The following is a 72,089-nucleotide window of genomic DNA, read 5'->3' as shown; positions in this document are numbered from 1 at the left end:
CGGACACAGAATAAAATAAACCCTTAGGTTTTTTTAGTAATCAATGGGAAATCTTTGAACTTATAATAGAATACCTCTTAAGATTTTTTGATGAATCCTCGAGCTATGCTTAAGTTGATTTGATGCAAGCTCGGGATGGTTGAACCCTTAGGTTCGAGTTGAGTGAGAACAAGGTCTCGAACTCTATGTATTTTGGCCCTTAGGTTCTTTTAGGTTGGGCCAATATGGCCTTTGAAAGATGGCTATTATTTTCCTTTTTCGGCTTAAAATACTTGGTAAAAATTTCTTTATGCCTTGACATGCATTTTTTATCCATTTGGTTTTTTGAGGGTTTAGTCTCGAACGGAACCTTTTTGTTTTTTGTGCCTTAGTACACGTTTGTATTTGAATAATTTGATACCTCTTAAGGTTTATCAAGGGCTGATTTTATCGAAGCCCTTTAATCAATTTGCCGAGGTTAGCCTTTATTAATCGGGTTTTTTAGAATTCGAAGGCTTGTTTTTATTGCGAAATTCGGACGTCACCGAGCCGCATTATTTTGGCCGTAGACTTTTATATGGTCGTAGCCTTAGGGTGTGTCTCTTGAACTTATTTCCTGATAACATTTTGAACTTGTCCCAAATGTTAGTCCCCGAGTATGAGGGCCTTGGCCTTTGCATCGAAGGTTGCCTCTTTGAGGTCTTATAAATTCGAGTTTAAACAACTTGAATGTGTTGACCGTCGATGACAGTCCCCGAGTATTTGAGGTGTATTTGCGTTTTGGCCCTTGATCCGTTTCTCGCAGAATCACAAGTATGAAGCTCATATAGTAGATTTTGTTTTGGGGAAACAAAGTGTCTAATATAGAAAGAATGCTTCTTTGAATAACTCATACATGCGTACGTGTTTTGCCATCGGGGCTCGACTATTCTATATGGACACGGTTCATCTGACCGTTTGGCCCATTACAAGGTTTTTCCTATCGAGGCTCTCTTTGGCGTGAAGTATTTTTTTCGAAAATATAACCTCCGAGGGTGATGCCTCCCAGTATATGAGGTTGATGGAAAAGAAGCCTTGGATACTATTGAATTCTCCTTAGGTAGCACATAGTTGTTGCCTTGTTAAAAACCTCATCGGAAAAACCCATTTGGGATAAAACCTGATCTAAGGGAAAAAGAGTGTAACGCGTGCTTTAAAAAAAACCTAAGGTCTTCGTGTAGAAGGGTGCTTTCATGTCTTCGATCGAACATCTTCAACGAGTTAGTCTTAAATACAAATGGAGAAAAGGAGAAGGTCATAGCTTTTAATACCGTTTGAGTAGTGATACATTCCAATTGTTTGGCAATTGTTCGCCTTCCATCGTGCCAAGTTTGTAAGATCCTTATCGATAACTCCTATGACTCGGTACGGTCCTTCCCAATTTGAGCCTAGTTTCCCTTCATTCGGGTCTCGAGTATAGAGGGTGACTTTCCGTAGAACTAAGTCCCCGATTCCGAAGTGTCGAAGGTTGGTCCTTCTATTATAATATCTCTCAATTATTTGCTTTTGCGCGGCCATCCAAACAAGTGCAGCTTCTCGTTTTCATCTAATATCTCGAGGCTAGTATTTATAGCCTCGTGATTTGATTCCTCCGATGCATGTCGAAATCTGGTGCTGGGTTCCCCGACCTTGAACAGAATCAAGGCCTCAGAGACATATACTAAGGAGAACGAGGTTGTTCCCGTGCTAGACTTCAATGTCGTTTGATATGCCCAAAGAACCTTGGGAAGAACTTCTCTCCATTTCCCTTTAGCGTCGTTCAACCTTTTCTTCAAGTTTTGAATGATAGTCTTGTTTGTCGATTCGGCCTACCTTTTTCCGCTCGGATGATATGGCGTTGATAAATCCTTTTTATTTTGTGTGCTTTGAGGAACTTCGTTACCTTGTTGCTAATGAATTGCTTGCCGTTGTCACATATGATTTCGGTAGGTATTCTGAATCGACACACGATATGGTCCTAGATGAAGTCAATAACTTCTTTTTCTCTGACCTTCTCAAAGGCCCATGCTTCCACCCATTTAGTAAAGTAGTCAGTCATAAACAAAATGAATTTAGCTTTACCTGGGGCCATTGGTAGAGGGACGACGATGTCCATTCCCTATTTCATGAAAGGCCACGAGGACAGGACTGAGTGAAGTTACTCACCAGACTGATGAATCATCGGTGCAAACCTTTGACATTTTATCACATTTTCTAACAAACTCCTTAGTGTCTTTTTTCATGCTATCCCAATAATACCCCGCTCTAATAGTTTTACGAATCAAAGACTCGGCGCCGGAGTGATTCCCACAAGTGCCTTCGTGGATTTCTCGTAGAACATAATCGGTGTCCTCCGGCCCTAAACATACCGCCAATGGTCCATCAAACGTCCTCATGTATAATGTTCCATCTTCATCCAATGTAAACCTGGCAGCCTTGGTTCGTAGAGCCCTCGACTCTTTATGATCCGATGTGATCTTTCCATTTTTCAAATATTCGATATATTTATTCTTTTAATCCCAAGTCAAACTTGAAGAATTTATCTTGGCATGACCCTCTTCGGCCATAGATCTCGATAATTGGGCAACAGTCCCCGGGATAATATCATCTTCTTTAACTGATGACCCCAAGTTTGCAAGTGCATCGACCTTACTATTTTGTTCTCGAGGAACATGATCTAGAGTCCACTCCTTGAAGCGGTGCAAGGTTACCTATAGCTTTTCCAAATATCTTTGCATCCTATCCTCTCGAACTTCGAAGCTTTTGTTTACTTGGTTCACCACCAACAGAGAATCACACTTGGCTTCAATGACTTTTTCCATCAAGCTTTTATCTAGTTCGAGACCTACAATCATGGCCTCATACTCGGCCTCATTATTAGTCAACCTGAAGTTTTAATGATTGTCTAATAGTGTTACCTGTAGTTTGGCTTCAAAATGATGCCAATCTCGAACCCTTTCACATTTGAGGCACCGTCCGTGAAGAGGATCCATATCCCTGATGATGTACCTAATTTTAGCAAAAGTTCTTTCTCCACTTCGAGTACGAGGGTTGGTGTAAAATCGGCCATGAAGTCAGATAAGATTTGAGACTTGATGGTCGTTCAGGATTGATATTCGATATCGTACCTGCCAAGTTCAACGGCCCATTTGGCCAATCGACCTGATAACTCGGGCTTATGAAAAACATTTCGGAGAGCATAAGCGGATAACACACATATTGGGTGACACTGGAAATATGGCTTTAGCTTTCTAGATGCGCTTACTATTGCAAGTGCTAATTTTTCTAAGTGTAGATATCTAGTTTCAACATCTCCTAAAGTCCGACTTACGTAATAGACAGGGAACTGCGTACCTTGCTCTTCTCAAACTAGTACACCACTTACCGCTATCTCGGATACTGCCAAATATTAGTAAAGCTTTTCATCTACCTTCAGAGTGTGAAAAAGAGGTGGGCTCGATAAGTATCGTTTCAATTCCTCCAATGCTTGCTGGCATTCTGGGGTCCATGCGAAATTATTTTTCTTTTTGAGTAAGGAAAAGAACCCGTGGCTTCGATCTGATGACCTCAAAATGAATCAGCCTAAGGTGTCTATCCATCCTGTTAGCCTTTGTACGACTTTCACACTATCCACAAAAGTGATATCCTCGATGGCCTTGATCTTGTCGGGGTTGATCTAGATTCCCCAATTTGATACCATGAAGCCGAGGAACTTGCCCGAACCGGCCCCAAAGGCACATTTTTTAGGGTTAAGCTTCATTTTGTACTTTCTCAAGATTTTGAATGTTTCCTACAAATGAGTTAAATGGTCCTCTGCGCGCAGGGACTTAACCAACATATCGTCAATGTAAACTTCCATTGATTTACCTATCTGTCCTCGAATATTTTGTTAACTAGGCGTTAGTATGCAACTCCAGCATTTTTTTAGCCTGAAGGGCATTACATTGTAGTAACAGTATGTTCCAAACTTAGTGATAAATGAGTTCTTCTCCTAGGCCTCCAGGTTCATCTGAATTTGACTGTACCCGGAGTAAGCATCGAGAAAGGTAAGGATCTCGTGGCAAGCCGTGGCATCGATCATGCGATCGATGTTAGGCAGTGGAAAGGAGTCTTTAGGGCATGCCTTTTTTAAATACTTATAATTTATGCACATTCTAAGTTTGTTCATTTTTTTAGGGACTATAACTACTTTGGCTAACCATTCGGGGTATTTTACCTCCCGAATGGACCCTATTTTAAGAAGTTTAGTTACCTCATCCTTTATGAATGCATGTTTCACCTCGGACTGAGGCCTTCTTTTTTGCTTTACTGGTTTGAACTTGGGATCGAGGCTTAGACGGTGTGTTGTTATTTCCGGTGGGATCCCTATCATGTCTAAATGGGACAAAGTACAACAATCTATGTTATCGATACGAAATTGAACGAGTTTTTTTCCTGAGTTCGGGGGTTAATCCCGTTCCCAGGTATACCTTTCTCTCGAATATATGCTCGATCAGTATGACCTGTTCCAGCTCCTCGACCGTTGACTTGGTTACATCTGACTCTTCAGTAACAACAAAAGTTCGAGGAGTAAGGAAATCCTCTTCTTCTTCTTTGATTACCTGTTTCTCCTATTCGGTCGAGGCTGTGGATGGTGGTTGCTATTTGGCCGTCTTCTTATCTTTGGTGATCAATTTTTTCGAGGTTGGAGGCACTGGTATCGTGTCACCTCATCAACATCAAACATTTACTTTGCACCATGTTGTTCCTCGTAAACTATTTTCACGCCATCCATTGTTGGGAATTTCATCATCTGATGAAGGGTCGATGGTATTGCCCTTATATTGTGGATCCATGGCCTCCTGAGTAATGCATTATATCTCATGTTGCCTTCAACGACATGGAATTTTGTATCTTGGATGGTCTCGACCACGTTCACTGGTAGGATTATCTCCCTATTCGTTGTTTCACTTGCCATGTTGAAGCTGTTTAGGACTCTAGATGCAGGTATAATTTGGTCATGTAGGCCGAGCTGCTCTACGACCATTGATCTGACTATATTTGCTGAGCTACCTGGATCCACTAGAACACGTTTAACTTGAATTTTATTTAACAAAATAGAAATTACCGGGGCGTCATTGTGTGGCTGAGAAATGCCTTCCGCTTCCTCGTCATTGAACGATAGGATGCCCCTCGGGCACATAACTCCGCATCCATTTTTCTCTGGTAATCGACACCTTGGTACGTTTGAATATAGGCCCTTGGGGAACATCGACCCCGCCAACGATCATATGAATTACATGTTGCGGCTCTTCTTGCTCATTCTTTCTGTTGGCGTCTCTTTCTCTGAAGTGATTCTTAGCTCGATCACTGAGAAACTCTTGAAGATGACTCTCGTTGAACACTCGAGCTACCTCCTCCCTCAGTTGTCTGCAGCCTTCAGTCCTATGGCCATGTGTGCCATGATATTTACACATCAAGTTTGGATTTCTTTGAGAAGGATTGGTTTGTATAGGTATAGGCCACCTTGTGTCTTTGATCCTTCCGATAGCTGATATGATCCCCGATGCATCGACACTAAAATTATATTCTGATAACTGAGGTGCTTCTGCGGGGTCAGTATGTTTATCAAAACCATTCTTACTCATAAGTCCCCGAGAATTTGCCCTCGATCATTTCTTTGGTCATTCCGAGGAGGATTGTGCCCCGAGCCATTGTTTCTTTGATCTGCGACATATGGCTGGTATCGTTCTCTGTTTGATCTTGGTTACTTGTCGGTATCCCTCGGGGCCTTAACTACCAATCTATTTGGATGAACTGAACCCTAGGGGGCTCCCAGCTGGTCGTCCTCGACCCTGATCTTCGATTGGTAACGATTATGTGCATCTGCCCAAGCACATCTAGATACTCGATCAGATTTTTCTTCAACTGTCGTGACGCGATCGAACTCCACTCGTTCAACCCCTGTGTAAAAGCTTGCACGACCCAATCGTCTGAGACCGGTGGTAATTCCATTCGCTCCATTTGAAATCGAGATATGAACACCCTTATCAATTCATCACCCCTCCGTCTTATCTTAAAAACGTTCGATTTCCTTGTCGCAACCTTTATGGCCCTGGCACATAGCAAACGAATCGATAGAATTCGGTGGTAAGTTGTGATACCAGATCATTGCTCCTTTTGACAAAGTTTCCCCAAACCTTTTCAACAAAGCCGACTCGATATCGTCATCATTTAAGTCGTTTCCTTTAATCCCGCATGTGCACGAGGTGATATGTTCATTAGGATCACTCGTCCCGTTGTACTCAGGTATATATGGCATACGTAACTTCTTGGGAATGGGCTTCCGATCCGCACTCGGAGGGAATGACTTTTGTACGAATTTTTTGGCATCCAAACCTTTTAAGATCTGGGGTGCCCCCGGTATTTGATCAACACGGGAGTTATACGTCTCCATTTTTTTGTCATTATCCTCAATCTTTTTCTCCCCTGACCCGATTCTTTTGTTGAGCTCCTCGAGCATCCTCATAATCGTCGGATCAGTCCCCCGAGCCATTACCGTTCGATCTTTCTGGCACCAGCTTAGTTCGGCGAGTAATTTCTGGTTCAACCACACTTGGAGTTTTGTGCTGACTTTGAAGTTGAGCGATAGCGACCTGTTGAGCTTGTAGCATCTCGAATATTACTTGGAGGCTAACTCTCCCATCTCGTATACCCTATGTTCCTTGGCCACCAGATCGGACTTCCTTGTGTACACTACCTCCAGGGTCTGTGCCTAAGTACATTAAAAGCAATGTGCCAACTAACGTTGACTGGTTCTACAATCGACACTCCCCCAGGATTAATTGGTGGCACACCGTCTCCCTGAGCAACTACATTATTTTTTTCCCCATGAAATCCAAGACCATCATCGCCATGTACATATGCATTTTGTGAGTTTGACATGTTTTAACCTGAGAACAAATATTCTTGACAAGAACAAGTGTGAAAATAACGTGTGTTATCAGAATCAGTACTGAAATAATCACTATTATCTTTGGCCCCACGGTGGGCGCCAAACTGTTTACCTCGAAATACAAGTAACAATTAAACTTGTTTTGTGGTCTTAAAGATACGTGATTTAATCCAATACTAACTAATAACCAAGAAATCAAACGTGTAAATTAAAGAAGCAGGTTGAATCAAACCAGTGCTCAAGCAAGTCTTGACCTAGAGCTATGATGGCCTCAAGGTTGGTCAATAAGAACAGTAAAATAAGGACAAGAAAGTTGAGAGACAATTCTAATAAGTAATGAACAAGAAAGTAAGAGTGTATATTCTTTCGCCAATGATTGATGATGGTTACAAATGATTGAGATCTCCTTTATATAGTAAGGGAACCCTAAATAAGTTACATTTCTATTCTTAGTAAGGAATCTTATTGGGGCAGCTGTCTAACCGCCTAGTACAAAATCCGTACAAATTCGTACAAATCTGTTTTAAGGATGTTGCGGGAATCTTGTTCTTTCTGTTACAAACCCATAACGGCACCATCTCGGGGTTGGTCATACTCGGCCTCGGTGATCATCGCGTACTTCGATCTTCGAGCCTTGTACTTCGTCGTCGGATTCGAGTGAACCGAGCTCGAAGCGACTCTTTGAGACCATAAAATCGGGCATACCTAATTTTGACCGTATACAATACTCCAAAATAGAAGTAATGTAATGGTGTGGGAACAATTCAGATAAGGGGAAGTAACAAAAGACGGAAGAAAATACTTATGCGCGGAATATAGGTACATAACAATACAGCAGCATCTAGCAACATAAAAATCATACTTTACGTTGCAAACATAGAGTAATAAGCTGGCTAATAATAAGTGCCAGAATATACTAGTAGTAAAAACTAAATACAGACAACAAAATAAAATTCACTGATAGTGAAAGCAGCTCGCTCAGCGCTTCCTATTTGCTGGCTCCTTATGGGCATTGAAATAAACAGTGGCAACAGGGACGCCGAGATCAAGCTGATGCGCAAACGCCCGAGTGCAGAAATGAGACCTAGCTAGTGGCGGCTGCAAAATTCCCGGCATTGGCGCCTTCTGTCGGAAAAGTACCAGTATGTACCTGTGAATCCCCACCGGCGGACGTGGCCCCACATACCCCAATACCTCCTTCCCTGCAATTTATACCCATTCAAAATTATTTGGAGTGTTAATTAATTACCTGCATTGAATTATACATGTCTCAATTTTAACTTTATTTTAGCACTCACAGTAAAAGGGGAAGTGAGAAATGGTGTTGACGCGTGTCAGAAAAAATGCTTACTAGGCCAACTCCGGCTTACATCTAGCTGTACTTCCTGAGCCAGCACTAATCAATGTGTGAATTGAGACAAAGGAAAAGAATTTGGACTTTAGAGGTTTATTCTTTTAATCTTTACGATAACTCTCTCTTCTTTTCGTCTTGTTCCTTTATGTGTAAAGGAAAAGAGTGTTATAATTCGGGCCTGACCAAAATTCAGAAAAAGATGCTCGATTTCTTCAATATGAAAGACTGCAGAATTGCGTGTGATAAAGAAATAGACTTTGACCGCATTCAACCTTAAAACCAGCTCACTAGCTAGTTAAGTATTATATTGCCCAAGACCATGTTAAGGAGATCAATTTATAATTTTCCCATCCAATGTGGGATTCAACCGTGCGTGAGATCGTGCTTAATTCGATTGATTTTTGTTTGCATGGAATTTAAACACTATAAACTTTAATTGGCTGCTTCATTTTTTGAGAGTAAGCCAAGTAACCGTGAATGTTTTCTGATTTTGGAAATGCTTGAAATTAAATGATTAATTTACCTCGAGCGACGTTACTGCACCCTGGTATGTCTGTCACGATCCTGAAGCAATCCGAAATTACGTGAGAGGTGGTAAACGTATAAAGAAAAATAGTCAACAAAAGGAGAAAGGAAAAAAAAATTTAGGTGAAATTGCTTGGAAAAAATACTGACCAATGCACCCACTCTCGCATATTTGGTTCACTCGGACTGGGAGCATCTGGATCCGTCATAACCTACACCATCAATCGCCATGCATGCGTTAACATATGTTTCCTCTGTTTGAAGTATTTTGATTGATCACGAAATTTAATAATAAATAAATATTTTTATGTATTTTTCAAAATTTTCTTAGAGTCTCTGATTTAAAAAAATATATACATGTGATTATATATAAGCACATGCTATTAAACATAAACAAAAAGTTCAAAGCTAAACATTCTTAAATATTAAAAATACCATTTTTTCCTATAGACGAATTAAAAATAAGTGTCACATAAAATAAAGCAGGCGACGACGAACCAGAGTGTAAAGGTCAGCAGCATGGCCACCCACGGTGATTTTTGGAGGATCAGCCGCAATAGAGGGTTTGATATCGCAACCATTTGTAACATGTTTGTTGCCAAAGTGCACAGACATAGTGACACTGGGCACGAACATGTCCACTACATCCCCAATTACTCTTCCAACCACCAACGGATCAACTTTTGCAGCCATTAAAATGGAAATATATGTTTGTTGGGAAGCAAAAATGGATATAACACTAATTTGAGGTACTGGGTTTAAATAGCAGCATGAAGGAAAAGACAGCCTTAAGGGATTTTGTGCAACCTACGTTGTGAACATGCATAGGGCAATAGAAAAAACAAGGCAACACGTGTCATGTGATTCCTCTGCTCTGAAACTAAAATCCATAAAAATTTCTTAATAAGGTCTTGACACGCGTTGTTACTACGAGGAAAATCTGCCATCGGTTACAGAAGAAAAAAGAGTACTATAATGGAAATGGATTCAACACTGTGCTTAAGATAAGGAGATGAAACAATTGAAAGGCGATATTTAATGGAGTTGTCCATGTTTTACATGCATGTATTTCAACTTTTCCTTTTGTTTTAATTTTCTTATCTTGTACTGCTTCTGTCTTGCTTTTAGTTTGTTGTTTCCCCAGAATTCCCATACCCCTACGAACACCCAAAGTTCGCAAGGATTCCCTCATTAAAGTGAACGTTAAGATCGTCAGTCATAACTTCTTTCACAAACGTAAAAAAGATACTACACTTGATTCTCTTTTTCTGAGCACTCAATTCGAGTTGAAGTACTCGTTTCTCATTCTTTAGCAACTATTCTAATAACGAACTACCTTAGCGTATTTATACAACAAGGACTTCATTTATATGCTAATTGCACTATATATCACGTTACTGAAAAGCAAATTACATGTAACATAATCAGTCAATTAAACATTGCAATAATATATTAGTTGTTTACCTATAAATCGGTACAGTTGAATTTATACGTGATTTCTAGACAAGTGAATTAATTTGATCCTGAAATAATAAAATAATCGAAGAATTATGCAATACTTAGCCTTAAGATGTAGACGAAACAACAGTTTCGGGAACAGGGTTTCCGGGCACAACAACAACGAAATCAAAAAGCAAGAAAATAAGACTATATTAAGCTTTGTATAGAATATACTGTAAGTTTGCTAGAAAATTCGTGTCCTTTACAATGATAACTGAGCTCACTATTTATAGCTATGTCTAGGGAAGGAGGTTCTAGGATCGTGCCCTTCTTTAATGTCTATTACGAGGGTCATTGATGAAGATGTAACGGTGAAAATAAATGTCAAATTCCCTGTAACGGGTAATCGCTCTTAATGCCACGAAATATTCTTTATTAAATGCTACAGGGCACAGAGCATTTATCACATATTTATGAGCGTTATTCTTTCCGGTGACAAGCAGAACAGTTGCCTTCGATCTTTGGCCATCCCCCCGTCTTGGGTTCCACATGTCCCTTTTTTGGACGACCACATGTCATAGCATATTTTACCCTATACAGATAGTCCCCCTTCTTTCCAGTGACATAACTTTGTGTTACCGGAAGTTGGTAGAAACACTCTTTTGGCGGGAATTACTATAATTCCCTCTGAAGGCTCCTGATGGTTGATTAGACGCACGTCTCTCCGCATTTAATGCCCCGAAAATGCGTTATCCCAAGATTCAACACATCTTTTGCCGATTATCGAGGTAATCATGGCCATGAATTTAGCCGCCAAAACGTTTACTTATACGCGTCATCCTTCTCCCTTGTACTTCATAATTTTCCAAGCTTCCCTTATCTGACTTGCATCTTTGTTCTCCATATTTTCTCTAACTCTCTTTAACAAAACCCTTCTCCTTCTTCCATATAATGGTTTCTTCCTCACAGCGCACCAGTTCTTCAAAGAACAAGAACAAGGCCGAGGACACTGCTCCTCCAATAGTGGGCTCCATCATCCCGAGAAGTCTTATTACCACAAAAGACTTCAAAGAGAAATTCCCTATTGCCAACTCTCGTACATAGGCCATCAGTAGGTACCCTTTTTCCATCCGTCCTTCTAGAATCCCTGTTGTGAAGAAGGACTGCCGCTGCCAATATTTGGATATTATTGCTCCCGATCTATCAGAGCGAGTGACCCTACCCAACGGGAGGATTTTACATGTTTTTACACGTATTCCTTTACTTAAGGTGTGTTCTCTTTCAGCGGAGAGCTTGACTCCGTGATTGCGGACTTTTGCCTCCGCTACCAAGTGTATTTGGCACAAGTAAGTCCTTCTGTGTGGAGAACGGCTGCTTGCCTTCAGCATTTGTGCCAGGAGACTGGCGAAGAGCTAATCTTAGCTCATATGATGAATCTCTATTCACCAAAGATCTTCCGCGGGGAAATGATAAACCTCTACAAGCGTGGCCAACATGCTCTTTTGTCTAGCATGGACGATGACAATGATCATGGGTGGATGGAACAGTTCGTTGCAGTTTTCACAAACTACATCATTCCGGCAACGACTTTATCTTTTTCGACCGCTTGGAACCGCACTCGTAAGCTCTTTGTTTAATATTTCCTTTTACTAAATATTCTTCTATATCCATATTGATCCTTCATCCTTCGCATGTTTCAGCAACTCGATGGATCCCACCGGTAGTTGAAGGTTTGGACCGGTGGGTTCAGAAGATCTTGGACGTTACTACGCCTGAAACTCATTTGTAGAATGAACTGGCCCCTAAATACGGGTGGAAGGCCAAAAGTCATGGTAATTCAAACTCACCTTGTTTCAATTTTTCATGTGAAGAACTTGATTTATCCCTTCTAACTTGTCTATGAAATTAGGTCTACCCGGGGGCTATGTTACTATCCCTGAGGAAGATGTCTTGGCTGAACCTGCTGATACAGCGAGGTTGCTTCAGGAGACGCTTACTCGAACAGGTGCCTCCAAGCCTGCTTCAGGCATAAATGTTTATTTACAGAATCCCCGGCCAGAGGACAAACAACCAAAGAGAAAATGCTTCTCTGTGGCCAGGGAAAAGAATAAGAGAGTAAAGACTGATGCCCCCGAGTCATCTTAGGTAGCGAAGGTGATTGGCCCTCCTTTCGGGCCGGTCATAATTATTGATGATGAAGAAACTAGTGGTGAGAGAGCTTCTCTACATAGAAGATGACGATCCTCATCATCTCAACAAGATGCTCAACCTGTTGAGATAGTTACACCAACCGAGGATGATGCCTCGGCGCTTTGGGGAAAGGTTGATTTGATATAAAATGCCAACTCCGGTTTTCGGGCCACAATTGTTGTGCCCGGTACTACGGGGTTGAGTACCAGGTCCCTGCCGTCTTTGGTTGGCGAGCATCCAACTACTAGCACTGCATTTGATGTAGCTACTTTTCACCCTTCAAATCCATCGGCTTCATCTCCATCTTCACCAACACCAGCAACTGCTACATCACTTCTATCTTCATCCACTCTTCTACTAGCAACTGCTACATCACCTACTCCTTTATCCACTCTTCTACCAGTAACGGCTACATCATCTCCATCGGCCTCACCTGACCACGAAGAAGGTGTTCCTCTTACCCAGTCCCCAGTTCATGGGAATTTGTGGCGAAATTCTACTGCCCCTTCTGAAAATCCACAAAGGAGAAGAAATGTTACTCTTTCGGTCTCTACTGGATGCAACTTGCTATCTCGGTCGGTGGAGCTTGCTAATTATTTGAAGCCTTTGGCTTCAGAAAAATATTGGGAAAAGTTTCAGGCACTCTCGAGAGTGTTTGTTGAATAACGCCATGCACAATGCCGAGCGGTACGTTCCTTTATTCCTTTGTTATTTCTTCTATTTTTCGTATGAACATATCCTGAATTTTACCCTTTTTGCTTTGTATGTCAACTTCCTTGCTTTCGAGGGAGGTTTACTTTTAAGAAAGAGGAACTTATCTCCAAGCGGGATCAACTTTTGGTTGAATGGGACCAAGCCGTTATTAGCCTTTCAGAGTTGGAAACTAAAGCTGCCAAGGCTATTGTGTTGGAAACTCGTTTGCAGTAAAGTGAGAAGGAAGTAGAGACCCTTAGCCAAGAGATCGCTCCGTTGAGGGCCCAATTTGAAGAGGCTAGGGTCAAATGTGCTGAAGTCCATAATGTCATTCTTACTGCACCCGATCATGAGGTTGCCTCTGCTGAAAGATTGAACAATTTAGAGGCAGCCTTGAATTCCAAGCCTGAATAGCTTGCTGTTGCGGGGGAAAAATATGCCCAGCTGGAGGAGAAGAACAATAGGACCATTGAGCATAGTAGAATTTTCAGCTCTACTGTCCATGAACTCGATGTTAGCCTCAAGTACGTTAGATACGCCCGGAAAAACCTTTCCACCGAGGTCACCCAAATCAAAGAATAACTCAAGCACTGAGCGGCTTCCCTCGTTGTTGAGAAAATTTACGCTATGTACAGCATGAGGAGAAAAACCTTGGAAGAGGCCAAAACTGGAATCATTGATTTTGATGCCGAAATTGCTAAGGCCCGTGAGCTTGAGTTAGCTGCAAAAAATGGACTCCCAGCGCTGTCTGATGCTCCTTGTCCTTCTGGTTCCGGTTTCGTGTTCTCTAGGACTGAAGAAGAATTGGAGGACGATGAAGCTGAAGGCCAAACTGGTGAAAATGTTGAGCATTCAGTGGATCCATCCACTTCTCCCGAGGGCGCAGACACTTCTCTTCCTCCTGGTTCTGGAGATACTGCAGTTTAGCTTTTCTTTTATTTTTTCAATTCTTGTATCTGTGCCGTTTTGGCATGTTTTTGTAAATAAAGACATCTTTTGCTCAAGTATTATTTGAGTCTTCTTTTCGTTTGAATATCTATGCAAGTCTTTAATCTTTGCATTTTCTTCCTTTTGCTTAAGAATTTTGCGCAAGTTTTTCTGTTTGCGTCTTATTATGTGAAGGCTTGGATGTATTCTCGCCGAAAGCATTTTGGTTCTGGGCATCAACCCTTTTACATGGGGGATTCTATAAGTATTTGCGCAAGTTTACTTTTTGCGTCCTTTCGTATACAACTTTGGGTGTATTTTTCCCCGAAGGCATTTTGATTCAGGGCATAAATTTTTCCGAAAGCAATCCTTTAATGTGAGGATTTTTATAAGATACGACCCTCTTATTTTTATGGTGCTCTTGAAGAGGACGTCTCCTGTTCATTACGGTACTAGCATTTGAAGTACTTGTTTAACTTTCAAATGACAAAGTTAATTCATCGTTCAGACAAGAAACAAGACCAAAATAAAAGGACTTTATTTCATTTTATTCCTTCTATTTTCAAAAGTACATAAGCATTTTCTATGCTGAAAAGAAATTGCCATTAATTGTGGCTAACTTGTACAACTTGTTTCTAGGGTGCTGGCCACGCAGTCCTCAGTCCCGATGATGCAATTATGTTTTTAGTTTTTTTTGTTTTTCGGTCGACGTGGCAGTCATTGTTATCGTATCCTCATATCATTCCCCCAATGTTCGAGTGCAAAGAGTGCGAATTAGAACACTAGAAGTCTTGTATCTTCGAAGATTCGACTAATGAATTGCTAGATAATCCTTAATTTGGTAACACAATTTACTTCCCTGGGAAATTTATGCTATCGAACGAAGGACTATCTAACAACCCTCTAGTGGTTTGTTCTCGTGAACAGTCGGATAACTTTGCTCAATAGCAAACTTAGCTTCCCAGTGGGAATTTGCTATAGAGCAAAAGATTATCTAACCGTCCCCGTGGATCTTTGCTTGTGTGCCTTGCTATTAAAGGTCTTATTGTTGTTGTCTTCGTAGTATGTTTTCCGTTGCTGCCTCTTTAAAAACCTTGCCAGAAAAACCCAATTGGGACAAAAACTTAACAAAGGAAAAAAGAGTGCAGCACACACTTTCTGATCGGATAATGTCCATCAACAATAGTATCTTTTGAGGTGTGCCATGTTCCAATTGCTGGGCAAATTTTCTCCATTTTGGTTCTCCAATTCGTATGAACCTTTCCCGATGATAGCTGAAACCCGGTAGGGGCCTTCCCATGTTGGACTTAGCTTCCTCGCATTAAGATCCCGGGTTTTTTGAGTTACTTTCCTTAGGACCAAGTCTCCTACTTTGAAATAACGGAGGTTGGCTCTTCGATTATAATACCGCTCCATTCTCTACTTTTGAGTTTCCATTCTTACATGCGCCAAGTCCCTGCATTCATCGAGCAGTGCCAAGTCCCTGCATTCATCGAGCAGCTCCAAGTTGACTAACATTGCTTTGTTGTTCGATTCTCTATCTGCCTGGAAATATTTCAAGGTGGGTTCACCTGCTTCCACCAGGATTAAAGCTTCTGCACCGTACACAAAGGAAAAGGGAATTTCCCATGTGCTCGACTTGGTCGTTGTTCGGTAGGCCCATAGAACTCCGGGTAATTCCTTGGGCCAATTACCTTTAGCCGCTTCCAACCTTTTCTTGAGGTTTTGAATAATTACTTTGTTCGTTGACTCCAATTGACCATTTGCGCTTGGATGATAGGATGAAGATGTGATCCTTTTTATTTTTAAATTTTCTAGGAACTTTGTATTTTTGCATTGATAAACTGTGGCCCATTGTCGCATGCTATCTCTTTTGATATTACAAACCTGCAAATTATATTTTCCCACAAGAAATTGACCATTTCGTGTTCTATGATCTTCTGATAAGGACCTGATTCCACCCTTTTAGAAAAATAGTCAGTCAAAATTAAAAGAAATCTTACCTTTCCGAGAGTCAGTAGCGGCGGTCCGACGATGTCCATCCCCTATTTCATGAATGGCCACGGGGACAGAACTGAATGTAAGGGCTCTGCCGGTTGGTGCACTAGTGGTGCTTAGTGTTGGCACTTATCACATTTTCGTACGAAGTCTTTGGCGTCTTGTTACATGTGGGGCCAGTAATATCCTGCCCATACCAACTTCAGCACTAAGGAATCTGCGCCCGAGTGGTTGCCGCATATCCTTTTGTGGATCTCTCTCATGACATAGTTAGCTTCGGATGCCCCTATGCATCGGGCCAGTGGGCCTTGGAAAGATTTTCTATACAATTGGCCTCTCTTGAAGCTATATCGCGCTGCTTTGGCATGCAGCGCCCGTGATGCTTTGGGGTCTTCGGGTAACTTTCCGTTGTTGATACTCAATTTTCCCCTCACATATTTCAAATATATATATATATATATATATATTCAAAATAGGGTATGAGCATCACCAAGTATTTTTTTCATAATTTTTAAAGGCTTCTAATCAATTTATTCCTACATATTTTATATAAATAATTATTAATTTCATCACAAATAATTTTTATAATAATTTATTATCTAAATTTTCATCATTTATAGCCATACTAAGCTTTAAATATTTTAATACACACACACACACACACACACACACACACATATATATATATATATATATATGCATCCTCAGGCTAAAATTGCATATTTTGCAATAATAGCTCATATATATGCATAATTATATTATTTAAATAAAATTAAATTTTTATATTTTTATAATATTTGGTAATTATTTTAAATTATTTTCATGCACAAATGATATTTTTTATTCATTTATTATTTTTTATAAATTATTTACTGATTTAATTGAATATTTAAAATCTAGCCCTTTTTCTTAATTAATTTCAGGCCTATACACTACCCATTACCCCAGACCAATACATCAGCCTAATAACCATTAACCCATACCCATACCCGTTTAAAAACCCGACCCATTTCCTCTTTAAAATCCCAACCGTTGATCTCAGAAGATCAACGGCTCCCGATACTCCAACCCCTTTTAATTATACCAACCCAGAAACCCTAACCCCATTTCCCTTTACTCGCCTCCCTTGAACTCTCTCAACCTCTCCTTTTCTCTGTGTCAAACCCTAGGCACCGTCACCCAAATCCCCTCCAAATCCCCTTTGATTCCAACCAGATATGGAATCCCTTGGTGATTTTCTTACCTTATCGGTCTCATCTCGCTACTGGCTATTCGATTATGGTATAATCTAATAGCTTGCCTAATATGGCAAGCCGATCTCCTTCACTTTGAACTGAATCTAGTTTGAACTTTCATTTTCTTTCCTTCTATGTTCATTCTTCGTCTCTTATGGTATGAATCTATGAGATTCTCCTGATTCTTCATTTTACCCTAAAGTTAGGGTTTCCATATCTTTGATTTGAACCAGATTTGATTCAACTTTAGTTTGTTTTAATGTTATATTTCGTTTATATTTACCTTGTTACTCATAAATCTCCCTTTTTATGTTAAATCTTTTACTTACCTAAACTAGAGTTTTAACCTTCTTTAATCGAACCAGATTTGGTTCAAATCTTATGTTTTTTTTAATAACTCTTTGTTTATGTTCTTTTATTAAAACAAATGATCCTTTGTCTTTATTGCTCCATCAATTCGTGTTACTTAATATTAGGGTTTTTAGATCTTAGTCGATTCTGTTATCTTTTAAACTCCTGTCTAGGTTCATTATGTGATATTGTGCTGATTTTATGGTTTGCCTTTTGAATATTCTCTTGTCTACCTTATTTCACTCCGTTGATTTTATGGTTCACCCAAAATTAGGGTTCTGAAATTTTTTACTGAGATTTTAATCTTTCCTTTCTTGTATGGTACTGATATTTCCTTATTTTGCTTGATTTACCTTGTTCTCATTGTTTTCTTACCTTAGTTGATCCCGCACTTGACTGTTGACTGATTCTAATAATATCTACCTTTGTCTAAGTAGTACTTGCCTGATTACACGTTGTTATGTCCTTCTAATTGATTGAACTCGACTTGAAATTGATTTTAGAATTATTTTCATTCCTTATTTGTGTATGTTTGATTTATTCCCTTATTGGTCTGCCTAATTGAACACTATTTAAACCTTTTCCCCTCTTCCCTTTAGGACAGACTCGAACTCTCATACTCTCACTAAACTTAAGCTCTCTCTTATTCTGATTCTGTGCTAATTGTCTCTGGTTTTGGCCGGCTGAAATCCAAGACCAAGTTATTCTTGAACTTAACTGTTGTGGCATATTTGCTTGCTTTCTTACTTAACTAGTATGCCCTAATCCTTTGTAATTTCATTCTCTATGCTTTGCTCGACTAGCATGTTTTAATTCCAAGTATGATTATGTCGCTTTTATGTGATTCTTGATCTCATCTAGCCATATGAGTAACATTTTTAACTTAGGATTAAGCTATTTTGAATAATATGAATCCTCTTATAAGTTAGCCTAATGTCTAAATTTGTTTCATGCACTATTTGTTAATCCTACACTTGTTCTGAACTTAGTATCCCTATAATACCTTTAGCATGAAATTGGTTCATTAATCCTAACTCCACAGATTTTCTTATGGTTACTTAGTTTATGTGTCTGGCCAACTCAACTAGTTTTGCCCATTTGCTTTTGTGATTAAATAATAGTTGGCTTAAATGTCAGCATGCTCCCTAGTGTTATTAAGTCTCTCTTCTGAATTAACCTGTTTAAAATTATGTACTTTGCAAACTTTGTTGTCTTCTTTCTGAATGCAATCTTGTGTTTTAAACCTGGTTTCTTTTGAATTCAAACTGTTTTACCTACCCCTACCCCTTTTATGTATTGATTTTAAAAAGCTCACTTTTAGTCCCTTAGGTTCTCAACCACTCCATTGTGAGCACTGCTCAGGGTCCACATAAGACTCCTGTGAACTCTAACACATTGGAGACTGGTTTTCCAATATCTTATGAGCTATGTTCTGAATGTATGGTTTTGGTGTGAGCATTGCCATGGGTCCTTGAGGCTCTTGAGAACTTTGACACACTAGAAACCTAGTTCTAATATGCTATGGATGAATCACTATGCTGTGCCTCAAAATTGTTATGGTTGGAAGGCCTGGTTCCCAAGTTTATTTGGGCCTAATGAAGGCTCCCTATAGTGTCTCATTACTATTGTGTAATTCATTTGCTATTCTGGTCTGTAATAACTTTGTAATAACAGATTCTGGGGATATTTAGTAAAGCTGGGGGGTTTCTTATTTCCTTTTGTTAAAACTGGGTAGAAATTCAGCCTATAGGATTTTCATTGATGGTGTTAATTCTATGTTTGCAAATTAGAAGTCGTGCCTATAGGTTTGACATTAAAATGGATATTAGAAATCCTGATCATATGATCTATTAATCCACCAAATGTGCATTAGCAATCATGGTTATAAGACTTCGATGTTTGATTTGATCAATTTTCTAGCAATCTGCATAATTTCTGCCCATACACAACTCGTAGAAATCATACTTGTGGGATAAAAAATAAGTTAGAAATCATGTCTATAGGGTTTCAATCAATTCAGCAGTAGATACCATGCCTATAGGACTAAAACCAGTTTTAACCCAGAAATCATGCCTATAGGACTTAAGTAAGTACAACAGTTAGAGATCATGCCTATAGGATTAAAAGGGAATATAAAAAATCTCTGTAAGTTAAAGTCACTACAACACCTAGAAATCATATCTATAAGTTTGTAATCATCAAACTCGTAGAAATCATGCCTATAAGATTCTATCGATTGATTCTGAATATAATCGCCCTTGGCACTCACTTAGGAAATATACTTATAGGATTTAATAACTCTAGATTTATGATTGTGCTGTATTACTGCCTGAATTGCCCAGATCATGCTGAATAAAATCAGTAGGCAAACAGCAGGTTTTAACACTCGCCCTAATAATATTGCCTCTGAACTCTATTTTCTCGTATAGACAGCCTGCCTATAGGATTTTAAAGTTAATAAGGTTTGCTGAATCAATTGCGTGCTTTTGTTGTTTACATGTGGAGGTCAATATGAGCCTATATCTGTTTGCTATCTGAAAGTCCTAATTGTTTTTGCTTATCGACTAGACTTTTACATTTGAGCAATGTAGGCTGGGTCTAGAACTATCCCAAATAGAGGTCCTAATACCTTCAGGGCCATAGGTAAGGGACATGTAGTGCACGCATAGGGATCGAACTAGAATCAATTAGAGCGCTTTAGGTAACAACTTAAAGATAGTAATCGGGTAGCAGGAGATGATAGTCTGTGCCCGCTGAATAATATGAGTAACACCCTGACTCGAGAGAGTTACGAAGTATTATTTATGTTATACTAGGTGATCCTTTAGGCTAAAAAATTTATGACCCCCATCCCTATTAAATATTCCTCTCGCTTTTTTATTAGACTAATTCATAAGTTAAGTTCGGTCAGGACCCACCATTGTGGACCTCGATGGGTGCCTAACACCTTCCCCACAAGGTAATTTCGAGCCCTTACCCGATCTCTGGTGATACAGACTAGTAACATGAGTCATCTGCTCTAGGTGCCCTAACGCACCTTAATCCGTTAGGTGGTGACTCTTTCAATTCCAATTCCAATTCCCTACCATCTTAAAAGGAATTGTCCCAGAAATGTCAAAATCCGATTTCGCGAGAAAAAAAGGGGCGCGACATCCGTGCTCGAGATAATTGATGATTTTGTTTCTCCAGTCCCAGACCAAATTAGTCGAATTTACCTCAAAGAAACCATCCTCACCCAGGACTGAGTTCATCATTTGTACTATCGTCATGGACTTCGATCCCATTATTTCCATTGATGATCATAGGTTTGCCAATGCGTCTGCCTCTGTGTTATCTTCTCTTGGTATATGAGTAATTAACAACTCCCGAAATCATGCCAACAGAGCCTGACCTTTACCATGTATTGTTACATGCGCTCCTCTTTGGTTTTAAAGATCTCGTAGACCTGATTTACCACTAGCTGTGAGTCACATTTGATTTTGATGACCTTGGAGTCATGTCCCCGGGTATATTCGAGCCCTGCAATCAAAGCTTCATACTCTGCTACATTGTTAGTTAAAGGAACCGTTTTGCCTTAGGGTTTCCCCCGAAGGCGTGATTAAGATTATTCCGATCCCGGACCCTTTTACGTTAAAAACTTCATCCACAAATAAGGTCCAAACCCCCGATGTCGATTCCGACACCATTACTGCCTCCTAGGTTGCTAGAGGCAATAATCCCAGACTGAAATCAGCCACGAAGTCAGCTAAGACTTGTGACTTAATTGCAGTCCTTGGTTTATATTCTATGTCGAATTCACTCATTGGACTTCCTTCATGTTTGATAGTTGGTTTGGGATATCTTCTATGGCTTTGATCTTATCGGGGTTTACCTCAATTCCCCTTTATGATACCAGAAATCTCAGAAACTTACTAGAGCTAACTCCGAACGCGCATTTCTCGGGATTAAGTTTCATATTACACTTTCTTAGGATATCGAAAGTTTCTTGTAGATGTTTAAAGTGATCACATACATTCAAAGACTTAACGAGCATATCGTATATACAAACTTTCATTGTTTTTCCTATTTGATTTTCAAACATCCTATTCACAAGCCGTTGATAAGTGGCTCCGGCATTTTTCAACCCGAAGGGCATCATATTGTAACAATATTTACCGATCATGCGACCATGCAAAACAATCGACATTAGATTTAAGGAATTTAATAAAATCAAACCTGAGCTCCGGGTGTAGTCCTGTCCCCAAGTGGAATTTCCTTTCTAGAAATTCTTCGAACAATGCAACTTGCTCCAGCTCTTCCGCTGTGGATTTCATTGCATCCATCTCTTCTGGAACTTGAAAATATCTCGACACCTGATAATTTCCGATGCCTCTGCCCCAGGGCTAACTTCATCTAGTTCGGGAATAGGTACAGGTTCCTGTAATTGTTATGCTGCGTGTTCCTTTACTTTGCTACTGGAGACTAAAATTGCATTCATCTCCCTTGTCGCTAATTGATCACTCTTTATCTACTTAATTCCTTCGGGCATTGGAAACTTCAGCAATTGATGGTATGTTGATGGTACAACTTTCATCTCGTGCAAATAAAGCCTTCCCAGTTGTATCACATATCACCATCTACCACTTCAAAGATAGTTGTTTTCATTACTCCTTCAACGTTGGTGAGTCATAAAAAATTTCCCCGGGTTGTCACGCTTGCGAGGTTGAATCCGGCGAGGAGCTTTGTAGCCGGAATAATGCTTCCAGTGAGTTTAACTTGTTCCAATACTCTCCATTGTATGATATTAGCCAAATTTCCCCAATCCACTAAAACACGTTTAATCTTAACATCTAGCACATTTAAAGAAATTACCAGTGTATCGTTGTGTGGTACCAGCAATCCATCTGCATCCTCCTCCGTAAAAGTGATATCGTCTTCCCGGAGCCTTTTACTATGAGTTATTGATACTTCCATCTTCTTTGCTGCTGAAAAGGTGACCTCGTTAATCTCATTCCCTCCGAAGATCATGTTGATCATTTGGCATGGGGGAACTTCTCCTGCTTTTGACGGTTCCACATTGTCCCGGTTACGACCATAATTGTTATTAGCTCGGTCACTTAAGAATTCTCTGAGGTGACCATTCTTCAAAAATGTTGACACTTCTTCCCCGAGGTGTTTGTAGTCCCCTGTCCAATAGCCATTCATCCCATGGTATTCATACCATAAGCTGGGATCCCTCTATCTTGGATCAGATCTCATTGGTCTCAGGAACCATGCCTCTTTGATGTTTCTTATAGCTGACACCAATTCCACTATATTGACGTTGAAGTTGTATTCTGATAACTCCGAGTAAGAAGGATCCCATGACCCTGTCGTTTCTTTATCCTGTAGTGATCTATTGTTCTGACCGTGAATAGTCCTTCTGTCAACGGCAAACTTGTCAGTTGTCCGGAAGCTGACACGGCCTCTGCCATGGCCTTTGGTCCGTTCGTAGGGCAAAAACTGGCCCCTCGTAGTCCGTCTGTCCGTGTCGTAATCATCCTTTAGTTGACGATGAAAAACCAACCTGATCATCTTCGATCCTTATTTTTGATTCGTATCGGTTGTGGACATCCGCCTAGGTCGTTGCTTGAAACTCAAGCAGGCTTTCCTTCAGTTTTCGGGAAGTGTCTGAACTTCTCAGATTCAATCCCTTGGTGAATACTTCAGCTGCCCATTCATCCTAGATAGCCTGGAGCAACATTGTCTCCTTCTGGAATCAGGTAACGATCTCTCATAGTAACTCCGACTCTCCTTGCGCAATTCTAAATATATCGGCCTTTCGGGCCTGTACTTTTCTGGCCCCGGCATGAGCATTGATGAAAGAGTCTGCGAGCATTTCAAAGGAATCTATGGAATGCTCAGGTAACAGTGAATACCACGTTAAGGCTCCCCTCTTGAGAGTTTCTCCAAATTTCTTTAGCAACACATATTCAATTTCATGAGGAGCTAAATCATTTCCCTTCATCGCCGTTGTATAGGTGGTAATATGCTCATAAGGGTATGAAGTTTCATCATACTTCAAGCATTTACTGCTTTAGGATTAATTCTGGTGCCGCACTTGGCTTGTATGGCAATTGAGTATACTTTTTTGAGTCCGAACCTTTCAGCACCGGTGGCGCACCCAGGATTTGGTCCATGCATGCGTTCACTTCCCTCATAAATCGTAAAAATTCATTCTTGAAAGGATCGTTCTCGTTATTGAGGCAAGATCCTCTCCCCCAGCCCCATCGGAGCCAACTTTACCCCTGGAAGTGTTGTTGTCAACCCTCTATATTGTTTGGTTTGAGGGAACACCGGGAGGAATTGGATCTCGTCTGTTTGCATTATTCGAAGACCCTGACAGCGCCTGCTTCAACTCCGTCATCACCTTATCCTGTCGCGTGAGGTGGCCTAGAATGATCTCCTATTGCTCTTGCAAGACCCTTACCGCGTCAACGACATATTCCTAATCAGCATCATCGAGAGTTGTCTCCCGAACCTGTCGAGGATATTGCCTGTCATACACCGGTGTGGTGTCATTTTCCTCATTGTGGGAGTCACTGATTGAATCCTCGAAATGAGTTTGATCCCCTCGAATCTCGGGGTTGTGCGTGTTGTTAACAGTGTTATCTGTCATTTCTTATGATTTTTTCTAAAACAAAATAATCAAAACATGTTAGTAAAAAGAGAAGGATCAATTTAATTGCGGCTATCTAGGCCCCACGGGGGGAGCCAAATTGTTTACCCGTAAAATAGCACTGTTGAATTTATACGTGGTTTCTAGACAAGCGAATTAATTTAATCCTGAAATAATAAAATAATCGAAGAATTATGTAATACTTAGCCTTAAGATGTAGACGAAACAGCAGAAGCAAAAGTTCTAGGAACATGGTTCCGGGCACAACAACAATGAAATCAAAAAGCAAGAAAATAAGATTGTATTAAGCTTTGTATAGAATGTAGTGTAAGTTTGCTAGAAAATTCGTATCCTTTACGATGATAATTGAGCTCACTATTTATAGTTATGTCTAGGGAAGGAGGTCTAGGATTGTGCCCTTCTTTAATGTCAATTACGAGGGTCATTGATGAAGATGTTACGGTGAACATAAAAATGTCAAATTTCCTGTAACGGGTTATCGCTCTTAATGCAACAGAATATTCTTTATTAAATACTACCGGGCGCAGAGCATTTATCACATCTTTATGAGCATTATTTTTTCCGGTGACAAGCGGAACAGTTTCCTTCGATCTTTGGCCATCCCCCGTCTTGGGTTCCACGTGTCCCTTTTTTGGACGGCCACATGTCATAGCATATTTTACTCTATACATTAGTCCTAAACAAGTCGGGGTCGACCATATGAATTCTTAATGATTATATTTATTCATTTAAACTCAACTCATGTCATCATCGTACCGAATAAAAATAAACGTGAGAAATAAATTGAATACATATAAATTATAATACTATTTAAAATTTTCTATTTTCTTACTAACATAATAAATCTCTGATAAGGTCAAGATACTCGTAGAAAAGTAGTAGGTTCATGTTGTGAAACAGGTGGAGTCAAATGCTGATAAGGATGCTGACCAAGTTGCCACGAGGGATGACAGCAAGCAGTGGCAAAATGACACCACACGTAGAAGCACGCGCGTGAGGAAGATTCCAACAAAGCTAACAGATTTCGTAGTGGGCAAGGGCTGAACACGTGATTAACAATTTGCTGGAAAAGAGAGTTAGTTAAATAGGAAATACCACTAAGGAATAGGCAGGCAATATGTGGTGTGAACCTTCTGATTTTCTCATCTCAATATTCTTCTAATTTCTCATCCCCTTCTTCTCTGTTGTTCTAGTTTCCAATTATTGTTATTTTCCAATTTGAGTTGTTCATGATGCTTTCATTGTAATCACTTAGTTCCTTGTTTATCAATACAATTTGGTGGTGTTGAAGTAATACTGTTACAGTTCATCTAGCAGTGTCAAGTATATGGATCTTTTTCTTCAAATGTGTCATATATATTAGCTAAGCCTATATTTATTCCAAAAGAATTAAACATCGACATAAAAATTTCTTTACATAATAAAATAGTGATGTACGACACACATGAAAGGCTAGGTTTACGCAGATAAGATTTGTGAAAATGGGAAAAGTGTGTATTAGGTATATCGAGTGATAATTCCACAGTCTACACTAGTTAAAGTTGTAATAGAGATTAAGTTGTGTATAACAGTCCTTATTTTCTCTGTAGAATCTTTGTGAAATCGGTCAGATACGTACTTATGTCATCTTTAACTTTTAAGTGCTCCAAATTATAAAATTCAGTGCCAAAAGTGACTTTGAACGACTACTTTTTAGTCTTCCCTTTAATGGCATGTTTGGATTCGGTGAAAATTGATACAGAACTTTGAAGCATAGTAAGTCAAGTTGCTTAAGTATTGAAGCATAGTCAAGTTGTGTATAGGTCCAAATTTGGATGACCACGATCACTAACGAGTACGGCGAGGGATGAGGCCCGTACGACACAACATTCTTTGGTCGTTATAAAGGGTGACGACTGACGACGGTTAACAAACGCACAACATTTGCATTAGTGTAGGCGTAGTAGGAGACAGTGAGAATATATTTTTTGAATATTCTTTATGTTATACCTTTTTAGGGTTCAAGAGGGAAGGGACACTTATAAATAGAGGGGGAAAACTTTGTAAAGCAGGGGATCGAAAAGTGAATACAAAAAAGACAATTTTTGCTTGTTACAATTTTGAAATCCATACATCATTTTTATCTTGGCTAATAGCATCTATTGCAATATTTTTCCACATTCGAAGTTATCATATTTATGCTTAATCATTTGGTTTCATCATATTAAGAAGCATTATTCACCTTGTTATCCCTTACATCTTTAAATCAAGTTTTTATTATGCTTGGCTGGGAATTACCTCTTCATCTTCATTAATTGACTTAATCAAAAAGGTTTCGATATCTTTTGGTCAAACAATTTGGTGTCGTCTGTGGGGATTTCTTTAGCTAAGATTTTAGTCTCATCTAGACCCTTGAGAGGGATAATCACCTTTTCTTAGCTCTGCACAAATTAACAATGGCAGGGAAAGGAGATGCAAGGCAATAGTAGGCGTCACAACCAACCTCCTGAACACCATCAACGAAGACAGCAGGGAAGATAACGAAAACGAGGCACCGAGCACCACACCCAGGGGAGACGCTTTACCTGCCCCGCACGAAAGCGTAATTGCTTCGCACGAGAAGGAAGACTCCACATCTACAACAGGAGAGTCACCACCGGCAGTAAGAAGACTGCTGGAAGAATGGCTAACAAGTACTCTGAACACCATACTTGATAAACCCGCCCAAAGGGATAACAAGAACGTTGCACATGCAGATGTCACGATAAACGCTGATGAGCAAGATGCCCCTCGTACAGGTAACACTCATGTTGCTAATGACGCAGGTAATGATACGCTTGCAGTCATTTTCGAAAAAATGGACGAGATGGAAAATGAGAATAAGGCACTCCATGACCAAATGAAGGAACACCAAGAGAGAGTTAACAAAATACCAGGCGCCCCAAATTTGTTGCCAAAACGCGACGTTGGTCGATTCATCGAGCAACCATACAATGAAGAAGCGGCCCCTACGCCATTCCAAAGACCTTCAAAATGCCGTCCTACCTAAAGATATATGATGGTACTACCGATCCAGAAGATCATATCATCCACTACATCTCAGCCGTAAAAGGTAACGATCTTTCAAGAGAGCAGGTACCATCGGTGCTCTTGAAAAGGTTCGGCGAAACCCTAACAGGGGGAGCCTTAACATGGTACTCTCAACTACTGGCACGCTCGATAGCAACGTTCGAGGAAATGGCAGACAAATTTGTCACCGCCCATGCAGGAGCCAAAAGGCAGAAGCTAGGGTAAACGATATGTTTGCCATAAGACAGATGCACGACAAGGGACTCATGGACTTCTTAGGTCGGTTCAACAGGGTGAGAATGAGCTTGCTAAATATGTCAGAGGGAATGGCAGTAGCAGCTTTCCAGAACGGACTAAATAGGAACGGGTTGAGAGCGACTAGAAAAATTGCTAAGTAGGCTCATGAAATACCCTCCAACTACTTGGGAAGAAATCCATAACGCCTACTGCACCGAGGTACGAGCTGACGAGGACGACCTCAACGGTGCTATCCAACGGTTGACATCAGTTCAAACTGAAGCAAGGAAAGATCATCACAACGACGGTCGAAGAGATCAGTCGGGGCCCCGTCTTGGCCGAGAAAGGCACCATCCTTACATCAGGACGTCTGCCCCGCTTCCACTGCGGCACACGGATGCTCCTTCTCGACATACAACGCCATATCAACATGAGAAAGGCATGCCTCCACTCTTATGTGCTCACAATTTTTGTGCTTCTCCTTCAGAAATAGTTTACGCACTAGAGAAACTCGGTACAAAGGTGCAATGACCGCAAAAGATGAGTCAGACCCCAGCACTCGGAAGTCGAACGCTTTCTGCGAATTTCACCAAGAAAGGGGTCACAAAATCGAAAATTGCATAAGATTGCGCCAGGAGGTAGTGCAAATGCTAAGCCAGGGACACCTGAAAGAGTTGCTGAGCGATCGAGGACAGGCTAACTTCGCCTGCGGACGCGAACAGCCCCAGGGACCTCCAAAATTGCCTTCTCCCGCTCGCACTATACAGATGATCATCAATAGGGGTGATGGCATAGAAATCAATCATGTCAAGTTCACCACCACACATAATCTCAAACGATCAATCACCCATGAACGGTATGATGACCTCGAAGACAGTATCATCTTCGATAAGTCAGATGCCGACGGTTTGTCTTTCCCTTACTATGATGCTCTTGTTACCACTTTAAGTATTGCAGATACTAATGTAAAAAGAGTAATGGTAGATGATGGGAGCGGTGCGTGTATTATCCTTCCTCGAGTCCTCGTACAGTTGAGACTCGAAGACAAAATAATATCGCGCTGCATAACGCTAAGAGGTTTTAATAATTTAGTCGAACGGAATTCTGGAAAGATAGTACTACCCTTCCTAGACGGAGGAGTCACCTTGGAAATGACGTTTCACTTCATGAACCAAGAAACAGCCTACAACGCCATCATAGGACGCCCATGGATACATGCCATGCAAGCGGTCCCTTCTAGTCTCTATCAAGCGATCAAGTTCCCACCCCATGGGGAGTATTCAGCATTCGAGGTGAGCAACGCACCACACAAGAATGCTATGCATCGCCCAAGATTGCACCCACACCCAGCAACTCAAAGGGGCAAATGCGGAAGCATAGCAATCAGCGATGTCGGGACCCAAACTTGCCGTACGGACATACATTATCAAGGACCCTGACATCGTGAAAGCATTCGAGTTGATGATAGAAAATCTTGATCCCGTCCTACTAGACGGCAATGACAGCACAAAAAAGGCTTATATCGGGAACAACCCCTCGGAACCAGGTAAGTTTCATAAATTCTTGACTAACCATGTCGATATGTTTGCCTTCTCCCATGCATATATGCTAGGTATCCCAAAGGATATCACCATACACAAGCTAAATGTCGACCCCCTGTAAGCACATGATTTTTGCCCTGTGAAAGAATTACTCCCAAAAAATTCAAAATAAAACGATTTTTCCTTGGTGTGCAATTTTTGAATTTTTTATGGTATTTTTGTATAATTATTTGTATTTTTGTCTGTGCATGTTTATTTGTTAAATTAATAAAAATACAAAAATATGTTGCATTTGCATTTAGGATTTAATCCTACAATTGTTAGTAATTAAGTTTGTTTTACAAAAAATGAAAATTACAAAAATAGGCATCTTTTGCATTTTTAGCATTTAATGTCCAAATTGTGTGATTTTATTTTATTGATGTTTAATTTTGGGTGGTAATTAGTATTTTAAGATAATTTTGGTTTTTATAATTTAATTTCATACATTTTAGTTTTATCAATAAGTGAAAGAAAAGAGAACAAAAAATAGACGAAAATCGGATTGGGCCTCTTCTTCAATTTTAAACCACAAGCCCAAGGATACCCAACCTTCCCCTACGACCCGGTTCATTTCAAACCGGGTCGACCCAGTCCATAACCCAAAACCTCATCCCACCCTTTCTATTTTCATTCTTGAACAAACCCTAAAACAAAACCTAAACTACCCGCCCCCTCCCTCTCTTCATCCTCTCCAAGCACCAAGCTCCCCATCTATGGCTGCCCCTTCCCCTCCATCCTCACCACCCAAACACGGCTGTTGCCCGCTTCTTCGTCTTCCATCTTCAACAAAAACGACCACCCTTCCTAGCCGTGAACCAACCTAGTACCACGACCAAACCACCATTGTTGTGACTTCTTATTTTTCTTTCCATGGCAGCTGCTACCATATCGACTACCCTTGCTGCTTCTTCTTCCTCGTTCCAGCAACGAACCCTGCCAGCGTCTCCCAACCAACAGCCCCGCTTCGACGAGCTCCAGGCATGGACGACGTGAAGCAGCTCCCATGGATACTTCTTCTTCTTCTCCTTCCAACTTCACCATGACCATGGCTGCTGCGTTGCTGCGTCTTCTGCTTCACATCCAACTGACCTCCGGCTGCATCGCGTGAGCTGCCAGGATACACCTTCTTCATCGTCTTCAACCAAATGACCCTACTGTGTCGTCACAACTGCTGCTCCGTCCAACCAGTGGCACGCGACTGCCACGATCAGTTGTTTCTTATTCGGATCGTCTTCGTCGTCGAGTTATTTTGGTGCGATATTTGTTTCCGGGCAGATTTGTTTTCATTTGAGTTCATCATCGTTCCGATCCGGTTAGTGGGTTTAAGTTTCGTTTCTGTCCGTAATTTGTTTGATATTTTTCGGATTTGAAATCAAATATGTTTGATATTAACTTCATGTTCATCGTTTTTTTTTATTTCATTTTTTCTTGTTTATTTTTAGGTAGAAATTGATTAGCTTAATTATAATGTTGCTAGATTTAAGTTGAAGATTCAATTAATTATTTTTCAGTTTGTTTTATTAATTTAAAATGATTTAATTTAATATAGAAGAGTGTTAGTTTAAATCGCTTGAATCCGTTGTTTGTTGTTTAATATAAATTTAATTCGTGTTCATTTTGTTTGAAGTTCGTTTTTAATTCAATGATTTAATGTGAAGTTATGTTTTTGGTTTTTTATTCAATGTATCTTTGTTATAATTTTGTTGGAATTAATTTTAAAAGATCAATTGATTATTTGAAGTTTAGTGATTTGAATATGTTTATTTGTTTTGTTTAAGCTTAATTCGAGTTTATTTCGAATTTGAATAAAACTTGCTTGTTATTGTTGTTGAATCTTTTCATTTATGTCCATACTTTGTTTGATTGTTCTTGAATCCGAAATTAGTATAAGTTTGATCTTCTTGTTGTTGATTATCATTTTTGATTATTTCTTCAGTTTGTTTCATGATCTTGTTTAGTTTAATATAGAAATTATTGGTTGTAATGTTGTTAGATTTAATTTTAAGTTCAAATGATTATTGAATTTAGAAATCTGAATATACTTGTTTGTTGTTGTTGCTGTTGAATCTGAAAGTAGGTTTGTTTGTTGTTAAAAAATATTGTTCAATCAAAATAATTTTAGTTGTTTATTTGTTGTTCATCATTTAGTTTGAATTTTTTGTTGAAAATTGTTTAGAAATTGGTCATATTTGCTGTATTTTGGTTGAAATTGATTAGGTGAATTGGTTATAGCTGATGGGGGTAGTTTGGTAATTTACAGTACGTTCAGGGGTAAATTGGTAATTTTAGTAAGGTCGGAGGGGTATTTTTGGAATTAAACATTTGAACAATTGTTTAATATAATGGGGGACAAGACATAAATTAGTGGGGGAATAATGTAATTTTTTATGTTAAGCATGGGGGACAAGATGTAATGGGGTGGGGTTGATATATTTGTTTAATGTAGTGGGAGACAAAACATTAGGTAGTGGGATTAAAAGGGGATGAGTGGGAAGATAGTGGGTTTTATGTTTAAAAATGCTGAAATATGGTAATAAATAGGGGACTGGATCAGATTTTAAGGAAAAAAGGAGAAAGAGAAAAAGAGGGGAGAGACAGAAAAAAGAAGAGAAAGAGGAGAGAGAGAAAAAAAGGGAGCTGAATTTTAAGAGAGAGAAAAATTCCTAAAATACTAAGACTCCAAAAATAAAAAAATAAAAGCATTCTGGAAATTCAAGAGAAGAATAGTATACACCTGATATATAATTTAAATATTCTGATATACAGATTCAGAAATTAAGGGTTGAACATTAATTAGTCTTTCAAATCTGAAAAGAATCCCTTGGCTTCTGTCCGTTGATTGTCGTTGGTATTTCTGAATTTTTATCTTGAGTTTTAAAATCCGTCACTGGTTTCTCATTGCTGGTTGCTGGGTGTTGCTGTTGTTGTATGCTACTGAATTTCTGCTGATCTCCCTTTTCTTTTGCTTCCAATATCAGGTACACAACTGACACGCTGGTTACTGTAAACTGAAATTTGAAGCATGAATACGAAAATGAAGAGTTGAAGTTCTAAATTTATTTCAATTATATTCTGAATTTTATTTGTATATATAAATTATTTAGCTTACAAAAAATCAGAATCATGTAGCTATTTAATATATATAGTGGAACATCTGACGATAACTTAACGGATGAACTATCTATATATTGCCTAAAAATAAATAAATGGTGTAGTAACTCCGTCTAGTTAAAAATCAAACGAATAGACCATTTCGGAACTTGTATGAATATTGTTTAGTTAAATAATATTGGTTAATTTCAGCATGTAAATGGTCTAGGATTAAAATTAGATTGCTAAATTTTTTTTAATTTGACAAACTGAGAACATGCCTAGTATAATGTAACTAGGTAGTAACATGTGAATAAGACGGCCCAGGTCTAGTTTTATGCCATACACGTTAGGCCTGGGCCCGCATTGGCAACGGACTGTCCTGTTGCATCATTTTTAGATTTTATGAATCATATTCGAAACTCATCTATAACAACTCAAGCATGTAAATAAATTAAGACATTTTCTCTTTTATTTTGTAGAGACAAATTTAATAGAGAAAAATGTAGGCATTTTAGGACTGTCCTTTAAAAATAAATGAGATGAGCCTCGCCCAATAAAATGCACCAATTGCGGGGCCCTCAATAAATGTTTAATTGAATATTTAGAATTCGGGATGGACTGTTTAGTGAATTTCACTGCCTTCCCCAAAGATAATAGCGTGTTAGACTCTTTAGGCGCGATTTAATTAATCTTACCTTCTAAAAAATCAGGTGCACATTTATGTGACCCAAATCCAAATCTCAACGGAGTCGAAATGTGTCTCCAATCATGGGTACATTGATTGTGACGTGGTCCGAGATGCATGTCCATGACGTTGCAAATTCCTTAAAAAATAAGACTGAGATGAGCCTCGCCGAATAAAAATACAAAAATTGCGGGGCCCTCGGTAAATATTTGTTTTTAAAATTGCTTAGACTTCGGGATGGACCGTTTGGCAAAATTCCACGGTCTTACCCAGAAATAATAATACGCTAATCGCTTTAGGCACGATTTTAATAATAATACATCCCTAAACTCGGGTGCGCATTTATGCGACTCAAATCCAAATCCCAAAACATTGAATAAAAATACGTTCCGGATCGCGGGTGCATTTCATGTGACGCAATCCAAAGACATGTTTTTAAACGATGTTCACATTCTTTTAAAAATATAATAATAAAAGCGGTAAAGAGTTAAAAATTTGCACATGAGCTCATAATTGTATAAAAATCAGATATTTAAGCCAAATATGACAGTTGAGCGACCGTGCTAGAACCACGGAACTCGGGAATGCCTAACACCTTCTCCCGGGTTAACAGAATTCCTTATCCGGATTTCTGGTTCGCAGACTGTAATACAGAGTCATTCTTTTCCTCGATTCGGGATTAAATTGGTGACTTGGGACACCGTAAATCTTCCAAGTGGCGACTCTGAAATAAACAAACAAATCCCGTTTCGATTGTCCTTTAATTGGAAAAAACTCCTTCACCCGTTGCGGGGATGGAAAAGGAGGTGTGACACCCCCTATACCCACCAGTACGACAAACAAGAAGGAATTTCAATGCCGCGATCAACAAAGCCGTCAGCGAAGAAGTCGACAAGCTACTCGCGAATGGCTCTGTCCGAAAGTCAAAATACCCTCAGTGGGTCTCCAATGTGGTCATGGTGAAAAAGAAAAACGGAAAGTGGAGGATGTGTGTAAATTTCACGGACCTAAACAAGGCATGCCCAAAAGATTCCTTTTCACTGCCACACATCAATCAGCTCATCGATGCAACAGTAGGACACGAGTTGCTAAGCTCCTTAGATGCCTACCCGGGTTACAACCAGATCCTCATGGAAGAAGAAGACCAGGAGAAAACCACTTTCATCACTCACCAAGGAACGTACTGCTATAAGGTCATGTTGTTCGGACTAAATAATGCAGGGGCGACGTATCAAAGATTGATCACCAAGATGTTTAAAAACCAACTCGGTAAAACAATGGAAGTCTACATCGATGACATACTGGTTAAGCCGAAAAGGAAAGAAGATCATATCGATCATCTGAAGGAAACCTTCGACATATTAAGACGTTACGACATGAAACTAAACCCCAAAAAATGCGCCTTCGGCGTAATCTCGGGTAAGTTCCTCAGTTTTCTGGTATCACAAAGAGGCATCAAGGTCAACCCAGAGCAGATTAAGGCTATCAAAGGAATACCCGAAACATTGACCAGAAAAAAGCAGGTACAAAAATTGACAGGACGGATAGCCGCCTTGTCGAGGTTCATCTCACGGTCATCGAATAGATGTCATAAATTCTTTAATGTATTAATAAAGGACAATGGACTTTAGTGGAATTCAGAATGTGTTGATGCCCTAAGGAAACTGAAAGCATACTTGTCTTCACCACCCTTACTCGCCAAAGCAAATCCAAGCAAGTGCCTCCTAGTCTACCTAGTTGTCTCCGAAGTCGCGGTAAGTACAGTTCTAGTCCGAGAAAACAAAGGTACGCAATCTCCATTTTACTATATCAGCAAGACCTTAATTAACGCCGAAACTAGGCACCCCCACCTTGAAAAACTGCCTATAGCATTAGTCATAGCTTCACGAAAGCTTAGACCATATTTTCAGTGCCACCCCATAAAGGTGGTGACAACCTTTCCTCTTAGGAGCATCCTGCACAAACCCGAATTATTGGGTAGGTTTGCCAAATGGACCATAGAATTGAGCGAGCACGATATAACATATCAACCACAAACTGCAATAAAGTCGCAAGTGCTCACCGATTTCGTCGCCGACTTCAGTGCAGAAGTATTACCCGAAGTTGAATAAGATGCACTTCGCACTGCACCTGAACGACCCGACCTTTGGGTCCTCTACACCGATGGCGCGTCCAACGCATTGGGATCCGGACTGGGACTCATACTCGAAGTCCCAACGGGTGAAGTAATTTGCCAATCTGTATGATGCTTTGAAATGACTAACAATGAGGCCGAGTATGAGGCCGTAATTGCAGGACTGAAGTTGGCCCTCAAGTATGGTGCTCGACGAGTCATCCTCCGCTATGACTCTCAACTCGTCGTAAACCAAGTTACTGGGACTTTCCAGGTTAAGGAGCAAAGGTTGCAGAAATACCAGACCGAAATTCACAAGCTGCTGCCAGAATTCGACGAATGCCAACTCAACCAAATACCGAGAGCACAAAACATCGAAGCGGATGGTCTCGCCAAGCTAACAGCAACAGCTAAAAATATCACCAAGGAGAACGTGGTCACTCTCCTCCACTCATCAATAGACCAAGTCGAGGTACATTCTATAAATTTAACTTGGGACTAGAGCAATCGCTTCATATCATATCTGCATGAGGGAGAACTCCAACAAGATAAAAAAGAAGCCAAAAAGCTCTAAATACAAGCAGCCAAGTACAACCTCATAAACCACGACCTTTACAAACGGACATTCGGTGGTCCTTTGGCCAAATGTCTTGGACCAAATCAGACAAGGCATGTGCTCGAAGAGGTACACGAAGGCCAATGCGGTGCCCACACAGGCAATTGGGCCCTCGTCAGATGTCTTATTCGTGCAGGATATTACTGGCCCACTATGAAAAGAGAGGCCGCAGATTACGTCAAGAAATGTGAGCAATGCCAAAAATATGCCCCTATGATACAACAGGCGAGGGAACTCCTACACTCTGTCACTTATCCATAGCCATTTATAAAATGGGGAATGGATATCATCGGACCCCTCATAGCAGGGCGAGGTAAGATACGTTTCCTTTTGGTTTTAACTATTTACTTTTCCAAATTGGTGGAAGCAAGTGCGTTCCCTCAAATACGCGAACAAGAAGTCATCGCGTTCATCTGGAAAAATATCATATGCCACTTCGGCATCCCCAAAGAAATCAGTTGTGACAACGGACTCCAGTTCATCGGGAAAAAGACGACTAAGTTCTTCGAAAAATGGCATATCAAGCGGATACTCTCCACACCATATCACCCTGCCGGCAACGGTCAAGCGAAATCCTCCAATAAAAAAATATTGAATATATTGAAGAAAAAGCTCGAGGACGCCAAAGGGCTATGGCTGGAACTGCTACCAGAGGTGCTATGGGCCTACCGCACAACGCCGAAAACTAGCACGGGTGAGACGCCGCATTCACTGGTCTATGGCACTGATGCAGTTATACCCGTTGAGGTCGGGGAACCTAGCCTGAGATACTCCAATGAAAGTGGACCAAGCAACGACGAAAGCAGATTATAAGACCTGGATAAGGTCGAAGAACGAAAGGATATGACACATATAAGGATGGTGGCACAAAAACAACAAGCAGAAAGGTACTATAACAAGAAGGCCAAAGTTCGACCACTCAGAGTCGGGGACTACGTCCTAAAAGCCAAAACACAAACGGCGAAAGACCCGAATGAAGGGAAATTTGGAACAAACTGGGACGGGCCATATAAAATCATAGCAGCAGCGAGCAAAGGAGCATTCTAATGAGAGACAATGGAAGGAAAACTACGACAAAATAACTGGAATGTCGCCCACCTCAAGTACTTCCACTTCTGAAAAGAGACGCCGCCCAAGTCGTACTCTTTTTCCCTCACCTAGGTTTTGTCCTAATCGGGTTTCCTCGGAGAGGTTTTTAATGAGGCGACGAGGGGGACATCTCGAGGTTCGAAGTATTTTTCATTGCCCCGCCTACTGAAGACATCTCCAGGCCGAGCAATGAAGGAACTAGATATAAAGAATCTCCATTGTATGCACGAAATTGACATATACCGCCATTGTATATATGAAGTCGACATGTATCTCTGACATATAAATAAAAGCACTCCATTATGTACGCGAAATCAACACGCGTCTCCAAGGTCTGAATAAAATTGGCACATACAACACTCCAGCAAATGAAATAGAACGACACCAGCTCGAAAGTAACATCCCAATGACTAAGGCCATCGTTGAAGAAAAGAGTTCGACTTCATTCGAACCACGATGGGATACTACTTCGACAGCAGCTCGAAAGTAACATCCTAATGGACAAGGCCATCATCAAAGAAAATAGTTCGACTTCATTCGAACCACGACGGGATGCTACTTCGACACTAGCTCGAAGGTAACATCCCAATGGCCAAGGCCATCATCAAAGAAAATAGTTCGACTTCACTCGAACCACGACGGGATACTACTTCGGCACCAGCTCGAAAGTAATATCCCTACAGCCAACGTCGTTGCTAACGAAAAGAGTTCAACAAAACTCATAACACAACGGGTTTAACATTTCAACAAAGATTCGAAGTAACATGACTGCGACAAAAGTCATCGTCAAACAAACCGGAGAAAGGAAACAACAACTGAGAGGTACACGACCAAAACAATTTTCATTACAGCAAATATATTACAAATATTTATTTTTACAAAGGGCTCAGAGATGCCCTTGCAAAAATGGCGAAGTAAAAATAAATACAACTGAATACTACACTACTTCATTCCCTGTGGCATACACCTCCTTGTACTAAGAATCGGAGGCAAGTTTGTCCGTATCACCAGAACTAATATTATCCCCGCTAGGCGTGATGGGGTCAAACCCGCATGTCTCATGAGCTGCACGGGCCTTGGCACGCACATCCTGAAGCTCCATCTTTGATTCCCTCCCGTCAGCATAAAGAGCCTTGTACACATCGAGCCAGGATTCAGCGTGAACCCACAGCTCACACAAATGGCGAGGCACGACAGGATCAGCCGAAACATGGGATGTAGAGGGCTGTAACTGACGTCGCACATCCTCCATTTTCAAGCCACCTGCTCATTTAATGCGGATAATTCCACCTCCAAACGTTGAATACGTTCCTCAAGTCCCTCTACCTTAAGCGCAAACGTCTCCACCTCCTTGCCCCGCTCCACAAACACGGAGGGCGTCTTCTAAAGTCGCTGCCTCAGAGACGGCAGTTGCCCTATCCCTTTCGGTGTGGGCCAATCTATCAACAGTTGCGCTCAATTCACTCTTAAGGTCGACAACCTTCGCTCTTCGTGCCCAGTTCGGCAGTCAAATTGGCCACCTTTGCTTGGTGGTCAGCATTTTCAGCCATCACTCCCTGATTTAGCTCAAGCTCGTCTTCCCTGACCTTAAGGGCCGGCTCAAGCTCACTACAACGGGCTATGGACTTCATAAGGTCCTTGTCTTGTTCTTTCGATTCTTCGACCTTATTCTCCAATTGATCCTCCTTCTGCTTAAGCCCATCATGGAACAACTGAAAGTCACGATCCTGAGTGAAGATGTCGATCATCGCACGGTGCTTGGTGTGGTATTCTTGATACTTAGAGGACATCTTCCCATATATGGTCGTTTTCCTCCTTTCCCGACGCTCATGCTCGATCTCCATAATGAGGGTCTAATATGAAAACCAAGTTAAAATAAAGAGATGGGCCAAGAACAGTAAAATAGATCCAACGACGAAAAGAAAAGAGAGGCACTTACCCGAAGAGCCATGCCAGAAATGCTCTGTGGAAACTCTGCATCACTCATCGCTCTAAGTTCCTTGCTCTCTGGAGCAACACATAAAGGGGCAAAAACGGACGCCACCTGATCACAGTTCGACAGCAAGTCGTAGTCTCTAGGGACGACTATATGTCGATAAGAACCATCTATTCTGACCTCTACATAAGTGTGACGCTCCAAAAACTCGCGAACATCCCCTGGGTTGACGTCCGAACCTGAGCCATCGCCCTCGGCGCGTAAGCCCCCTCCTACATTAGATGATACGTCACCCTCGGTGAAGCGTACATACCCCCTCCTTCGTAAACCCATTCTGTTTGGGGAGACCTTCCCGCCAAGATGGCATCGGTCATAAACGCGGGCATCGGTGCCATCTCCGATGCACCCGTCCCACTCTTACCAGTATCAACGGCCACACCTTTCCCAAGCTCTACCCTCCTCTTTTTTCTCAACAAAGATTCGTCCCCATTAGAGGACTCATCCACGAGGTGATGAACCGGTAAAGAGGAGATCTCTTCCCTCACAACCATATCCGAGAGGAGTCTCTCACCTGTACTGGCTGAGCACGACCCTCTCAGATGGACTCCTCCAAAGTAAATTGCATTACCGCTGAGGCGACGGCCTGGAAAAATGCAGGGACTAGGGCCCTCCGCCTAGAAGCTCCACGACCTGTCATCACAAAGAGTCGTATCAATAAACAGTGGCAAACAGGTAAAGAGCGGTACAGAGGAAGATACTTACCGGATGAGACCTTCAGCACAAAACATTTCACAAAAGTAGGCCAGTCTTGAGTATCCACCGCGTAAAGCAGCAAACGAGCTACCCAGTCCCTTATACCGGCGATGGGACGGGGTGAACGCCCCATAGCTGCAAAAGAAAGTAGCATATAAATACTAAGTTGAACAAAAAAAGAGTAAAACAAGTTACGACACCTACGATTATCATTCCATCTCTCTAGGAATCTAGCTGGGTCCGATACAATGTGGTCAGTTTTGACAAAGAAATACTTATGCCAAAATTTATGCTCACCCGGTTGTCAGTTCCGACCACCAGCCCTTTGGTCCCACGGTGCCTCAAATGCACCATAGCACCCCGGTGAAAACTAGGAGAAAACAAGTGCAGGAGGTGGTGAATGATAACTTCACAACCCGCCAACTCCGCGTATTTTGTCAACAACAAAAGTATTTTGTACGTGTACGAAGAAAGTTGCGCCGGGCAAACCTGATAGAATCAACAGAATTCTGCTACTAATGGGAGAAGGGGGAAGGAATGACCAATCACAAAGCGGTATTCATAAAAAGTACAATACCCCGGTCTCTGGACCTCTACGAAGTCCCACCCCGCCGGAACCATCTCGATATGAGGGGGGATGTTGCATTTAGTGCGAAGGGTATCTATATGGGCCTGCTCAGTTTTAGATACTACCGAAGCGGGAGTAGGAGCAGGTTCTTTAAGAAAGTCACTTCGAGACATGGGTTGTCTCGGAAGTAACCCATCCACGATGGGAAAACTATCCCCTTCCTCTACTGTCATGTCCTCACCATCGGAAGGGAGCGCTATGGATAACAGGGTGGTATCAAAAATCCCCTCACGAGATCGATGTATCCTAGGCATATCTATGGCGGAAGATGTGTTAATAAAACAGAAAAACCTAAAAACGGTGAACGGAAGAGAGAAAGCAAAGAAATCGCTAGAGCAAAAGCTGAAGATATAAGAAGGAATAACCAAAGAAGAAATGGCCAAGAGTTTTTGAAAAAAACAAACCCTTCACCTATTTATAGGGTTGGGTAGTGCCAAAATCGAAGCGGAAGGCTGCCAATGGCACCAAAATTAGAAGCGACAAACCATCATTCTCTGTCTCCGAAAGGCGCGTAATGATGACGCACGTGGAAGTGACGTCATTTTCCAATAAGACACACCACCCAGGATATCGTAAAGCACACTACCCTCCCATTGTTGGCCAAATCATTACGATTCGTAAGCCAAATTTCTCCGCAGGTATGGGAGGTGTCCGCTTATCGAGGACGCACCGAGCCGCAACCTCGACAAGCAGAGGGACTAACTGTGTAGGTCCAAATTTGGATGACCACGACCACTAATGAGTACGGCGAGGGATAAGGCCCATATGACACAGCATCCTTTGGACATTGTAAAGGGTGACGACTGACGGCGGTTAGCGAACGCACAACATTTGCATTACTGTTGGCGTAGTAGGAGACAGTGAGAATATGCTTTTTGAATATTCTGTTACATCCCATACTTTAATATTAGGATAAGTCGTAGTAATCCATATGAGCTTCAAAGGATTAAGACCATTCATGAGATTATAGAGGATTTGTCACTATGTTATTATAAGACCCCGTAAGTATAACAACCTTGATACCGTTAGATACATTTTGTTGTGGTATTTATATCTTTTTTTATCATTTTAAGAATTAAGCGTATGGGAATTTTTACTCTTTATATGATATTAGGAAAATTATAAGTTGAGAAAATATATGTATCTTTACATGGATGTTTTAATAAAAATAATAGTGTATGTATTTATTTTATGTGGTACCATATAACCATGATAGTAAGATGTATACAATGTATTAAAAATAACTAAAATTTTAAGTAATTTGAAATAATTCTTAATTAGGCAGGTAATTGGTTAATTACCGGGTAACGGGACACTACCTAATTACCTAATAAGTGGATAAAGTTCTAACATTCCCACCCCACCCCACGTGGCAGCACCCCTTAAAGCATATGTATGACTCTTAAGTCATATGAGATTCGGTGGCATATTATTAGGGAGCATTTGCTTATTTTGAGAGTCTATTCAGAAGCAGAAGCAATATACTACTCTCTTTGATTATATTTTGATTCTTAAAAAAATTATAATCTTTTAAAAAGTACGGCAATTTATTGATGCTATCTTGAATGCTTTTTTGGAAAACTTGAGAAGTGATTCATTTTCAAAAACTTGAGAATTGTTTTAACATGATTAATTGCATGTCCATAAAATCTAAAACATAACTGATAGGTTTTAGTTCATTAAAACTTAACATTCCTGGCATTGTTTACTTGTTTGGTAATTGATGGATAGCCATAGACATGATAAAGTATCATGCATGTCCTTATATTAATCTATTTCTTTCTATCATCCCTCATTCATCTTTAGCCTGAAAGAAGTAGGACACCTACTGTTCCCTTAGGCATTGTTTGATCAGGTAGAATTGTAATTTTTATCCTCACCTGCTTATGTCCTGTTTCTGATGGAGTAATCAGATTGATAAAATTTCAAATTACCCCACTCCCAATACCTCTTTGAGTGTGAGATATCGAAGATTCTCTTGGTATTTAAAGAACAATTGGAGAACAAAGAACACATATGTATCACCTTTACTGATCCTCAATATATTGACATAAGAAAAAAATAACTTCTGTGCATATCTCACTTTTTGAATGGAAAATAGAAATTAATAATGATTGCTTTATTATGTTAAGGAGTAAGGTCAAGAAATGAACGTGGGAGATTTAAATTGTATGATTTACTTGGGAGTAGGCTACGTGGAATTGAGAAGCTAAGCATTTTTCAATGAATAGGAAAAAGGGGGGAAGAAAGAAAACTTTGACTACGAGTTAGAAGGGATTTGGCTTGGAATATTCATTTTGGATTGAGATTTCATAAGCGGCGTAAGATTTTGCAATTATAAGAGAGTACGGTGCAATATTTTTCAAGGGAATCGATTTAGGTATATTAAGGTTATCCCTTCTTTCTTTTTGGCATGATCTATGCGATATGAACAAAACGAGAAAATGCCCAACTTTCATAAATGACTCTATTCAAAGAAGTATTAGAGGTGTCTTTGTTCTTGATTCTCCATGTGTTCTATTATTTTTTCATCTGTTCATGGATCTCAGAAAATATGTAAGTTGAAAATGTTTACTTCATGATATTATTCAAAGACACAATGATCTTATGACATTCCGAAAGATTTTATTGGCGTACTTCTCATGCATTGCATTCACATATACATGCACATCGACCCATGACCAGATGGAGTTATATACGCGTATATATATATATATATATATATATATATATATATATATATATATATATATATATATATATATATATATATGGGATATGGGATATGGGAAAGGTTATGACATTATATACGACAACTATCTGATCAGCTGATATACGTTGATGATTTGCCCACAGTAGCCGAGATGATATGATGGGATGTCCTGAGAGGCGTGATGATGTTATGGCGTTATATACGCGTATATATATATATATGGGATATGGGAAAGGTTATGTCGTTATATACGCACCGCCACCTGAACAGTTGGTATACAATTATGATTTTGCCCACAATGGCTGAGATGATATGATGGGATGCCCTCAGAGGCTTGATAATGTCATGAACACATGTACCTATGCACGACATGACATTCATACGTATATGCATGACATTATAAGTATTAAATGATATACAGAGTTATCCAGACTTACAGATTGAGTCATGTACTCCATGTTTCTTCCATGTCCTTAATTAATGTTGACTTACTGTTATGTTATAGTTCCGCCTTACATACTCGGTATATTATTCGTACTGACGTCCTTTTGTTGTGGACGCTGCTTGCAGGTATAAGTAATCAATTTGATGAACCCTCATTGTAGATGAGTTTAGCATTCAGCGAAGGATCGGTAAGACTCCACCTCATTCGGAGTGCAGTCGAATCTATGAGCCATCGCGTCAGAGTTTTACTTCAGACTTATGGGTAGGTCGGTACCCTATCCTATTTGATGTTAAATAATCTTAGAGGCTTTGTAGTTGTACAGTATGTCAGATGCCTTGACGGCCCATATGTATTTATGTCTTAAGAACGATACTTTATTGATACAGTGTTTCCCACTTACAGTTATGCACTACAAGTTGTTGCCATGTTGGCCCATGATGGTCACAGAAAGAATGAGTTACATAATGGTTCGCTCGGGCCGGTACGGCACCGGGTGCCAGTCACGCCTCCCTAGGTTCGGGGCGTTGACATATTCTTTATGTTCTTTTTAGGTTTCAAGAGGGAAGGGACTCTTATAAATAGATGGGGGAAGACTTTGTAAAGTAAGGGATCGAAAAGTGAATACAAAAAAGACAACTTTTGCTTGTTACAATTCTGAAATTCATACATCATTTTTATCTTGGCTAATAGCATCCATTGCAATATTTCTCCACATTCGAAGTTATCATATTTACGCTTAATCATTTGATTTCGACATATTAAGAAGCATTTTTCACCTTGTTATCCCTTGCATCTTTAAATCTAGATTTTATTATGCTTGGCTGCGATTTACCTCTTTATCTTCATTAATTGATTTAATCAAAAAGGTTTCGATATCTTTTGGACAAACAAGTTGCTTAAGTATTGAAGCACAAATTCCAGATTCATTTGAATATTAAGGGTAGATTTGAATTTTTAGGTTGCGGGCATACAAGTAGCTGAAAATGGAAAGCAAGAAAATATATTGAGATCTTTATTAAGTAGTCTAAATCATAAAACAATTGGATTGTATTACCCTTAAAACAAAAGACTTACAGTAAATTTAGTGTCCGTAATCTTAATTATATTTTTGCTTTCATTCTACTAGTTCAAAAATATATTAACCAAGACTTCCCTTTTCTTTTAAAATCTATATATATATTAAAACAAGAAAGTTATCGTATATAATTGATATTATGGTTAAGCCAAGTGGCATGCTAATAAATGTCAATAGTATATGATAACTTTATTCTATATAGATAGATAGATAGATAGATAGATAGATAGATAGATAGATAGATAGATAGATAGATAGATAGGTAGGTAGGCAGGTAGGTAGGTAGGTAGGTAGGTAGGTAGGTAGGTAGGTAGGTAGGTAGATAGATAGATAGATAGATAGATAGATAGATAGATAGATAGATAGATAGATAGATATACGGAATTTGAATTAAAAGATAATTTTGAATTTATAAATAAAGTTCTAAAATTCGAATTTAAATTAAAAATAAAATCTATCTTTTTTATCATGTTATCATACTTAATTCGGTTGATGATCATATGCAATCATGTTAGGAACTTTTATTATTTTTTATAATTATTTAAATACTATTTCTCCTCTAGCAAAGAAAAAACACCATATTACTATAAAACTCTTTCACATTTAAAATTCTATAAGTATAGTTCTTTGAAACACTGTAGCTAGATTTGAATAAAATGAAATTCTTTTAAAATAAATGTAATATATAGGGTACACATCTATGTTTATCTAAATAACAAAAAAGAGTTTACAAAACTAAATAAAAGTTTACTTACATATATAATAAAGTAAACATACATACTGGAGAAAGAAACATCACAAAATCAGTCAATATTAAAAAAAAAAAAGTTGTTTCTTTTTTCTTCTTGAAGAATATTTGCTTGAAGAGTCAATTTGCATAAATGGACATCAAACAAAACAAAACTTTGGCTATATAATTGCTATCATTAATTTCAATTTAGCATATTCAAGGAATTGAAGGGTATAAGCTGAAACCCCTTCATTTAGCTATAGTCAAGCCAATATTGCAAGGGTATAATATTTTTTTCGTTGAAGAATATTAGTTTTGAATCGTTAGATTATGTGAAAGTTTTTCTTTTCAAACTTAACAAGAGATAAATTGGTTTCTAATTGATTGTTTCTATAGCTACTTTTAAGTGTAACAAAGAGTATATAAAGAAAAAATTGGTATGACGTGAAATATTTTTTTTTAAATGTAAATAAATTATTTTGAAAAATATCTTTACTTTTTTTAATTCAAATATAATAAAAAGATAAGATATTTTTGAACATTAGTAGAGAGTTTTAAAATTATTATAATAAAAGTTATATCATGGATAAACTCAAAAAATCGAAATCTTATGGAATATTTATATAATATCCGGCCATATTTATTGTTTACTTTTTATAGCTAATATAAATAGATGATATACCTACAACACACTATTATACACATATTATATATGGATTATATATAAATTACACATCATTCAATTTTTAAATTGAAGTGGTCGGGTGAGCACCTATTTAGGCTTACTAGATAAAGCCAAAAGAAAAATATGAAATAATTTCAACCAAAGACTAAAAATATAATTAAAGTTCATATGTAGATAATTTTTATTAAAACTCATCTTTTTATAGTGAAATAAATTAATTTTTTGTAACAACAGAAATAATGACATAAAAATAAGGTAAAAGAAAATAAATATTGAAAAAAATGTTAGAAAGATCTAAAAACGAGAAATAAAAGATGACAACAAATTTCTTCGTATGTTTCCTACGTAGATTATAAGATAAGGATATCTTCGAATATTTTTTTAATTTACATTATGTGTCGGCTTTAAAAAATCACTATTACTAACAAACTGATATGCTATTCGAATTTGAATTGGAATGCAATTTGAGTAGTTTGCATTGAGGTTATGCTAAGTATGATGTCGAAAAATAAACTACTTGATAATTTTAAGACAATATATGCAATGTTTTATAATAATAATCAACTAATTTAACATTTAATGATTCAAAGAACAATTTTTTTTTATATATATAGGGTATTATAAATTCAAATTATGGGGCTAGAGATATCAATAAACTTAAAGTGGAGTCATACTGAAATAAATCCGGCCAAAGAATCATTTAAATTTTTAGATAGCCGATTGAAGTGAATTTTAAATTAAGGATAATATCTTCACTTGCATCATTATAAAGATAATCATTATTATTATAATATATATAATTTTAGAAATTGAAATTTCAAAATAGAAATATTTTTTAAAAGATAAAATCATACTAAATAAGAGTTCAAGTTGTAGTATAAGAGCCACGTCGTAATCAAAGAATCGTTTATATCGTGTCAACCTTTGTGCTTTGCCATAAATATGAGTTATTATTTCACTTTGTGACTATTTTTAGGTTCCAATGACACCTATGAGAATAGTGCAAAAATAAAATTATCAGTATGAGAATTGAGAAAATGTTAGTCTTTTTTCATGTAGTATTTCTTAATTAATATCTGACGATTATCTATAATTATTTAGAAGGTTTAAATGTTAAGGTTATTTACATATATTCAAATAACTCAGATATTTAACGTCGTTAATGTCAAATATCAAAATGGAATAAAAATATTCACTAGCTAAAGAATTTTTTATATTTTTAGATAGCCAACTAAAATGAGTTTTGAATTAAGAATAATATTTTCAATTACATTATTATAAAAATAATTATTATTGAAAAATAATGTTTTAGAAACTGAAATTTTAAGAAAGAAATATTTTTTAAGAGATATCAACACACCAAATAAGAGTTCAAGTAGTAGTAAAAGAGTTAAGTCTTATCCAAAAAGTCATTCATTGTCTCAATATTTGATTGTTTTGCCATAAATATGAGTTATTATTTTGCTTCCTGACTATTTTTAGGATTTAATGACACCGCCAAGAATGGTATCAAAAAAAGAAAAATAGAAGAAATGGTTAATTTTTTCATGTAGTTAATATCCAATGATTATCTATATTTACTGAGAAAGTATAAATTTTAAGATTATTTACATACAATCCAAATAACTTAAATATTTGACATAATTAGTGTCTGCGCATCCGCGCCTAGTGTTATAAAACAATAAAAGAAGAAGAGTATTGCAGAGAAAAGTAGAGAGACAACATTCTTATTGATTTGGCATGATTTAAAATGTAATAGAACATCACTATTTATAGGGAAAAAGTTAGCCACCAATTAACAAACTCTAAGATCTCTCTAAAATATAGACATTAACCTTAAATACAGTTATATTGATAACATAAAAGATGTATTAGAACATTGTCATATATATAGTTGGAATGCCAATGATTTAGGGTAAATTGTGTCGTATTTAAGCAAAATCGTCTGGAGTTATTTTTTTTTCATGTGATCAGCAAAAGTTACTATTAGCTATTTTATACTATTCAATTGCAGGAATGAACGCTTTCTTCGTTAAAAGATAGGAAAGCACCCCTCCTCCCGAAGTTAAGCCGTTACAGGGTCATTTTGCCGAGTTCCTTGGATATAGTTCTCTCAAGCACCCTAGCCCAAGGTTAGATTTCCATAACTTATTTTAACTTTACTTCTGCAAATATTTACATCTACAAGTACAGTAGTAACTTTACTTATACAAATATATTAACCTATGGAGTCTCTGTGTAGAAAGAAGAAGAATTCGTCTCTTACGATCATTTTCCAACAACTAAACCTTCTCATTAGTTCAATCCTAATCATCGTTATTGCAATAGTGCTTTGGCTAAGCTAGCAAGTTCTGGTATTTCAATTTCACAGTAGCACTATCAAGGAACAGCCACAGCTTCATTCATTTGCTGAACATTCGTTACACAACCACAAAAATTAAAATTTTCACTAATCTAAATCAACAAATACAGAGGAATGAATTTACCCTACGTGACATTTGAACAAGGACTACATTTTTTAGTACAAGGATCAAGTGCTGGAGATTAACTAGTATCTGGAGAGCAATGCGATGAAGCTTATGTATACTAAAAGAAAAGGTAGGACATAAGGGTAAAGTGATCCCTGAATAACAACTGCAGAAGATTGATCATTGATCTCTGAGGAGTCGACTGCAAATGGCATGCCATCGCTGTTAAGCGTGCACGACTGAGGGTCCGAACTGCTTTTGCTCAACATTAGAGCCCTCAAAACAGCAGAAACTGTATGAATATAACCTGATCTGTTTTTGTTGAGAAGCCAAGTTAGACCCATCAATTGGCAATCCCTGCTGCGCATTTTCCTAGTCCTATCCTCTGACCTGCTCCTGTTTTCGACTCTGCCCTCACTAAGCTGCATTGTCATTCAATGCATTAGAGAATAAATAATAACCTTCTAATTGTAAATCTAAAACTAGTTAGTACCACTTATATCACATGCTTAGTCATTGACAAACTCATACTTTCACATGATTCCCAAGTACAAAATTCTTTTAGCTAACAAACAGATGGATTCTTGCTGGTAAATTGCAAACAGAGAGCTAGGAGCTTGCTCCAGAGTGCCAAAATCTAAAAGGTCATCAAACAGGGCTAAAAGGATTTACAAAACTAATCATAAAAGTAATATGAGATAAAACTACTCAAAATACAGGAACTACAACTGAGAGTGGACACCCTAATGAGAGGTGATGTCATGAGATGTGAAAATTCCCCTGCTCCACTCCAATAGAGGATCCAGCTAAATATCAGCTCAAGTTGTAATTAAGGAATATTCTGTAATGCTTTTCTAATAAACTAAAAGGTCTTAGGAGGCTCCTAGATTTCCAATGACCCCTTCTAATTCTGAATCCTTTTTTTCTTTTTTCTTTTTTCCTTAATAAGAAGGAACAAAGAAAGCAATTTAGAGGAAGAAAACCACACACAAACCGCTAGACATACTAGTATATATTTTTCCCTGCTGTATGAGATCAATGCTTTATTTACTCTAGTTTAATTTGACTACCCTATATATACAAACAGGTGGTGATATTTTCTTACTGATATGCATTGATTCTGAGCCCTCTAATATTGTAATTACCTTTGTTCAAGCTTAGTATAGAGTGTAGACACTTCAATGGACGAGCGCACTCAGTTTAAAAGTTGTACCAAAGCTGAATTAAACATGAAACCAATGGCAACTGCTCTTCTTGAAAGCAATATCACTGATATAAGACTATTTTACAGATCAACCTTTCTAGTATATGCAGGTCGCAAGAAAGAGTAATTGGGAAAAAGAGATGATGATTAGTTAAACCAAAAAGAGGTGTTATTTGAACAGACATGGAATATGAATTTTGGTCATAGTTTATAGATGCAATGTGTTATCTTCATCAACTTTGCCGGATATGGAAGTACGCGGTAGCCCTAGCCCGGAGGATATTTGTACCGAACCAAACCCCACGAAGCTCATACTTTCTCTTCTTTCTTTATCTATAGACTATATAATTCACCATTTTCCCGCATGTAAACTTAATTTAAAAAAGCAAAGTAGATAACTTTCCCAATCTTTCATATTCCATATCAAATTCTCGACATTTTATATTACTCATTCAGAAGAAGAAGGCGTTATTAACGTACCAGATAAAGACTGTTCAAGCACTTGGAGCAACCAGCAAGACCAGTATAGCCATTACTGCTCAAACAATCTCTTTCCAATTTCTTCACGCTTTTATCACCTACCAATTTCCCTTGTGAATTCACAGAGAATGCTTCTGGGCAGCTAAGCGGATGCAGCCTAATCCCACAGTAACAATAAACTAAATCACAAGTCTCATTTGGCTTCACTAATTCAATGCCTCTGTTTCCCAAAGCCTTTTCAAGTGAGTCTACACACGTCTCCGAGTCATCTGGAAGCACCGGCATATCAACGGACGTCGACTGCGGGAGTTTCGTTACGGCTCTGTGAAGTGCGGTTTCAGAGTAAGCCGAGTAGAGCCACGCGGCTAGAACCGGGCAACAACGGGTCCGGTGTACTTGACCCGAATTACTGCTGGAACCACAGGATGACTTAATGCTGTGGTAGAGTTCATCAGGGAGATCTAAAGGGCAACCGGCGACGTTGGACTGCTCCGGGAAAGCGGGAATTGTGGCCGGAGGTGAAGGAGAAGGTAAGAATGTTTGAGAATGCACCTCAGCCGGGTCGGGTTCGGGTAAAACCGGAAGAGCGGGTAATTTGGGTAGATTGCTCAAGAAAAGTAAAGTAAAGAAGAAGAAAACATGGAAAGACATTGCTTTGAGAGTGAGGGAAAAGAGAAATTGAGTGCTTTGGCAATTTGTAAAGAGAGAGGAGAAAAAAATGGGAGTTGGGTGGATTTATTGAGAGGCCATTGATTATGGTTTGGTTATTTACTTTTTGCTTTAAGGTGGTGAGAGAATTCTAACGTGGCCTAAGGATAAATGACGTGGATAAAAAATTTAAAAATCAATATTCAAATTTCAGACTAAACAAAAAATTCTCTATTTTTAATTATTTTCTTAAATTCTGATGGATAAAATTATACGATAAAATAATTAAAATACATGCAAATAGATTGAACACTACCATTTTAAGAAAAACAGGATGTGGTGTTAGAATTTCGGCATGGCTTTTTTACAATTATTTTCTTTTCAAATCTGATGAGAATTTTTTTTTTGAGTCGAAGATTTATCAGAAATAATTTATTTACTTCCATGAGATAAGGGCAAAATCTGCATACACACTATCTTTTTTAAATTCCATATTATAGTAATACACCGGATATTATTGTTGTTGTTGTAGATGTGGAGTTGAATTTCAACATGACTTTTTTACAATTGTTTTTTTTTCTTCAAATTTGTAATGTTTTGTTGAGCCGAGTGTCCATCAAAGATGACTTGTATTTTTATGAAGTAAGAATAAAATTTGCATACACGGGAATACATGAGTATTATCGTTGTTGATGTAGATGTGGTGTTGAATGAAATCAAAATCAATGGGAGCTAAGGAGGAGGTCCTGTGCTATAAGGCTATGGTGGGGCATGGGGATTGGATAAAGTATGTTTGTTTGACATATCCTCTTGAGGCTTTAGATCTCAAAATAATGATGATGATGTGCCTTAAAATAAATAAAAAATAGAGAATTATATCAAATATATATATATATATATATATTTGTTTTTTTCTAGTTTTGTCATGATTTTCAAATAATTCTTGGACATGCCAAGAATCATCGCATGTTGCCTGTCTTGAATGTGGCAAGATATGCTAAGCCAGTTGCTAGCATTATAATATATCTCTCTCGTTCAAAGATATTAATTTATTAGGGGAAATAGGGTTCACCATCATTTAAAACCAATTTATTTGTATTGATTCACTCTTTATGTTAATGTTTTATGTAGAAAAAAATTGCAACGAAAAGATAATGTTTTGCTCTTCTCCTCACGGATAAATACTAATCCCAAAATGGCTGGAGCAATATATATTTTTTGTTTCTGTTTTTGCTTGGTTTAATATCCTATTACGGAAAGATAGATTTGTTGCAAGAATCTAGAAATGCATAAAAAGGTCAAATGCTAGTTTAATTTTTTGCATTATTGTAGGAGTTAGGACTAAAGCTTACGTGTATACACCAAATTACGTGGCATATTTATGCAAATAAAGCTATTTAATTAAATAAAAATGTGAAATTAACTCGGATTACTCAAGTCTGTGCCATTGAATAATTTTAGTTACTGCATTTTAAGTATTAAAAAGTTACGACCAGCATTTATATATCTCTGAACGTGAAATGTAGCTACTTCCTTCAATCCAAAGTGATGTTTTACACTACAATACCACCCAAGGGTAATTTGTGTGGTTACCAATTTTTCTCTTAAACTGATTATGGAAGGACCTGGTTCTTCTAAGTGTTCCTTAACCTATTATTGCAGAAATAGTAAATGTGGAAACTAAAGAACACAAGTATTTTACGTGGAAAATACCTGGCTCAAAAGGTGAAAAAACCACGACCTACTTCCTAGTAGGATTTTTCCAAACTCTTCACTAAATCACTGAGCTAAAAACTGCATTTACAAAAATACTTTTATAAACCTAGGACTAACTTTAATTCCGTTGTGGCAAACAACCTCTAACTGTTGCGACAACTTCAAGTTAATTCTAACTTGAAAACTGTGAGTACCTATTACAGTTGCCTCTAGATAAAGCTGAAAGGTACAATATGAAAACACCTACTACAATTGAACTAGAATAAAAGACAGACACTTAGAACTGGTTCTTCTATCTGGTTCATGCTTCAGGTTTGCACACTTGAATCACACACGAACTGTTTGCAAAATTGCCTTGCTATTTTGCTCTCAATTCACGTTTTACTTCTGCTTATGTGCGTACCTATAAAATGAGAATATTCTGCCATATATAGAGTTAGTAGATGAAGAAATAATTAGAGTTCTAGTGCTACTCTTCCTTGGTAGAAGAGTTATAATTAATCTCAACTGCTAAATCCTTCCTTATCTTGGATAATGTTCTCTTTGAGTAAGGAGTCCTTCTCCTTATCATTTATGCAATCTTTTCGATCAGGGAATATCCATTATGCCAGAATACGTTTATCCCTTGCATGTGCATCTCACATGCTTGAGTCTGCATGTGTCTATGTCTACCAGTGATGGACTTAGTTCATTTATGAGCTCCTTTGTCATTCTTCAAAACTATCTTTTTTCTTGGGCCAACACAAAGATATGAAACAATAACTAATATTCGTTTAAATGTCTACCACTTTTAAATTTATACATATATTTATCAAAAATTATTTTGTTTGAATAGATTGAGTTGATATTTGAGTTTACATATATTGAAGACGTGTTATATGACATGCAATACTCCGTTAATTTTCTAACTCATTTATAGTCAACCTGATTTTCTTAAATTTGTGTAGCATTTTCAGTGACGCTTGATATATATTAAGTACGTAATTATAATGGATATTTCATCACCTAATGCATATATATATATATATATATATATATATATATATATATATATATATATATATATATATATATATATATATATATATATGATGGACTCACTAATTTATTAATTAATTAGGTAATGTCTCGTTATCCAATAATTAACCAATTACCCACATAATTAAGAATTATCTCAAATTACTTAAAATACTACTCATTTTTAATATACTTTATATATCATCATACTATTACGGTCATATAGTACCTTGTATGGTACTAGTCTATAAATATCGGGTATTATTGCTCGGACCGTACTTTATCCCAAATCGACAACCTTCAACGAAACTTATTTTCTTTAATTTGTGTATTCTTTATCCTTCATGGCACTTACTTATTGCTTGTTATAAATAGCATAAATACGTTAACCTCAAGATAATCTCATCCCCGAGCTTACGTCGATTAACTTACGACGAAACTTTAATGTACAAAAATGTGAGATGTATCATTACTTATTGCCACTGGGGCAACTGCAAATGCATTCATGGATTAATCATCAATAATAAACTACTAATTCAAACTATCAAGGAATTATAAACAGTCAATAAGAGCAAAAGCAGCAAACTTCATTGATAGAGAATATGATTCTGCCACAATCCACAAAAAGAAACAAAAATATTTAAAACATGAGCAACAAAAAGAAACATCCCGAATCTGGGTCAATGAAAGGTCTAGGCAAGGGCTAGGAAAGTAAGGCTTGGAAGAACTTGGGGCTTGGGTTTTGGCTTGGAGAAGATGTAGTATGTCTTGAAGAATTCCATCATTCTTCTCCCTTTCCTTTGTGAGCTCAATTCTGAGAGCATCTCTCTCAAATTCTACCTCAGTCAAACGAGTCTTCAACCTTGCTATCTCAGCATCCTTTGCCTTACTCTCCTGCACTGGGGCTTTGACCTTGCTGTTGACAGGTGTCTTTTTAGATGAACCAGGTTCATTGGGAATGGCATTGATCTCATAATCACAAGCAAGAAGAGTATTGATTCCAAAATGGTCTTTGCTTGTGGCCATCTCACACTTATTCAGTGACACCTTACAATGAGCAAGAACAGTAGTGAGAATAAGACCATAAGGAATGGCATAGGCCTTGGAGCCATTGATAACCCGATCTAGATGCTTTATTATAAACCTAGGCTAGTTGATCTGTCGCCCACTATTTAGACATTCCATCACAACCAAATCCATGTAGTTGGCAATGTGCTTTATTTCCTACCTAGGCAACACGCATTTGTTGACGAATTCAAACAACACCTTGTGGGGTGGCTTCATTTCACTATTATAAATAGCCCTGGGCTCACTTTCTTCTTCATTAACATAGAATTTCCTAGTTATGGCCAGGGCAGTAGGAAGAGAGTCCAGACTTGGCCATTTCTGCCTTGTATAATCATCATAACCTTCAGAAGGTATCCAAGGATTTCACCCAGCTCATTTGCATCAAAGGAAATTGAACCCCTTTCACCAGGCTGGTGACACTGTCATCCTTTACCTCAGCATTAGTCATGAATTCAATCATCTCATTTCTTGCCAGTCTTCCATCTAACTGAAGGACCATGTCCTTCCACCCCTGTACCTCTAGCTTTTCAAGCAGTAGAACCATCCCTTCTTTCTCCAAGTCCTTCAAGAGTTTGTCCTTAAAGAAAGTTCGTTTGCCAAACTTGGCCAGCTTGTCCTTTTTATTATCAGACTCATCCTCCACTTCATCACTCCATTTTAATTCTTCAGTAATTTTCACTTGCTTGGCTTTTACTGCAGACTGGTCCATTTAGCCAAGGTAGAGGATTCAACAGACTTAGAAACAGATGAAGACTTCTTTGAGGAAGTCTTGGCTTTCTTGGACTTAGGGGTCTGAACCTCCACCTCAACAGTTACTTATTCACCTTGATGGACCGGGTCCATCTCATCCACTTCAACAGACTCAACAGGCTCAACCACTTTTTCTTTCCCCTTTTTAACTATTTTGTTCTTTTCTCCGCTAAAGCTCTCTACAACTCCTCATCACTTTGCTTTAACTTGCTCCTTTTAGTTCTTCCTATTGGGAGAGGAATTTTAGAAGTTTCAGAAAGAGCTGCCTTCCTTTTCTTGTTTGATCTAGATGTGCCAGGGGTCGTTGATTTAGGGGTTCTTGTCTTTTTGGTTTTATAACTGTCACCTATCATTTTCAATTGATCAGCCAGTGTTTCCTCAATAGATGAACCAGGTTCATCTGCTTGATTTCCAAGATTCACTAGCCCTTCAGCGGCTTCTCCCAATCCACTTCCCCATGCGTTCTTGCTAATTTCTTCCACCTTTTCTGGCTCAACTCCATAGATAGCCATTTTAACAGTTTCAGAGGTGGGTGAAGAATCAGCCACTTCTTTCTTTTTTCCCCTCTCATCACCCCGTACTCACTCACTCTCCTTTTCTTTTTCTATTTTATTTTTTCTTTATCTCCTTTTTGTCTTAAGCATTTTCACATCCACCACAGACCCAACCAATATAAATCTAATTTCTAAATCTTCGACCAAATCAGAGATGACCTCAGTAGAAGGGTTTTGCACAGATGTTACCTGCTCAGAATTGGAAGACCTAGTTCCTTCCCCCTTAGTTGTAGACTTGAAAGAGTCGTTAAAATTTTAGGGTTCTTGGGCTTGACTAGCCTGTAACTATGCGTTTAATTTCTTTGAAAGCACACCTGTAGCCACAGTTTTTCGAGCAAGCATTTTTACTCGCCTTCTCCTATGTAGAGGGGAAGTGCTAGGTTGAGGAGTAGTGGAAGAAGAGGAAGGGGTAGGTGGAGGAGGTGTACTAGGATTATCTTGAGGGTTAGTCATTATTCTTGATTCTGTAAGGGAGGGGATGACTTGATTTAATTTTGAAGGTGAAGAGAAAAGAGAAAGGTTTGACGGTTATCAGAAATCATGAGTGAGTAACAGGGATGATGATGAGGAATTTAAAGAAGGAGGGCAATTAATACACAACAACAGCTTTTAGCAGTCAAATAGAAGTTTAATCATCCTAAAATTTCAGTTTGAATAGTCGGTTAGGCTTCCTAGAATCTAGGTATTTTAACACGGTGAGGATTCTTGTTGAAAATAGAACTAGTTCAAACTTAATTGGATAGGCTTTTGAAGATTTTGGACTTGGGTAAGACTCTACTCGTGATTTAAATATTAATATTTCAAAGTATGGAGAGTGTAGAAAACATACCTCGTTATTCAGATGAACCAGGTTCTTCACTGATAATCCTTTTGATCATATCTCAATTTGCCAAAATAGAGAAAATTTTATTAGAGACGAGTGAATCATATTAACACATTGCACAGGAGTATACTTTTTACAGTATGATACTGAGCAAAAAATAATCTAGTTATTTAGACAAGTTCCAGATTTTATAACCAATTTTTTTTTCATTTTTCAATTGTGCATTGGTTCCATTAGGTGATCTTAATCATCCATAATTCTAACATGTTCCTTTCAAAGTGCTCTCTACTCGGTGCTTTTGTAAAGATGTTAGCAATCTGCTTAACAGTAGTACAAAACTCTACAGTAATCAAGCCTTTCTCATAGTTGTCACTCAAAAAATGGTGCCTAACATCTATGTACTTAGTTCTATTATGATGAACCGGGTTCTTTGTCATACTAATGGCACTAGTCTTATCACAAAAAATAGGGATGCAACCAACATTAATTCAAAATCCATCAATTACTGTTTGATACACAGCAATTAAGCACAACATGAAGCAACAACAACACACTCAGCCTCAGTAGTAGATAAGACCACTGAATTTTACTTTTTAGTAGTCTATGACACAAGACATGAACTAAGAAAGTATGTCATACATGAGGTGTTCTTCCTATCTATAAGGAAACCTGCATAATCAGCGTCAGCATATCCCACTAGGTTAAAATTACTACCTTTTGGATACCAAAGGCAAAGGTCAGTGGTGCCTTTCAAGTATCTCAATATTCTCTTGGCAGCAGTCAAGTGGTATTCCTTTGGATTTGCTTGAAATCGAGCACAAAGACCTACACTGAAAATAATATTAGGTCTGCTAGCAGTAAGATACAAAAGTGAACCAATCATTTGTTGATACCCAATTTTTTTCTATATATTTTTATATGCAAAATACTTTCAAAATAGAATGTATATGCATATATATAAGTATGTCCAAGTGTTTTAGTATTTTTTCTAATTTTTAAAAAGATTTTTATTGCCCTATTTTAACAGTACAAAAACCAATAATTGTTCCTTGAATTATTATTTTGGTGATTAACTTATTTTATTCTCACATTTATACCAAAATAGAGCTAATGTAATTTTTGCACATTTTTATAAATTTATTTGGTATTTTTAAAGCTAAATTGCACTTAATTACAATATAAGCCTATTTTAAGATTTAATTGCGTTTATAATTACAAAATTGATTCAAGTATTTTTAATTTAATATTTGTACATTATTAGTTAATTTTGTACCTTTAATTTGTTTCCAGAAATCACTTTACTATTTTTTATAAAATAAAAAGGAAAAAAGTGGCTATTTAAAATTTAGCCCTAAGTATTTCGATTCTAGCCAAATCAGCCTCCCCAGTTAACCCAATTTCAAACCCCAAATGGACCGACACAGTTTCAATTTAACCCGCCCCTAACCCGTTTATTTTACCCGCCCGGCCTTCCCTTTTGATTCAGGCCGTTGATCATTTTGATCAACAGCCATAATTCACCTTTCTATCCTATTACCCCTATGTGTTTGTAAGTCGAGACTTAGGGCATGGAAACAAGAATTGTTGTCTATGAACTGAGTTTTGAATCCTTGAGGTCTTAACCTCTAAGTAGGCTGGAGGGTGTGCCAGTATGTCTCATTGTTGGGTATGCCCCTTTGCCTGCTCTTCCTGCAAATTCCCCACTCCCATATACCCCTATGTGCACTGTTTTAAGTTACTTCCTTCTCCTTTCCCCCTCTCAGAACTCTGCACTTGCACTCACTCTTAGCTTCTAAGTTCTGCCCCCTCATGTGAGCCTTGCCTTGGGACCTTGAGTTCCCTCTGAACTTGGATACTTGAGGGCTCGCCCTTCCACATTTCACTATGACTTAATCCTGCAACGCACTTGGATGTGAGCACTGCCCGGAGTCCATATGAGGCTCTTAGGGAACTCTGACACATCCAAATGAGAGAAAGGCTTTAGGTCTTGATCTTGGGAGTTGGCTTACTTCATACTTCATACAATAAGTTTGAATCAGGCTCTCCTTGGTTGTAATTTTCAATTTTCTGATGTATTTTCTCTGTTTTATTTTTGGATTGTATTAAACTTTTGGGGTGATTAGTTAAAAGGGAGGGGTAACCATTCATGAAAGGGGTAGATGTCCTGCTCATAGGGTTTTCTACACTTCTGCATTTATACAGATACCCTGCCTATAGTTTCTGCACATCTGCATTCATGTAGATGTCCTACTCATAGGGTTTTCTGCACTTCTGCATTTATACAGATACCCTGCCTATAGTTTCTGCATTTCTGCATTCATGTAGATGTCCTGCTCATAGGGTTTTCTGCACTTCTGCATTTATATAGATACCCTGCCTATAGTTTCTGCACTTCTGCATTCATGTAGATATCCTGCTCACAGAAATTTTTGATTTCTGCATTCACATAGATAACTTGCCTACAGGCTTATTAATTCTGCATTCACATAGACAACTTGTCTATAGGAATTTCTACATTCATGAAGATAGCATGTCTTTATGAATTTCTGCATTCATGTAGATAACTTGACTATAAGAACTTATGCATTCCCATTTAGATACCATGACTATAATAATCTATGCATTTGTATATAGATACCATGTCTATAGGATGCACATGCATGTAGATAATATGCCTATAAGTCCTTTCTAATTCTTGCATACTCGCCTCTTATTGGGCAAACGTGTTATAGGTTTTAACAACCAGTGAAATTAGACATCGCGTTCATAATAATATGCAACACCTAGATAACGTGTTTTAAGTTAATAAACACATAGAAAGCATGCCTATAGGGGTTCTAATAAATCTGAATCGCTTCACTCGCTTGTAAGTTTAAACTGTCAGTAATGCATTATCGATTGTAGAACTTGTATTATTCTGTTAAAACTGGTAACCTATCTGTAATTCGTTTACCTCTTCATTTCTAAAATCAGTAGATAGCATGCCTATAAGTCTTCGTCTAACACTTAGGCAAGCCATAAGGTAAACTTGTCAAATTCTTATTAACTACAACCAGCAAGCAGGCCTGATTCAAATTTCTTATCTGAAATATATAATAAATCAGTGTGCCTGAACCTTTTAAGTTTTAATCAGACCCTAAGCAGTATGTACAAGACATGCTAACTATGTGCTTTTCTTTGGTTTTAAGGAGGTCTGTTGAGCCTTATTTGTTTATGTGATTTCTCCCCAAACTTGCCACATGTGTGTTTTGTTTGTCGCCTTAGAATTTTGCCTTTGAAACTACAAAGCCTAATACCCCTTCCCTTTAGGATTATTAGTCCTAAATGCCTCCGGGGCTGATAGGAATGGGACGGGTAATAGCATGCAATAAGTAATCGATACCAATCCGTGCTTTAATACCTTAATGGGGTGGGAAGGGTAGATATGGATATGATGACCACGCGATAACATCTCGTGTAGCCCCTCATTGAGGAGTAATTACCAGATGTTGTGTGGAGTGATCCATATTATTTATAAACCTAGGACCCCCTTTTCCTTTACTTGTTTATTTCATTGTTTACTTTCAAACTATTTTCTCAAAATTTAACTTTTCTTTTAATTTCACCTATTTGTAACCCTTATGTGCAAATCCCCTCTTATTTGAAGTCTTACTTGCCTTCATGTTATTTGTACTTAAAGTCACAATCGTAGCCTAGCCGGGAACCACATTAGTGGATCCTGAGGGGTGCCTAACACCTTCTCTTAAGGATAATTTCAAGCCCTTACCCAATCTCTGGTTTCCTAAATCAAATTCTTCCTAGTGTCCTAATGCACTCAAATCATTAGGTGGCGACTCTTCAATCTAAACCCAATTCCCGAAAGGGAACGAGTTGTCCTCCCAAATGTCATGAACCCGCTTCCGCGAGGAAAAAGGGGGCGCGATAGCATGGCGACTCTGCTGGGGATATCTTTTAGGCTTCTACCATTTCAAGCTATTACTGTGACTTTACATTTCTTATGTTCCTTATTTGTTTAATACCTTTAAGCATTTAATTCCCTCTTCTACTACAAAAAACTAACTTGTCTCTTGTTTCTTTCACTGTTTTCCTTTACTTCTCTCATTTATTACTGTTTTAAATTATTGCAATTATTACTTTATGAACGTGCAAATACGTGACAACTTGTTTTAATTATTGCATAAGCATGTTTTCAACATCATATTCCGCTTGTGTCAAACAAATACCATAGCAATGCTTATAATGAGTGGTTGCGCTCTTCCGATATTATCACCCTTTAAATCCGGCAAAGGCGTATTTACGGTAAAACCAGTCGATCAATGGTGTAGTCGACAGTTCTGTGTGTTTCCCTCTTATGTTGTCCGCTCAAGGGTACCAGTCTAAAACCCCATAGAAACCTTTCTCTATTTAAACTGTGCATGCATCATGGTCAAACCTAGCCCAGTCAGTTATGCTATCCGCATAATGACTCTTTAAGATAGCCTTGTCCAAAGTCCACTGGGTTTCCCTAAAACTCAAACGGACACTACCATGTTCTGTGCATTTATTTGGAGAACTAAATGTCTTATGCCAATTATTGGTATTTAATAGTCGAGTCTGGTAGGGGTGTGATCTTAACCCTTTTGTTTTGCAGAAAATGAGGCACGAGGTCCCCAACTTTGATATGGTTAACACACCATCACTCTTTCTGGACTGGTGGAGGAGTCTTCCATCAAATGACCAAATCAATGAGTGGAAAGAGAGGGCCGCCAAAGCTAGCGAAAAGTTGGAATATCTGGAGTACAGTCTGCTGGAATTGGAAGGGAAAGTGAGGAAGAGAGTCACCGACTGCTAGAACGCTGAAGGAAATGAAGGAGAACACATGGCAAAGGCATTTCTACTGGTGAACCTACGCGAGCTGGAGGATTTGATTAACAAGAGAATTCAACCTGAGAAAGGTCCTTCTGGGACCAAATAGATAGGAGTTTTCTTTTGCTTTATGAAATGTAATAAGGCCAATGGCCACTAGTGACATTTTATTCCTTGTTATTTAGTGTCGTTTTGGGATTTGCCTGCTTTTTATCAATAAAATGAGGCATTTATCATTCTAAGTTCTCCAAATCAATTTGTCGCTAGGCCTACCTCGGGCACAACGAGGCTCCCAAATTAGGACACAATTTACATTCTTGCACTATGTGTTTAAATATCGCAACATCTTTTCCTTATAATCCTCACTAACTTGTTACCTTTTTGTTTTTACTTTTTGTTTATTTAATCTCCTCCCCAAAGGTTAGTTCGTGCACTCTGGCATCGTCATCATATTCCACAATATCAAAGGGCCTTCCACCCACTCCTCCTCCTAGTCCTATCAGAAATAGGAACAAAGGAAAGATGGAAGATTTGAACAACACCAGAAAAGAAAACTCAACTGAACAGGTAGAGGTCACTCATGGTGCTCAGGTCTCCAAAGAAGGAACCTGGCTGCATAACTCAAGAAATTGACTAGTCGAATTCAGGGTGTCGAAGGAAGCAAGGGGATTGAAGAGCTGAACTACGAAGATCTTTGCATACAACCGGATGTCGAACTGCCCGAGGGGTACAAACCTCCTAAGTTCAAGATTTTTGATAGTACAGGGGATACGAGAGTCCAATTTAGAACATACTACGACAAACTAGTCGGAGTAGGGAAAGACGAAAGGATTCGCATGAAGCTTTTCATGAGGAGTCTAAAAGGAGATGCTCTATCTTGGTACATCAGCCAAGACCCGAAAAAATGGCCAAACTGGGTGAGTATGGCGTCCGACTTTATGGATAGATTCAGGTTCAATACGAAAAATGCACCAGATGTGTTCTACATTCAAAACTTAAAGAAGAAGCCCACGGAAACATTCCGCGAGTATGCCACTTGCTAGAGATCAGAAGATGCTAAGGTCAGACCTGCTTTAGAAGAAGAACAAATGAACAAGTTTTTCATCCGGGCTCAAGACCCACAGTACTATGAAAGGTTGATGTAGATTGAGAGCCAAAAATTTTCCGACATTATCAAGCTGGGTGAAAGGATTGAATAGGGTATCAAAAGTGGTATGGTTACGAACTTTGAAGCCTTGCAAGCTACCAATAAGGCTTTACAGTCTAGTGGTACATCCAAGAAAAAGGACGTAGGTGTCGTAATGGTTGCACAAAGAGCCAAATCCCCTATCAAATACCAAGCCTATCTGATACATCCACTCACATATCAGCCTACCCCGAATTACCCAACACCCCCACCCTCTTACCTAACTCCACCACCTACTTTCCAATCACCCCCACCTCCCATATATCAACCAACTTCACCCAGATATTCCCAATACGCACATGTCTACCAAGCCTACAATGCTCAGCCATCCCACTATCAATCACTTCCCACGCATCAAAATTTTCCTAGACCTCGAACAAATTTCGACCGCAAACCCCCCCCCCCCAAAACAGTATACCATCATTGCTGAATCGATTGATCAGTTGTATGAGTGGCTCAAAGCTGCCGGTTACGTCACCCCTATCCCTGCTATAACCCTTGAAAACCCTTCTCAGTAGGTTAATCCGAATAAATCCTGTGCATACCATTCCGGCATGAAAGGCATACTATTGATGAATGTCGCTCTCTGAAAGACAAGATCCAGACTTTGATTGATAACAAGATCATTGTGGAAAATGAGCCTACTCCGAATGTCCGCAAAAACCCTCTGTCGGACCATAAGGGTGGAGGTATTCACATGATTGAAATAGAGGATGATTGGGATCCCAAAGGATCGATCAGTTTAATCACAGAAGGTGACGAACCAAAAAAGCCAATAGTTACCCTTAATCCGATTGTAGTCCAGACTCAGCCTTTTTGGGGATGTCGAGGTAAACATGTCTGTACCACTTAAGTTTGAAGCACCACCCCCTGCAAAGGTGCCAACACCAATTTAGGTCGAGTTTGGGTCTCCAGCAAAAGCACTCACACTATTTGAAGTTGCGGTTTTACCCTCCAAAATACATGCTCCATTCAGAGTAAAGGTGCTCATTCTAGTAGCAATGTCGGCCATAATACCATTCCATACGAATGTCATACCTTGGGATTACACAGCCGAGGCGAGAAGAAAAGGGAAGGTCAAGTTCGGGGAAGCCATTGCGGCACAGGGTATGACAAGAACTGGTAGGGTTTATACTCCAGAGCATTTAGCTGAGTCGAGTAAGCAGGCCTCTGGTCGGCCGACCATCACTAAAACCAAGCCTGACTATCTCTGAAGAAAGATACAAGCCAAGGAATACTCAGTCATTAATCAGCTGAACAAAACACCAGCACAGATTTCTATCCTAGCTTTGCTGCAAAGTTCTGGCATACATAAGAATGCCTTGCTGAAGGTGCTGAGCGAGGCATATGTACCAAGCAACATCACCGGAGGAGAAATGGAAAACATGGTAGGGTAGGTATTGGAAAGTCACAAGATCACTTTTCATGAGGATGAGCTGCCACCAGAAGGGTTGAGTCACAACAAAGCGTTGCACATCACTGTGCAATGCGAAGATTATTTTATCACTAGGGTCCTGATTGATGGAGGGTCCAACCTCAATATTTGTCCGTTGGTAACACTCAGAACATTGGGAAAGGGTCTGCATGAGATCAAGGACGGGGCCATCAACGTCAAAGATTTTGACGGTTCCCAAAGATCCATCATTGGGGAAATCAGTTTGTGCTTGCAAATGGGGCCTACTTGGTTCGATGTTGATTTCCAAGTAATAGATGTGCCAGCATTCTATAATCTGCTATTAGGATGGCCTTGGATTCATGCCGTTGGGGCCGTAGCATCAACACTGCATCAGGCGGTGAAATTTGAATGGAACCACCAAGAGGTGATCATTCACGGCGACGATAGCAATCCCATATACAGTCGCCAAAACCATCCCAGCGATCGGAGAAAGGAGAATGATGGACATGGAAACCTATCACCACATCGAGCGAGTCAACGTCGTTGACAAAGACAAATGGTGGGACAACAAAACTGAAAGCGTATGAACTGGAGCGGATATGAACCTGGCAATGGACTTGGCAAGAACCTCCAAGGAATCGCCAAGCCTATCAAACTGAAAAAATATGGCACTACTTTCGGTCTGGGATATGAGTACACCTAGGAGGAATTCAACCACTGGTCTCCACCATGGCGCGGTCCTTACTATCCACTGGAGCAGCCAATACCACATTTGGAGCAGACTTTCTAGCCGGCCGATGTTATCTATGGGTTGGAAGAAGAAGAAGCACTAGCAGCTGTGAAAAGCTTGTTCTTAGAGAACAATGACATGGATTGTTGTATTGTTCTCGAGGAGGAGGGGAGTTTGTCACGACCCAAACTGAAGGGCCATGACTAGCACCCGACCACACTTGCCGAGCACCAACGTACATTTCATCTAACCTTCATTATTATCTTTTAAGGCTAAAGAGATCAATATAAATGGTAGACCTAGATCATGGACAACCAGCAATAAAATATGACGGCATGAACATACATAGCAGGGGATGACCAGACAATCAAGAAACTACATATAAGGTATGAGCTACCACGCTACTATGAAAGACTATACAACAAAAACTAGCCGACAAGGCATACCAAACTATACATGAGCCGACACTTGTCTATGAGCCTCTAAAAGAACATAAGTGTTGCAACATAGCCGGAACAGGGCCCCGACATACCCATAATGTCTATAACAAAAATTGCATACCAAGACCAAGGCAAGTCCGGAGAAGGGATCTCGCCAATCACCGCTGAACTGGACAGTCTACTGTGGTGGGGGAGCTGCACCTGTCTGTCTATCAGGACCTGCAGCACGACATGCAGCGTCCACAAATAAAAGGACGTCAGTACGAATAAAGTACTGAGTATGTAAGGCAAGGAACCATAAATACGATCAGTAATGTAAGCAAGGATAAAGAATATACCACCTGTAACATCTTAGTACCTCTGAGGGCTACTTACATGAAATGCATGATACATATGTATAAATACATAAACCTTTAAAGCATTCGCCTCTGTGGGCATCATCATCATCATATCGTACCCGGCCATAATAGGCTCGGTAGAATCGTACCCGGCCACGTGGAGCTCGGTAAAACCCAACTGATCAGTGGTTGCACAATAGGTGCCGTACCCGGCCAACTATAGCGTGGCTCGGTAGAGTAAAATAGATACATATATATAATGCATGCTCGACTCATGGAATCACATTCTAAACCTTTCGGAGTGACGTAAGGTCGGTATCCTCTGTACACGTTATTAGGACTAACTCTTCACTATGAACCTTATAAGAATCAGGAAGTACCAATAACATTGATAACATAAGAATAAGAGAAGCAACATTAACATCAATCGTTCCATAAGAGGGAAAACCTTCTAAAGTGATTCTAGTGCCGAAAAACACTAATTGATCGCTAGTTTCATTTTTTTGTTGTTGTGGCAGCATTGGAGGGATATTTCTTGGAAATTTAAGGTCAAATTGGAGTTGTTCTTTCTGTATAAAGGTAAGGAACCTCTTACTCTATATGTATTTAAGATTATCCAAGTTGCGGCTAAGCCATTGAAGCTAGAACTTGTGAGATATATATCGAAAGGTTTGGCCCTTCCATACAGGCAGTGAGCAGAGGATCATGCCTCAACAATTGGACCATCAAATCCACGAAATCCCGGAAAGCCTCGGGCATTACTATTAACTATCTTGATGAACCAATGACTATGACATGCAACGGGACAACGCAACAAACAGACACAGATTCAGAGGAAGATGAAATATCGGAAGAGATTGTTAAGGAAGTTGAGAATTTTGAGAACAGACCTAAGTCCAACCTGGATGAGACCGAGATGGTTAACCTGGGAGATGCAGAAAATATTAAAGAAACTCGGATCAGCATTCATTTGTCACCATCAGAAAAGGAAGAATACACACAATTGCTGAAGGAATATGAGGACGTATTCGCCTGGTCATATGATGACATGATTGGTTTGAGCATATCTATTGTAGCGCACAAACTACCAACTGATCCGACATGTCTACCGGTAAAACAGAAATTCAGAAAGTTTAAACCCGACATGAGTCTGAAAATCAAGGAAGAAGTCACTAAGCAGGTTAAAGCTAAGGTTCTCAGAGTAGTAGAATATCCGGCATGGCTAGCCAACATCGTACCAGTACCAAAGAAGGACAGAAAGGTTTCTGTGTCGACTACCGGGATCTCAACCGGGCCAGTTTGAAAGACGACTTCCCCTTGCCAAACATACATATCCTAATTGACAATTGCGCCAAACATAAGTTGCAATCATTTGTAGATTGTTTCGCTGGGTATCATCATATCTGGATGGATGAAGAAGATGTTGAGAAAACGGCCTTCATTATGCCATGGGGAATGTACTGCTACAAGATGATGCCATTCAGGTTGAAGAATGCAGGGGCCACCTACATGAGGGCCATGACTACTATCTTCCATGATATGATACACAAGGAGATAGAGGTGTATGTAGATGATGTTATTATCAAGTTCAAGAAAGTCGTTGATCACATGGAAGATTTGAGGAAATTCTTCAATAGACTGCGAAGGTACAATCTAAAATTGAATCCTGCAAAATGTGCATTCAGGTTTCTTGCTGGAAAGCTACCTGGGTTTACTGTGAGTCGCCGAGGAATAGAACTGGATCCATCAAATGTTAAAGCTATTCAAGAACTGCCTCCGCCAAAGAACAAGAAGGACGCGATGAGTTTCTTGGGGAGACTTAACTACATCAGCCAATTCATAGCACAGTCTACACTTATTTGTGAGCCGATCTTTAAGATGTTGAAGAAGGACGCCGCTACCAAATGGACTGATGATTGCCAAAAAGCTTTTGACAGAATCAAGGAATACCTATTAACACCGCTAGTCCTAGTTCCACCTGAGCCAGGTAGACCTTTATTACTCTACCTCGCAGTATTGGATGGAGCGTTCGGTTGTGTTCTGGAGCAACATGATGAAATAGGGAGGAAGGAGTAGGCCATATATTACCTCAGTAAGAAGTTCACCCTATACGAGGCTCGGTATTCTCTGTTAGAGCGCACCTGTTGTGCTTTGACTTGGGTAGCTCAGAAGTTGAGGCACTACTTCTGTGCCTATACTACATATCACATATCAAGGATGGATCCTTTGAAGTACATCTTTCAGAAGCCCATGCCTACTGGCAAGCTCGCCAAATGGCAAATCCTGTTAAGTGAATTTGACATTGTCTAGCAGATCAAAGGACAGGCACTAGCAGATCACTTTGCTGAAAATCCTATGGACGGAGAATACGAACCCCTGAAAACATATTTTCCTGATGAAGAGGTGTCATTTATAGGAGAAGACATTGCAGAATCCTATGACGGTTGGAGAATGTTTTTTGATAGAGCAGCAAATTTCAAAGGAGTTGGCATAGGAGTAGTTCTAGTATCAGAAACCAGTCAGCATTATCTGGTATCTGCCAAGCTCAGGTTCCTGTGCACCAACAACATGGCCGAGTACGAAGCCTGCATCTTAGGGCTTAAGATGGCCATTGACATGAACATCCAAGAGTTTCTAGTAATTGGGGATTCAGACTTGCTTATACATCAGGTCCGAGAAGAATGGGCGACCAAGAACTCCAAGATACTCCCTTATCTGCATCACGTACAGGAGTTGAGAAAGAGGTTCACAAAGACAGAGTTCCAGTATGCTCCTAGAGCCCAGAATGAGTTTGTCGATGCATTGGCTACCCTATCATCCATGATATAGCATCCAGATAAGAACTTTGTTGATCTATTCCGGTAAAGATACATGATCAGCCAGCTTATTATGCTCATGTTGAGGAAAAAGTAAATGGAAAGCCTTGGTTTCATGATATCAAGGAATACTTGATGAAAGGAGAATACCTAGAACTTGCAAATCCTACTCAGAAACGCACACTTCGGAGGTTGTCCAACAATTTCTTTCACAGCGGAGGAATCCTGTACAGGAGGGCTTCTGATTTAGGATTGCTAAGATGTGTCAACGCAAAAGAAGCATCTAAACTGCTAGAAGAAATCCACGTTGGGACCTGCGGTCCACATATGAATGGCTTTGTTTTAGCGAAGAAGATACTCCGAGCTAGTTACTTTTGGATGACTATAAAGACGGACTGCATCCAGTATGTCCGAAAATGCCACCGCTGCCAGATACATGCAGACATGATAAAGGTACCTCCAAATGAGCTTAATGCAATGAGCTCGTCGGGGCCGTTCGCCGCATAGGGGATGGATATTATCGGACTAATCGAACCTGCCGCATCAAACGGGCACAGGTTTATCCTAGTAGCAACTGATTATTTCACCAAATGGGTTGAAGCAGCATCTTACAGAGTAGTGACCAAGAAAGTTGTGGCAGACTTCGTCCGCGACCGTATCGTGTGTCGGTTCGGAATTCCAGAGTCAATCATTACCGATAATGGCTCCAACCTCAACAGTGATTTGATGAAATCCATGTGTGAAACCTTCAAGATCAAACACAAAAATTCTACAACTTACAGACCTCAGATGAACGTAGCCGTAGAGGCCGCCAATAAGAATATCAAGAAGATACTAAGGAAAATGATAGAGAAGCATAAGTAGTGGCACGAGAAGCTCTCATTTGCTTATTGGGATACCGAACCATAGTCCGCACGTCAACCGGGGCAACCCCCTATATGCTGGTTTACTGTACATAGGTTGTTATTCCCACTGAGGTAGAAATTCCTTCCCTAAGGATCATACAGGAAGCTGAACTCGACAATGCAAAATGGGTCAAGAGTCGTTACGAGCAACTAGCTTTTATAGACAGAAAGAGAATGAATGCAGTTTGCCACGGTCAGCTTTATCATAACAGAATGTCCAAAGCCTTCAACAAAAGAGTCAAGCCGAGACAGTTCACAGCGGGGCAGCTGATGTTAAAGAAAATCTTTCCACATCAAGATGAAGCCAAAGGGAAATTCTCTCCCAACTAGCAGGGTCCATACATGGTCACCGGGTTCTAACAAGAGGAGCCCTCATACTCGCAGAAATGGATGGAGAAATTTGACCAAAGCCGATCAATTCAGACACAGTCAAGCGATACTATGTGTAATCTTTATGTTTTCCTTATATGATGTAATTTGAACTAGCTTGACCTGATTCCCGTTTAAGAGGGGATACACAGGCAACCCTATGGGTTCGGTCACAATTCAATAAAATTTCCATTTCCCCCGCTATTGGAAACTGGGGCAGAATTTTGAGGAGGACCCTCAAAATATCGGAGCAAAGGAAGTTGCAATGTCTTGAACCACGTCGCAGTCGTCGGTTCATCTAAAGAGAACTATTCTTAATTATGTACTTATGTTATGTTTTTACTAAATCATGCATATTTATTACTAAAATTGCCTTGTTTAGCGATGCTACCCTAGTGATATATACGGTATCGCCAGATCAAATCCAAGCAGGTCAAGCAAAGCCAGCGGGGATACGAACTAACCTTGCCCCCTTTACAAACTCACGATTTTTCTTTGGATGCAGACACTTGAGTTGCAAAATCATCAAATATACTATACGCTCACTCATAAAGCTCAGGAATACAACTTTATTGCACTCGCTCGCAACCGCTATCCATACAACAGTATCCCCAATAGGCATAATATCCCCAGCAAATCGCGATACTGTAATCCGCTATCAGCTAAGAAAACTCTATTGCCATTTGCCATTTTACTTCCTGCATAAGGCTACCATTCTTCCTTCCGAGACTATGCTCTATCTCCATCTGCATTCTCTGCATTGCATAAGGCTACCATTCTGCCTTCCGAGACTAAGCTCTGTCTCCATCTGCATTCTTTGCATTGCATAAGGCTACCATTCTGCCTTCCGAGGTTAAGCTCTACCTCCATCTACATTCTCTGCATTGCATAAGGCTACCATTCTGCCTTCCGAGACTAAGCTCTGTCTCCATCTGCATTCTCTGCATTGCATAAGGCTACAATTCTACCTTCCGAGGTTAAGCTCTACCTCCATTTGCATTCTCTGCATTGCATAAGGCTACCATTCTAAGCTCTGTCTCCATCTGCATTCTCTGCATTGCATAAGGCTACCATTCTGCCTTCCGAGGTTAAGCTCTACCTCCATCTGCATTCTCTGCATTGCATAAGGCTACTATTCTAAGCTCTGTCTCCATCTGCATTCTCTGCATTGTATAAGGCTACCATTCTGCCTTCCGAGGTTAAGCTCTACCTCCATCTTCATTCTCTGCATTGCATAAGGCTACCATTCTACCTTCCGAGGTTAAGCTCTACCTCCATCTTGCATGGCTGAAAGATCGCCACTTCATTTACATCTTACATCGCCTGAAAAATCGCCACTTCATTTACATCTTACATCGGCTGAATGATCGCTACTTCATTTACATTTTGCATAGGTGAAAGATCGCCACTTCATTTATACCTTGCATCGGCTGAAATATCACCACTTCGTTTACATCTTGCATGGCTGAAAGATCGCCACTTCATTTACATCTTGCATGGCTGAAAGATCGCCACTTCATTTACATCTTGCATCGTCTGAAAGATCGCCACTTCATTTACATCTTGCATGACTGAAAGATCGCCACTTCATTTATACCTTGCATCGGCTGAAAGATCGCTACCTCATTTACATCATATCATGGGTTGAAAGATCGCCAATCTGTCCAAAGGCATCATTGTTCGGAGGCACCATCTTCATAGCCCGAGAACGCCATGCCATGGCCTAAGGACTCCTTTTATCTTTTGCATATCAATATTCAAAGGCATCATAGTTCGGAGGCATCATTCTCATAGCCCGAGAGCATCATTTTATGGCCTGCAAATCTTTATTATACGCTTCATGGCCCAGGACATCATGGTCTGAGGACATCATCCTAACCGTCCAAAGACAACATTCAGGGTCCAATGGGAACTTGCATCATGTTTAAATTTTTCGCACAGTATACACTTGTATTGCTTATTTGCAGGTAAACCGGCGAGCAACGGCCGTCTCAGTAGGAGCAATCCCACTCCAGTTTCTCGCAACCCTGTCAGATTTTGACCATCCCAAATAGCGCGTCCGTCTTGGAAAACCTCCATCGGCATATTCCGCCGACGGATCCTGAACTACATATGGTCTGAATCCTATAAGACCAAGGATATGTAGGCATATCAGGAGCCAAAACTTGGTCAAATTCTTCAAACCATTCTGTTCGGTCAAAATTGGTCATCATATCTTTACCCGTTAACTCTTTCATCCTTCTCGGATAAAGAGGGACAGCTGTTGATACCCAATTTTTTCCTGTATATTTTTATATGCAAAATACTTTCAAAATAGTATGTATATGCATATATAAGTATGTCCAAGTATTTTAGTATTTTTTCTAATTTCTTTTTTAAAAATTAAATCAATTTATTGCCCTATTTTAACAATACAAAAACCAATAATTGTTCCTCGAATTATCATTTTGGTGATTAACTTATTTTATTCTTATATTTATACCAAAATAGAGCTAATTAATTTTTTCACATTTTTATAAATTTGTTTGGTAGTTTTAAAGCTAAATTGCACTTAATTGCAATATTAGCCTATTTTAAGATTTAATTACGTTTATAATTAAAAAAT

General features: G+C 39.1%; 3 protein-coding genes across 3 annotated transcripts; all 3 read right to left on the bottom strand.

The window, feature by feature from the left end:
• Positions 1-7,909: 7,909 nt before the first annotated feature.
• Positions 7,910-9,503, bottom strand: LOC104210681 (protein MOTHER of FT and TFL1). Its single transcript, XM_009759628.2, has 4 exons — positions 9,309-9,503; positions 8,961-9,022; positions 8,809-8,849; positions 7,910-8,133 (listed from the first exon to the last, which is right to left on the bottom strand). The coding sequence occupies exons 1-4, from the start codon at positions 9,501-9,503 to the stop codon at positions 7,910-7,912; spliced, it is 522 nt and encodes a 173-aa protein (XP_009757930.1).
• Positions 9,504-22,309: 12,806 nt separating this feature from the next.
• LOC138888601 (uncharacterized) lies at positions 22,310-22,828 on the bottom strand. The gene has a single exon (XM_070170493.1). It carries the CDS (start codon positions 22,826-22,828, stop codon positions 22,310-22,312), a length of 519 nt encoding a protein of 172 aa, XP_070026594.1.
• Positions 22,829-48,108: 25,280 nt separating this feature from the next.
• On the bottom strand, positions 48,109-50,638 carry LOC104240749 (uncharacterized GPI-anchored protein At4g28100). Its single transcript, XM_009795632.2, has 2 exons — positions 49,884-50,638; positions 48,109-48,621 (listed from the first exon to the last, which is right to left on the bottom strand). The coding sequence occupies exons 1-2, from the start codon at positions 50,532-50,534 to the stop codon at positions 48,280-48,282; spliced, it is 993 nt and encodes a 330-aa protein (XP_009793934.1). The 5' UTR covers positions 50,535-50,638; the 3' UTR covers positions 48,109-48,279.
• Between the last annotated feature and the right edge of the window lie 21,451 nt (positions 50,639-72,089).

This window comes from Nicotiana sylvestris, chromosome 3 (assembly GCF_000393655.2).
Source record: "Nicotiana sylvestris chromosome 3, ASM39365v2, whole genome shotgun sequence".
NCBI lineage: Eukaryota > Viridiplantae > Streptophyta > Magnoliopsida > Solanales > Solanaceae > Nicotiana > Nicotiana sylvestris.
Note: the sequence above shows the minus strand (reverse complement) of the source record. Positions and strands in the feature narration are given on the sequence as shown.

Excerpts from the sequence above, each read along its gene's own strand:
- LOC104240749 (XM_009795632.2), bottom strand. The coding sequence starts at position 50,534 with ATGTCTTTCCATGTTTTCTTCTTCTTTACTTTACTTTTCTTGAGCAAT. Across the intron at positions 48,622-49,883 it reads GCTTGAACAGTCTTTATCTG|CTTAGTGAGGGCAGAGTCGA; the intron begins GTACGTTAATAA and ends ATGACAATGCAG.
- LOC138888601 (XM_070170493.1), bottom strand. The coding sequence starts at position 22,828 with ATGAATGGCTATTGGACAGGGGACTACAAACACCTCGGGGAAGAAGTG.
- LOC104210681 (XM_009759628.2), bottom strand. The coding sequence starts at position 9,503 with ATGGCTGCAAAAGTTGATCCGTTGGTGGTTGGAAGAGTAATTGGGGAT. Across the intron at positions 9,023-9,308 it reads CTGCTGACCTTTACACTCTG|GTTATGACGGATCCAGATGC; the intron begins GTTCGTCGTCGC and ends TTGATGGTGTAG. Across the intron at positions 8,850-8,960 it reads ATGCGAGAGTGGGTGCATTG|GATCGTGACAGACATACCAG; the intron begins GTCAGTATTTTT and ends GGATTGCTTCAG.